The 71,635-nt window shown below is 43.1% G+C and overlaps 2 protein-coding genes and 2 long non-coding RNA genes across 5 annotated transcripts; 1 reads left to right on the forward strand and 3 right to left on the reverse strand.

Annotated features, from left to right (window-relative positions):
- Nucleotides 1-1,163: 1,163 nt before the first annotated feature.
- LOC309670644 lies at nucleotides 1,164-8,061 on the reverse strand. Its single transcript, XR_014269023.1, has 3 exons — nucleotides 7,768-8,061; nucleotides 3,460-3,656; nucleotides 1,164-2,116 (listed from the first exon to the last, which is right to left on the reverse strand). It is a non-coding gene; the product is annotated as an uncharacterized lncRNA (long non-coding RNA).
- A 10,385-nt stretch (nucleotides 8,062-18,446) lies between these two features.
- On the forward strand, nucleotides 18,447-32,073 carry GABRR1 (gamma-aminobutyric acid type A receptor subunit rho1). The gene is made up of 8 exons (XM_082481942.1): nucleotides 18,447-18,501; nucleotides 19,860-19,927; nucleotides 23,640-23,863; nucleotides 26,738-26,820; nucleotides 28,021-28,161; nucleotides 28,633-28,785; nucleotides 30,469-30,665; nucleotides 31,493-32,073. The coding sequence occupies exons 1-8, from the start codon at nucleotides 18,483-18,485 to the stop codon at nucleotides 31,778-31,780; spliced, it is 1,173 nt and encodes a 390-aa protein (XP_082338068.1). The 5' UTR covers nucleotides 18,447-18,482; the 3' UTR covers nucleotides 31,781-32,073.
- LOC309670836 lies at nucleotides 23,875-30,664 on the reverse strand. Its single transcript, XR_014269051.1, has 3 exons — nucleotides 30,621-30,664; nucleotides 30,444-30,535; nucleotides 23,875-23,889 (listed from the first exon to the last, which is right to left on the reverse strand). It is a non-coding gene; the product is annotated as an uncharacterized lncRNA (long non-coding RNA).
- Nucleotides 32,074-39,966: 7,893 nt separating the features above from the next.
- PM20D2 (peptidase M20 domain containing 2) lies at nucleotides 39,967-58,260 on the reverse strand. 2 transcript variants are annotated; one of them, XR_014269050.1, is made up of 8 exons: nucleotides 57,745-58,260; nucleotides 57,496-57,644; nucleotides 53,729-53,871; nucleotides 50,646-50,800; nucleotides 48,428-48,563; nucleotides 46,538-46,673; nucleotides 44,011-44,118; nucleotides 42,539-42,551 (listed from the first exon to the last, which is right to left on the reverse strand). XR_014269050.1 is itself a non-coding variant. In XM_082481941.1 (7 exons), exons 1-7 carry the CDS (start codon nucleotides 58,207-58,209, stop codon nucleotides 42,403-42,405), a joined length of 1,305 nt encoding a protein of 434 aa, XP_082338067.1. In that variant the 5' UTR covers nucleotides 58,210-58,260; the 3' UTR covers nucleotides 39,967-42,402. The 2 variants fall into 2 exon arrangements, 1 of the variants encoding a protein (XP_082338067.1); XM_082481941.1 differs by lacking the exon at nucleotides 46,538-46,673 and having other exon boundaries at nucleotides 39,967-42,551.
- Between the last annotated feature and the right edge of the window lie 13,375 nt (nucleotides 58,261-71,635).

Genomic DNA, 71,635 nt, shown 5'->3' on the forward strand with positions numbered 1-71,635 from the left:
GTTTTATAGAGCTTTTGAGAGGAAAAAATGAAAGTCTGCAAACTTCAAGGCTATGGTCAGCTATCAGAGGAAACAGAGCATTCAGTGTATTGAACTAAGATATTAAAAATTATTTAAAATATTGTCTATTCTTCTCTTTCTTTCTCTCTCTCTTACAAAAAGGCCATGTGACATTTTTCTCCCACTATCTTGTAGACAGACATTTTGGGAGGTTTTGAGTTGAGGAAGGTTTTTTGCTACAACTGGGTTCTGATTACTTATATGCTATTTGGGGAATATTTGGAACTTTTTATGAGGATTTTTATATTCAGGCACATAACAAGGTACATCCAGAGGAAAAATTCTTTGGGGTTTTTTTTGAGGTTATAGCTAACATATTTAGATTGCTGTTCAAATGTTGTGTACTTTTGGTTGTGACAGACTGAGCCTATGTTGTTTCTGCTTTGCTATATTCACTGTTTCTGTTGTATAATGACTCTGTATCACCACCAATACTGCAAAGTGTATGGGGATGGAAGTGCAGGAGTGTCACAGCCATGAGGAATTCAAACTATTCCTGTTGGCCTTCAGAAAAAATGATGAGAGTTGGGAATGATGAATCATAGAATCATAGAAAAAACAGTGATTTTTTGTTTTCCCTTGTAGCAAGTCAGGAGTACATTACAGAGTGATTGCTGTGTCCTGGTTGACACTTGGGGGTCCATGAGCCATCTTATACATAGGAAATGGCTTTAGCAGTGACGCCACCTTTGTGGAGGTATAACTGGCAAAATGGATGCAGTGGCTCTGTTCACGATCAGCCCCCAGGGCATGCATTCCCAGAGGCAGTATGGAAACAAGACAGCCTTGAAACCTCTATTTTTTTTGAGGCTTCATGACAGTGGCAGCATGATGTGCTGACTGTAGCAAAATAAAGGGGGGAGAAGCGAGGTACCATAGTCTGAGTCGAAAAGTGTCCAGCAGAGAGGAAGGCATACACACAGCCAAGTTCTTGTTTACCATCTTTAACAAAAACTTCCACTGCACCAAACACTTAACAGTGTTAGTGCAATTAAGTGATGATATAACAAATCACAGCAGAAAAGAGTATTAAAAATATGTGAAAATAGAAAAGAAATACATATTCAGTTCACTTAGGAACTGCCTCTTCACCTGTGCTTTATATATATGGTGTAGTTGTGCCAGGCCAAGCCCATCAGAAAGCCCCGAGGTATCGCGGCTCTGAGAAGCTGGGTTCACTGCCCCCCAGCACGCCCACGCTGGCCTGGGAGGTAATTTCTGGCCTAGTTCTGCCTCAGTAGAGCAGTACTGACACTGAGGATGGCTGACGGGGAGTGAGGAACGCTGGTGCGTGGTCATAGGGTTGTCCATCAGCAGTGTGATGCCTAGTACAGCGCTCAGTTTCCCCTGTGATGAGATAGGCCACAAGAGACCAATGCTTTTAACAGTCTTATAATTTGTAAAGTGAAAAAGGGCAATTATGGTCAACCATCTGATTTCCTGCTACGCACAAGCAACAAAGCCTTCTATAGGAATTGCACACCAAACCCCTAATTTCTGGTAGTTACCTACAATGTCAGATAGACTCAGAATGGATTGCAAGTATTTTTTAACTTTGGCATCCATCCATTTCTTCTATTTCATGCTAACTCATCTCTTCTCTACCCAGGTGGATCAAGCCCCCTCTTCATCTTGACTTAGGTGTATTCAGAAGACTAAGCTGTTTATATTTCTCAGTGTAGGATGTTTCCCAAACTTTGACTCTGTCATTTGCCCGTTTTCCTCTGTCCCTTCACTGCTTTTTCAGGGTTGACATCAGGACTGGGTGCAGTGTTCACACAGTCCTCACATAGGTGCTGTATACAGAGTTACTCCTGTTGATGTCCTGGGACTGTGGTCACGGTCTCCCTTGCAGCCACACAGTGGGGAGATCATGTTTGCCCAGCATCTGTGTATGACAGGACACCTTGTCTTAAAGGTACAGCCAGTCCTCTTTGCACTCACGTGCAGTTCCCTATATGTTAAGATACTGATTATATCAGACAGTTTTGAAGTAGGTACAGTTCCTTTGCACTTGAGTCAAAGTCAAGGCCTTTTTCCACCACAGAATTAGAACCTGGAAGAAAAACAGATCAAGGGGGTGTTGTGGTTAGAAGAGGCCTAGCTAAGAAGCAGAGTTTCTGAACAAAAATGGTCCTGTTTTACCTCAAACCAGGACAGGGGAGATGCTATATAACATCATAAAAAGCTTGCAGTGAAGATTGCTCCTGAACATTTTGTTGTTGACTGTTTCCCCTCCCTTCAAGACTCAGTCCTGAATATACATTATGCAGAAGAAGTCATACCAATTGACTTCATTACTCCTCTCTAAACACTGTTATCTCTTGCTCCGTAAAGCTTGTGGCAGGGACCAGGATGGAAATCCATCCCTTTGTTGCAGCCTTTGCCTTCTGAAGTGAGCCACATGCCTCACTGGAGGCTGGTGGGGGAAATCTATTTGAAATGGAAAAGGCTGGCTCCACACCACCACCGGATGCTCAGGGTGGCTTGATTTGCACCCATGGCCTTCCTGGCCTCCAGAAGCCCTTTAAGGGTACGAGACTATCCGCTTGCCCTACTGCCAGGGCTCAGTGCCAGCCACCAGTGTTGGCAGGCAGCACAGGCATCTGCTGTAGAGACCTGCCACCTTGGGTGTGCTGTCGGCATCCTGCTGTCCCCAACAGACGTGTCCGGCTTTGCTCCTGAGTCTCATGGTGCAGTTGACAGAGGAAACACACAGGCTTTTAGCTTGTTTCTTTGGATGGTGCCATTCTGCAAGTGTTACTTTCCTCCAAGGAGACTCACTTGCTCTGGACTCTGCTTTCAAATAAAAGCTCACTCTTTGCTCTGCAGTTTTCAGTGCCAGGGCTTGTCCTTTCACCTACCCGAATCCAGCTAATCCCACTGCCTTTGCACTCCTGCTGATACGGTGAACGGGGGGCCGCAGGGTCAGACACATTCTCTGTCACAATTTTTGGCACTGCAGTTATCCCAAGGTAGCCATTCTATCATGAGACAGAACAAACTTGCAGAAGGGTGAGCAGACAGGCATGGTTTTCCTCACGAGAGTTCAGGCATGCACCACAGTCTTTGGGGACTGGGTTTGCATGACAGGAATTTTGCAAAAGGTCCCAAATAATTCCTGAAATGAAGCCGATGAGGCTTTGGGACACAGCGCAGAATGTGACAAAATGGCAAAGTGTATGCATAGTATGCATACAGTCACAGTATGTGACAGCAAAGTAGATAGCTTTGTTGTATGGGACTTATTACAGAGCCCTCCAATATTGTAATTTGCTGTAAAAATGTCTGTGGGCTAGTCAATGATTCAACTACTTATTTTTGCTAATCTCCGGGACAAATCACCTCAAAGGAATTTCACTTCAAAGAGCAGCAATATAAAAATAAAACCTTTCTCACCTTGCAGACCTGTTCACAGTTTGCAGTCAGCTGGGTGCGAATCCTGCCGGGTTTGCAAAGCTTTTTACTCCTGCTAAATCCACAGTGCCAAGAATCCTACAGGAAGGAGCTGAGATCCGGAGCACCAGCAACAGGGCTGCCTGCTGATTTCCCAACTGCTTAGGCCCTTGGAAAGCCACCAGGCTGCACGGGGGTCACTAGAAGGATACAAAGGGTCAGTAAAGGTCACAGCATCATTATGCCAACAAAAGGGCCAAAGCCTGTGTTGCTAATTAGACTTGCAGAATCTGCTAGAGAGGATGAGTAATAGGAAAAAAACAGGCCTGGAGCTCAGCCCAGGTTGTTCTGCCAGAGCTAACTGATGGGGAAAAAAATCTCTTTTAACACTAAAATCTCCCTGGACAGCATTATAACCACCTTTCAGACAAGCAGCTCTCAGCAGAAGAGATTTCACTGTACAAGATTTATGGATCATGTTTGTTTAATCTTAGCTAAGAGACCCTCTTCATGTTTTTAGTGATGTCCCTACCATTCCCTGGCCATTTTATAATCATTTTGCCTCACTCTGGTCTCCAAATAGCAACTCGTTTTCTGCTCCTTTAGAGCTCCCTGACCATGTTTCTGCCAGTAAGAGCTATCTTTTACAGCAGTTGTGTGACATCCTCTGCAATAATCCCTGGGCTTGTTATCACAAGGTCTCTTTCATGGCCAAAGATCTTTCTCTTTATGACGTTTTCAGATGTTATTACAATGAGTGAGACTCTTCTTAAGTGATGGGAGCCACGCTGCATCATTATGGCCATAGTTGCCTCATGGTCCTTTCTCAAAGGCTCAGCATCATACTGAACACTTGCAACATTGGAAGTTACCTTCCCTTGCTTTTGTTGAATTCAGATGGGACTTCTGTGTTGTCAGCTCCTCCGTACTCCAGCCACGTTGTGTGCAAGCTCTCTATGCCCTGTAAATCACACATGGCTATCTTGGTACCTGCACCGAGGCTGCCTCCTACACAGAGGGCAGCTCCTACCTTTTTGCCCTCCAAATGCTTTCTCTGGCCTTATAAATTCAACCCTAGCAGGATTTCTTCCTTTAGCTCCCAGCACTCCTTAAGCTGTTCTCTTGTCCTAGAGTTTTGCTCCTGTATCTTATCTTCAGGATTGATCCTGAAAGCATTTTTTGCATGAACAAAGCTTACTAACGCAAGTTGTCTTTAGATCAGATCCTCAGAGTGCATGATAAGCCCATAAAATACCCATTGAAAGCATTGCCTATAGGAGCACATTATCAACAGTGAGCCAGATCCAGTGGAGCGCTGAGCACCCGCAGCTCCCAGGGCACTCCTTGTTAAGATCAGCAGTTTGCATTGTCTTGACACCATATGTACCAGCAGTGCTGGGTATCAGGAGAGCAATAAGAAGCCCAGAGTGGGCTTCAGGTCAAGGCTACTGGAGTCTCTTGATCTCCACTGTTGGTAACTTGCCTTTCCCTTTCCTCCTTTCATCTCCATCTCCTTCACTCCTTTTCTTTCCCCTGTTCAAGGTTCCTCCTCTTCTCCAATGTGCTCTTTCTCTTTTTTGTCCCAGGATTTCTCTGTCCTCTGCTTCACTTGCCTCATTTATTTGACCCTAGGCACATCCATTCCCCTTGTCACATAGTTCTGACAGTTTTTCTCCAGTTGCTTTTAACTCTGTATTATTCTGTAACTTCCTTCTTTCTTTCCTGTAGGCCCCCTTTAGATACTGGAAGGCTGCTATAAGGTCTCCCTGAAGCCTGAAGCCTTCTCTTTTCCATGCTCAACAACCCCAGCTCTCTCAGCCTGGCTTCATAGGAGAGGTGCTGCAGACCTCTGATCATCTTCACGGCGCTCCCTGGACTGGCTCCAATAGGTTCATGTCCTTCTTATGTTGGGGGCTCCAGAGCTGAACACAGTACTCCAGGTGGGGTCTCGCAAAAGTGGAGTAGAAGGGCAAAATCACTCCCTCGGCTTGCTGGCCACACTTCTTTTGATGCAGCCCAGGATACGGTTGGATTTCTGAGCTGCGAGCGCACATTGCCAGCTCATGTTTAAGCTTCTCATCCACCAACACCCTCAAATTCTTCTCCTCAGGGCTTCTCTCGATCCATTCTCATCCCAGACTGTATTTGTGCATGGGATTGCACTGACCCATGTGTAGGACCTTACACTTGGCCTTGTTGAACTTCATGAGGTTCACACAGGCTCACGTCTCAAACCTGTCCAGGTTCCTTTGGATGGCATGCCTTCCCTCCAGTGTGTTGACCACACCACTCAGGTTGGTGTTGTCGGCAAACTTGCTGAGGGTGCACTCAATCCCACTGTCCATGTTGCCGACAAAGACGTTAAAAAGCACCAGTCCCAATACTGACCCCTGCGGAACACCACTCATCACTGATCTCCTCTTGGACATCGAGCCGTTTACCGCAACTCTTTGAGTGAGACCATCTAGCCAATTCCTTATCCAACGAGTGGTCCATCCGTCAAATCCATGTCTCTCCAATTCAGAGACAAGGATGTTGTGCAGAACGGTGTCAAATGCTTTCAACAAGTCCAGGTGGATGCTGTCAGTTGTTCTTCCCTTATCCACCAATGCCGTAACACCATCGTAGAGGGCCACCAGATCTGTCAGGCATGATTTATCCTTAGTGAAGCCATGTTGGCTATCACCAATCACCTCCTTATTTTCCATGTGCCGTAGTGTGGTTTCCAGGAGGATCTGCTGCATGATCTTGCCACGCACAGAGGGGAGACTGACCAGCCTGTAGTTCCCAGGGTCTTCCTTTCTTCCCTTTTTTAAAAGTGGGTTTTTTTTCTCCTTTTCCAGTCAGAGGAAATTTCACCAAACTTCTTGAATATGATGGACAGTGGCTTAGCAACTTCATCCGCCACTTCCCTCAGGACCCACAGACGCATCTCAACAGGTCCCATGGACTTGTGCACCTTCAGGTTCCTTAGATGGTCTCAAACCTGTTCTTCTCCTACAATCAGTGGTTCTTCATTCTCCCAGACCCTGTCTTTGCCTTCTATGACGTTCATGATGCGACTACAACATTTCCCGGTAAAACCTGAGGCAAAAAATCGTTGAGTACTTCAGCATTCTCCATGTCCTGGGTAACCAGGTCTCCCATTTCCTTCTGGAGAGAGCCCACATCTTCCCTAGTCTTCCTTTTATCACTGACATAAGTATAGAAGCTTTTCTTGTCCCTCTTGACTTCCCTGGCCAGATTTAATTCTATCAGGGCTTTAGCTTTCCTAACCTGATCCCTGGCTGCTCAGACAATTTCTCTGTATTCCTCCCAGGCTACCCGTCCTTGCTTCCACTGTCTGTAGGCTTCCTTTCTGTGTTTGAGTTGGTCCAGCAGCTCATTGTTCAGTCATGCAGGCCTCCTGGCATTTTTGCCTGACTCCCTCTTTGTTAGGATGCATCACTTCTGAGCTTGGAGGAGGTGATCCTTGAATATTAACCAGCCTTCTTGGGCCCTTTTTCCCTGCAGGGTTTTATCCCATGGTACTCTGCCAAGCAGATCCCTGAAGAGGCCAAAGTCTGCTCTCCTGGATTCTAGGGCAGTGAGCTTGCTGTGTACCCTCCTTGCTGCCCTAAGAATGCTGTGTGCCCTCCTCACTGCCCTAAGAATCTTGAACTCCACCATTTAATGGTCACTGCAGCCAAGGCTGCCCTTGAGCTTCATATTCTCCACCAGCCCCTCCTTGTTGGTGAGAACAAGGTCCAGCATAGCACCTCTCTTCCTTGGCTCCTCTATCACTTGGAGAAGGAAGTTATTCCAGGAACCTTCTGGATTGCTTATGCCCTACTGTGTTGTCCTACCAGCAGATGTCGGGGTGGTTGAAGTCCCCCATAAGGATCAGGGCCTGTGAACATCAGGCTGCTCCTATCTGTCTATAGAAGGCCTCTTTCTTCCTGGTAAAGTGACCTGTAGCAGACCCCCACTGTAACATCACCTGTCTCTGCCCTTCCTTTAATCCTGACCCATAAGCTCTTGGTCAGCTCCTCATCCATCCCCAGGCAGAGCACCATGCACTCCAGCTGGTCATTGATATAAAGGGTGATGCCCCCTCCTCATCTCCCCTTCCTCTCCTTCCTAAGGAGCCTGTATCCTTCCATTCCAACACTTTAGTCATAGGAGCCATCCCACCATGTCTCTGTGATAAGATCACAGACCTGCAGGCATGCACATGTACCTAACCCCTCTTGTTACTTGCATTTGCATAGAGGCATTTAAGTTGCCCCCCTCCCCCCCACTCCTACCCACCCCTCCACGAAGTTCACTTACTGGCTGGAGTGGTTGAAATTCCTTTGTGCAGCACTGCAGGTGCTCTCTTGCTGACCTGTAATCCTTCTGCAGACTCTGGACATCTACTGCTGGCACTGGCATCAAACTGGTAGGAATGGGATGGATTGAGGTTCCCCTCCCCTGGCAACTTTAGTTTAAAGCCCTCTATACCAGATTGGCAAGCCTATTACTGAAGATAATCTTCTCTTTCTCTGCCAGATGGACCCCATCAGCCTCCAGGTTTCTCAAAGCCAGTCCCATGGTCTAAATAGCCGAACCCCTGGCACCTGTCCTGTAACAATTTGTGGATTTGCCAGATTTGACTGGCCCTTTCAAACCCCTTCCTTTTGACTAGGAGAATTTAGAAAAGAACTACCACACTCCAGAAAAGTACATTCTGAAAAGTACTTCTGAAAGTCCATTGAAAAAGTGAAAAAGATACAAAGTACAAAGCAATGTACACTATTCTGAATTTACTAACACAATTTCTGCTGTCATTTTATCTGAAGTCACTTGGCATCATGAAATCTTGCTGTAATTCTCCACTCCCAGTTCTGATTTTGACTACCTTGAATGGTTACATGTCCTCAGTAAATGTTGTTGCCAGTGATTATTCTTTTCTCCCAAATAATTTATAAATTTATTGAACAACAGAGATCCTATCATAGATTCCCATGGGACTATACTGAAAACCTTTCTTCACGGTGAAAACTCTCCATTAGTCCTTTTGTTTCTTATTTTGCAACCATTCACACGAAGGTAACTTCCCTCTTTCTGACCAGTTGGTTTCTTTACAAGCCTCTGGAAAGGACCTGTCGGCACCATTTTGGAAATTGAGGTACACTGTGTCATCTTGATCACCTTCATCTACACGGTCATTAACTTTTTAGAGAAATCTGTTATACTTACAGTGCATAACATCCCTCAAGAAAAGTCATACCATCTCTCTCTTCTTCAATATAGACTGTATTTATGTGGTGTCCACCATTGGTGTTTTTTATTATGGTTGTGGCTAACTTGTCCAGTGGAGCAGTCTGTAGCTTCTCAGATTCCACTTGGAGCTCTTTTTGCTCATCTTTCACTCCTGTGACACCAGGGACGATGTAAATGCTCTTCAACAGTTTCTTACTTGGATTTTTTTCTGGGTGAAAGCCTGGTGACTTGTTACTGTTCAGTACATTTACTTTAAATCTGTCTCTGGTCCTGTACCAACATGGATATTTCTTAACATTGGCCCAACACCAGAATTGTTACAATTCTGTATTTTTAGTAATGCAAACAAATTCCTTAGTTGTTGATGTTTTTGATTGTGCTTATGAAGACAGGGTGCTTTAATTGCTGTGAATAAGGAACTAAGACACGTGTAGTGTTGATAATTAGCTAGTTATTCCCCATTCTGTGTTTGTACAATTATTTTTCTGTACTCTATGCAGTTCTTTGTATTCTATTTTACTGAAATTCATCTTATTAACATCAGAACATTTCTCCAACATGTTGAGGCTGCTTTGAATTCTGATCCTAGACCTCAAACTGTCTGTTTCTCTTTCAAGCATGCTGTCATGCACGAGTTTTATAGTTCTATCAATCATCTGCATTATTATTGAAAGTATTGACTAGTAGTTTCCAAGATGAAATCTGTGAGATGTCATTTAATGTCTCTTGACTGCAAAGTAATGGCAGTTACTCTAACCACGGTCTTTCAACCATGCTCAAAGCCATAGTTTCATCTCAACTGTATTTCCTGAGTTTAGTAATGAAATATTTAAAACTTCATTCAAATCTACTTTTCCTCCTGCTTACACTACGGTGGCCAGTTACACTGTCAGAAAGGACATTAGACTGGTTTGACGTCAATTATTGCGAAGATCCACATCGAGTGATCTTTATAATCTCGTTAGCCCGGGGCGTGGGGGAGAAGGGGGGAGCCAGACAAACGGATCACGAGTTTGTCCCAGTTTCTTTGTAAACGTCAAAACTCCAACATCCTTCTTTTGTCCCCTGCTTAAAACCAGCTTTTGTGTTCACTCTCAGGGGCATCACCTGTCTGTGAGGAGTCCTTGGAGATACCTGTTTATGGCTCAGGGACTGTAACAGCTGGTACTCCCAGTGCTCCCAGGGAAGGACCATCAGTCTCTGTTGATTTAAATACCTCCAGTTTATCAAAATATACCTTAACATGCCCTTCCCTGACCTGCACTGTGCTGACAGCTGCTTACAAGTCAACTTTTCTTCGAAGACTGGGGCAGATAAGAAACCTTTCAGCATGTACTGCATTGCCCCATTAGTTGCTCCGCTTCCCTTCATCTGTTTATCTTTTTGACTTAGCTGAGCCCTGGCACTGTGGCTGCCTCCTCCTCAGCTGGCTCCTTCTGCTCCCTCTGACCCCTCCTTTCAAACTGTAAAACACAAAACCCAACAAATACACACCTGCTGGATGCAATTTCTGCCACATAGAGGCACTTTTGGTTTTGCAACATCAGGTACAGTGCCAAGACCCCAGGTGGCATGACATTTCTGTGAATAATCAATATGTGTAGGTTTGTTCCATTTTTTTTTTCTTTTCCCAGTGTTTATGTCCAGGCAAATAACAAAAAAAATGCAAAATTTAAGGGGTGTATATATGTCTCCTGCCTCTGCGTATTTTGCATTCTGAGATTGACCTATATTCAAGTAACACTGGATTAAAACAGGGTTCTTGTTGAATTTTCCATATCACTCAAAAATAAGATAGTAGAACAGCTCAGAATCCCACTGTTTCTCAGACTTTGTGATGTGAATATTGAAAATAGTGGTCTTTCCCAATTTCTTTGCAGAGATTGAACCACCTATAATATCAATGGGTCACCTTTCTTCACCATCTTTAAAGTTACTAATCATAAGGACATATGACCCAACATAATTACAAGCAAACAAGGGCTTGCCAAATGTCAAGATAAGATACGTTTTGTGATTAACTTTCCTCAGTTTTTAGTGGCTTGTTTACAGCTCACAACTTTGTAGCTCTCCCGATTTGAGTACAAATTAGTGGGTTTCTATCCTACATCATCCCTGGGAATGAGTATGTTATGCAGTGGATTGTGTCTCCTGCAGTGCCTGTTGCTGGACAGGAGCAGCTTCTTCCTATTGCAAGTATGCTCTCTCCTCCCTCCGATGGTGGGTGGTTCTCCCCATTTATCTACCTCACTTTGCCTCCTCCCACAAAAAACTTCTCTGGGCTCTGGACTACCTCCCAGTCTTCACTCAGACCTGCTGCACCACCTGTCCACCAACATCTCCTGCTTTCTCAGAAGGTCTTCCCCATTCATTTGCAAGTCAAAGGCACATTATGGGGGAACTTTCTGTGAACGCTCTGCCCCAAAACCTCTTTCCTTCCTTTGGGACACAGCCTGGGAGGTTCTTTAGCCCAGCAAGGCTCATGCATCTCCAGGGGCTGGACAGCATCTCTGTCCTGCACAACTCTGTGGTGAGGGGACACTCATGCAGGACTTTCCAGGGTGTTTGTGCCCCAGGAGTCATCCCATGCAACGATGAGGCACCGCTTGAGCCTCGTGTCTCCTCTCTACTCCTTCTGACATCTTCCCCTCCGGCCTTTCCCCTCTCTTCCCATCTTTGCCTATCCAGCCTCTTTTCTCCTCAGTCTCACCCAATGCATAGGCTCTGTTGCAGATCCAAGCTCTCTTTGCCTATGCCTCACTTTTTCTCTGCAGAAACCTTCTGTATGTTTGCGCATACAATCCCCAGCCCCTTCCTGCCTCTCCCCCATTCCCTGACCCAGCATCCACCGCCTGATTTCTGCCAGATACTGGCAGAATGCTGATATGGTATGAACCCAAGTCACTAACTGGTCATAAAACAGAGGGCGAAACAAAACCTAGTCAAATATTTAGGCATACGTCTTTAATAAGACCTTTACGTTTCTCACCGTTTTTTAGTAGTACCAATACACCTTTGCTGTTCCCATGTCCTCCCTGGAGGCTTTGTCCCCTGCAGGGAGTTAGATTGCCTCCGCTGCTCTCTCCTGGTCCTTCTGCCTTGAGCAGCGTTTCATCAGGGCCTTTCCCTGCCCTAATTTTACGGGCAGACTGAGGAGAACGCAGCTCCTGCCATTCCCCTGCCCAGCACGGCATGCAAGCTGTGCAGCATAGCGGGTGTAGGATGAGAGGCACCGCCCAAGCTGCCCACCAGTGTCCCCCCAGCGATGGAGACCCCAGAGCTGAGCGCCGTGGCATGGCTGGCAGGGATTTGGGAGTTTTCATCACTTTCATTACTTTCCAATTAAAAGTCCTGCTGGAAACTGGCTCAGCAAGCTCCACACCTTCCCTTGCCTTGCGTCAGTGGTAAGAGAGACTGTGGATCGGCTGCACCGCAGCACAGCGGGAGCTGCAGAGCTTGTATCCGACAAAATTAAGTGTGTGGTGCTTTCAGAGGGTAGGGCGGGAGAGTCCACAGTCTCTGCACTGGAGAAGGGGCGGGGGAACCACCCAGATGTGAGAGGAGCATAGATGAAATGGGCACCCTCAGTATCTCTGTCCCAGCCACCGGCTGCCAGTCTTCCTGGGGCGGCAGGCACCTCCGCTCATGGTAGGAGGCTTGGGGTCAGTTGCTGCCCCAGCCCCTGGCCAAAATATTGCTGGTGCTGCAAGTAACCGAAGGGACAGAGATTATGCCACAGCCACATCTCAGCAATATTTCCTGTGACAGGATCTGTTCTGACATCTCTTCTCTGATCTGCCATCCTCTTTGCAGACCTAAGAATATCAAAAGGGGTGGATAGAACAGACTATTTCAGAATTTCATGAAATCTGATAATAATAATGTTCGTGTTAGCCCAATCTACCAAACCCACCTACCATTCCTCCCTTGGACCCAGGAAAGACCGTGTGAATCTGGCTCCATTACTTCAGCAACATACTTCCACTTTTCTCTTGACAAAGATGCATTGGATCTTGTTTTTTCTTGCCTTTTAATTTTTAAGAACTGAAACTGTATCTTGATTTAACTCCTCAAGGAAGAAATGTTCTCGAGATCCTAATGAGATTATCCTAATAACAGTGTAAAATAGGTCACTGTCTACTACAGGTATATTGTCTCCCGTAGAGAAAAAGGAGTACGATTTATAGGTGGGAAATGTATGCTGCATAATTACAAACTAAAATGCTAAAATGGGTAATGACTTCTCTCACATTTGTCGTGGTTGCTTCCAAAAGCTGTTACTGCAAAGATCAAGAATACTGTGGGTTTTCTGGTGCACACTGCAAGTGTGGACCTGACAGTCCTCTGGCACACGTCCTGTGAAGCCGGGCATTCAGAAATGCTTGCTGGGACCTTCAGATGTCACGGCTGGACTGTCTCTTCTGAAAATCAGACATGGTTATCGCTAACTCCACAACCCTTTTTGCTGCATTGGAGGGACTATAACTGCCATAGTTATAAAGGCTTTAAAAAAAAAAGAGTAACTGCTTTTTGCCTTGTGTCTGTAGTGATAGTGATGAAAATCTGGCTTTGCCAATTTTTGTCCCTAGCTATCCTAAGCTTCATTTGCCTCATTCCTCCCCAGTCCCAGCAAGCCTCAGCCTTTGGGGCAGAGCCATCTCATGATCCCTTGAAACAGGGGGGTGATCTGGGGAAATACTGATGACTTTGGAGAGGTTGCATCACCCTGGCTGCCATCAGGGGCCTGAGAGCTGCTCTAGCAATGCACAGGCAGCACTGTGGATAAATGCCACTCTGCTCCCGTTGTTGCTTTTACATAAAGCGTCTCAGTAAGCTACATGGGCCATTAAATGCCTTTTGGCACTGTAACTGTTAGGAGACAAATATTGACGTTGGGAAAAAAAAATGTTGTTCATTATTTAGTGTATTTTACCTCAGGAGTTATCAGTTAGTTTTAAAGACAGCCTGTCACCCCAGTGAAGCAGGAGCAATACTGTCACACTATGTGGCCGTGGTGGCAAACAGTTGCATTGAGCAATCTGTGAGCAATGTCTGGACCAAATCTCCTGAGTGTGGCTGTCTGCCACAAATGCTCAGGGACAGCAGACGTGCGAGGGAGAGCTGGAGAGGCTTGCCATTGATTCGCAGCCCGAACAGATAGGCTAATGGGGTCCCGTGATGGAGCTGCCATTGATCACTTAGCCAGCAGAGCACTCCCCAGGAACTGGACCAGAAAAGCTGTTTATTGAGTAGAAAGAAATGGGGCTTCAGAATGCAGTAATTGGGGAATGACTGGTGACAGGTGAAAATGTTTTGCTGACACAGGAGAAGGCAGGGAAGTGGGGGAGGCTTGGTAACATCAGAGCTGTGACAGGGGGAATAGGACTGGCAAAAAGAAGTGAATGCATTGAACCAAAACACAAATGAACACAGTCCCCTGCGGTGGCTGGAGCGTGGGGGACATTCTATGTTTGTGCGTGATAGGGAAATAAAGTTTAGTTTAGAGGCAGTGTAGAATTACCTGGAAGAAATAAGAGGAACCACCTGGGGTTGCTGGGTGCAGAGGACAGGGAGGATTCGGCCACAAATCCCTGATAGCCATTTCTTGAAGGTTCCCTCAACAGGCAGGATAGGGCCAGGGCCAACATGAAGCATTGGATAAGCTCTACAAAGAGAAATGAAAATTAGAAATTGCAAGAACATGGCCTGCTTCATTCCTGTTTGAATACCAGCATTGTTCCTGAACAGCCAAGGGTTTACTAGGGCACGTTAAAGTCATGTAAGTAGGTCAGCTTGTCGCCAGAATCTGCTTATCCCCAAAACATGTGAAATTACTTCCTGATGGCCAGCAGATGAGAAGCAGGCAGCAGTGAGACACATCAGTGGCAGCCCAAGGGTGGATCGACAAGGCAGAAAACTCCAGAAAGTGCGTTTTGCATTTGCAAATGCATTTTGCTGCGTGATGCCCAGGTCCAAGCAGCGCCAAAGAACCTGTTCCTTGCAATAGCAATGGCACTGCATGGCCCAAGGCTCCTCCAAACAGTGGTCTGTCTGTGGGCTTATTCCCAGCCCTCGTCTGGGAAGAACAGACCAGATTCCAGTAAAAAAACCAATTCCACTTGGCCAACACTTTGCTTCAGGCCAAGTCAGTGATACAGCCATGTGCCTACCCCTAGTTTGGGCAATGCAGGGGTCATCTGCTTCTCTGCAGTAGCAAAAAAGATGAATTTCCCTCCAACGCTATCAGCTTTCAGAGAATTCCCAGCCCAGGGAAAAACTGTCCTGCGAGGCCTGGGGTTCAGCCACCGGTCACTAAAGGCACAATGGTGCTCGGGTGGTGACACTCGTTATTGTGTTCCCTGCAAAAGAGGTCTAAGTCCCGATTCTCCCGAAACACAGAGACTACATTTAGAGGGAAGATATTGCTTTATTCTGGCCAGGGTGCATGGTGGAATATTTCCACAAATCATGTACATCCCGTGCCAGTTTTCTTGTCATATGTATACATGAAAGTTACAAGGTAGCACACTCCCAGTTACAATGATTGGTTAGTAATTTACATATGATTATAATATTGGTTATGTCATTCTCCTCAGTTACTGCGTTTGCGCAAGGGAAGGATCTTCACATGGGCAAGGGCCTTCTTGGCCTATGGGCATGATTTTTAGTATTACAATAAAGGTAGTTGAGTTTAGGACACCCAGAATTTTCATTTTTCTGCCAAGCTGGCTAGGCCTTTCAAAACATGGTAGATTAGTAGCATCCTCAAGGTTTGTACACTCATCTGTTCCAGGATGTTTTACTTCAAAGAAAGACAACACCACCTGCTTTCCTTGATTAGGTGTTCCTTTTCATACGACTCAAGGATAGAATCCCCATTATCCATGAGAACGTCTCAGAAAGTTCCTCTATTAATTAGCCCAGATACTTGTGAAGAAACATTCTCAAGACCAACCATCTGGCCAGGTACATAACAAAATGGTCATACACAAGACCCTGTATCAGAAGTTCAGCCAGTGCCAATAGATAACAGGCCTAACTAACTTTAATGCTAACAACCTTAAAGCTAACAACAGTAATATTAACAAAAATGGCTAAAATTTTAACTACAAGACAACAATTGCAAAAGGAGTTTTGCCACTGTAAATCTCTACACAGGGATTTGAAATATATGTTTTAGTGGGCAAAAAGTCTCATTAGTAGAGGTGATTAGAGTTAGTGTTCATTACAGAGAGAAGCAATTTTTTTAAACTTTTAATTAAAAATGAGTTAGAACTATTGAATGTTTAAAACGTTACTTTTGCTCAAGCTGGCACTTACATTGCTAAAAGCAATATTCTCTCCTGTAATGATAAAATAAAACATTGGCCAAACACCTGAGAGGACCTTTCTTGACAGCCAGCTGGGACACAGTATGAAACCAGGAACAAATATTTCCAACAGCGGTGTTTTTCTTTGGCCCCCTCCCCGAACACTTTGAAAAGGTTTTCTTCTCATGAAAATGTCCAGTTGCCTCTGGTCAGTAGATGTAATGGCTGCGCTCCCCGGGCAGCTCGCCTTGGCCCATGCACCATGGCCTCTCTCCAGAGCCCCTGATGGGGCCGGCCATGGCTGCGGGAGGAGGGAGGCGAGCTGCCTGCCTGGCTCCTTTGCCACGCACTCAAAAACGGTGGCGTCCCACCTCACAAAAAACGTCACTCCCCTCCTTTCGCCCTGTCCCTGCTGCAAGCCCCCTGCACCCCCTGCCCTCCCCACCCTCCGCCATGCCCAGCTTGACACCAGCCTTCAGTGAAAAAGTAACAGCCATTTCGCACACGTGACAGAAGGTAACGCCGCTGGGATCAGGTGCTTCTCTCCCGATGCCCTCACCCATCCTCCCGTGACCACCTGTCTCAGCTCTCCCTTTTCCTGTCATTTCCATACAGCCGGCCACAGCGGCAGAGACGGGAGGCCCACGGCGAGGCGCACAAGCAAGGCAGGTAGGCAAAACCCTCCGGCCGCATCCCTGTGGCCGGACTGAGGCTGTGGCGGGGGAAGGGGACACCACTCGAGCATGCCAGTCGTATTTAGTCGTGCCATTAGCAGGATCCAGCTGGTCCCAGAGGCAGCCATGTTGCCTGACAGCCTCATGGAGGTGAGGTGTGATAACACAGCCATTTTCCACAGCCCCCTGGGCTGCAGGGTTGGTGTTGCCCGTGCTGCGTGAGCGGGTGCCTTCCCGCTGAGGATCCCTCCTGCAGACCTGAGCCCCTGTCCATGGGCTCTCCATCACACTGCTCATCCTTCCGTCTGCCACTGCCAGGGAGAAAGCACCGTCCTGAGCATGGTCAAGCCCGCTCACAAACGCTGAAGGTTTTGCCAGTGACCTGCTAATATTGTTCTCCCATCTCAGCCGGGTATAAACCTTCCCCGATGCACGCTTACAATGCCACAGGTCCTTCAGAGGCTGAATTAAATCTAAAGCAGAAGCAGGGACCACCTTTTAAAATGCATGAGGGATAACTCAGGACTAGAACAACTCACTGATGGAGGTAGATGACTTGCCACTCCTAGAAATTATTATACTGAGACGGAACATCTTTCTAAGATACTCTGTAGTCAGGTAAAGCTCTGGGTTTGAGAGAGCAGTCACTGATAACACTGCTGGTCTCTGTTAGGAGATTGTTGTATCGGCTTCTCGTGGTACAACTGCCCACAAGCCTGTGAGAAGCACAGCACTGCTAAGCAGTCTCATTTAGAAGGAGCTTTATCTGAGGAACATATTCCCCATCAAGTTTCTTTGTTGTCCTGTTTTCCTTTAATCTATTTCTGACTTGTGTGTATTCAGACAAGTACCTCTCTGAACATGCCTTCTTTTCTCAAACTGAGAACCAGCAAAACCTTTGCTCCCGTTTCTGAGCCCTCCTGTCACCTGAACAGCCGGAATGAGGCTGGCTCTGAGGGTGGCAAAGTTTCACCTACATGGGAGGAACCGAAGAGCTGCTGCCACCACCATCCCAGACAAAGCACCAGGGCGCTGAACAGCATTTTGCACCTTGGGTGTGGAGGAGCAGAGCATCCTCTGCCCAGCATTTGGTGCAACTCTAACAGCTTCTGGAATGAACCTCCCAGGCTCGTTAGTGTTCAGAGACCTGCGAGGTCTTTAATGTTCCTTTTTATCCTTGTTATCTAGGGCAGGAGCTAATCATTTTATCCCAAGTTAGGGGACAGCCTACCTCCTGGACTGGTTCCCAGCCTGTCTCCATTTTGTTTCTGGGCAACAGCCAGTAGCTTATTTGATGTATTTTTTCCCTAATTCTTGGCTTCATGCCCTGTCATAACTCAATGTCAGAAATGCCTCCCCCCCCATTTCCATTTCCCCACTTATCCACACACACTGTTCCTTCAACCCACACTTTTGAATGACTGTCTCTAAACTGTGCTATAAGCAGAGACAATTTTACAGAGGCAAAAAGTCACTGAATAAAAGTTTTCTTAGTGCCAGAATTATCACAGGTGCCTAAGCTGTTATGTTGAGTGCAGGAATCATTTTTTAATGACATGCTGCCAACCACTGCAGGCAATCACGTGGTTATGGTCTAAGGGGTAAACGGTCTAAGGGGTAAATGGTCTAAGGGGTAATGGAGTGAAGTGGGTGTATACTCTTTACAGGCACTGCCTAGGACTCATAGCTGTGCTTCTCTCTTCCTGGTAGCCCAATCCTAAAACGAAGCCCTGACATCACCAAATCTCCCCTGACAAAGTCAGAACAGCTGCTGCGAATAGATGACCATGACTTCAGCATGAGACCGGGTTTTGGAGGTATGAAACATCCACATTTGTCACTGTTCCTATTTTACACTGTCGCTCCTTTATCCTGTAACATGTAGTCAGGTGAACAAGTAGATTAACAAGCACCGCCTTTTCTGTCTCTAATTTTTGTTATTTTGTGTTGTGAATTCATGACATGCTCTGGGGGATATGGGTGCAGTGAAACAGCCTTCTTCCTTGGACAAGCAAATAGGTCAAAGGCGTGGAAATGTGATTACAAGCAACATAATATTCCCGGTATTCAGTGACACTTTCTTCTGATAAAAATCTGCAAATATACCTTATGTTTATTCCCTGATGAGGAGGAAATTCTAAGATTTTGTCTTACTGTGGTGGTGTGTGTACATAATCAAATCACGTACCATGTGTACTGACCTGGCCATTACATTTATAACCCCCAAAAAAATATTTTGACTACCATGTGTTAATGCTTGCTCACAGTTTTGTGGCTGTGTGCTGGAGCAACCAAAGCTTTCAGGGAAATGGATGAAGGAGAACACGTTTTCTTTCAGCCCATCGGATTAGAGAATGTTGTAATTTATCTACCCTTTCTGGCTGACAGATGGTCATTCAAATCCAGGATACCATTATATACTCTGACGGAAGAAGATTTTATTGCTCAATATACCAAATACCAGCGTGTTCAATTAATTTTAAAAGGTTTCAGTTTCATAGCAGTCTGCTAATGTGAGCACTATTTATCTTGACAGATCTACTGTACTGTAATTGCCAGAGGTATGTGAGGGGCTAGTCAAAGCCTGGAGGAGGAAAAAAAGATCAAAATCCCTATTACATGGGGTCACAGACCAACCCTTCCCCTTGGGAGCCCCAGGCACATGCCTGTATCCTGTAACGCAACCCCTCCCATCACCCCATCCTTTCCACAGCCGAGCACTGAGTGATGCGAAAGCCAAGTACATGGAGTAGCTCTCAGGGATGTTGTTAGCCTGAGAGAGGAGCAGAAGAAGTGAGGGAAAAATTTGGAGTAACCCTCCTACATCCCCTTAGCTGTGCCTCTGCTGCTCTCCATGTGAATGGGTGCTCTGCGGGGCAGCCGGCTGGCAAGCCCTGGACCCGAGCGCTAGAGACAGGGCTTTCAAATTTTGAAAGGACCTGTGTAGGATGACACAATAAAAAAAGAAAGTCAGTAATGGGTCAGTCTCATTGCTGATTTTGATTGTTATTAGGAGGTTTTTGTTATTAATTCCAACCATTTCTATTTTCAATTGGTTTACTGTTGTTTCTATTTCAGACTGAACATCTATTTTTATCTCTAAGATATGAGAGACAGAGGATTACTTTGTCTCACCAGATTTATACTTTCTCAACTTTTAATTTTGTTCCCCCAGGCCCTGCAATTCCTGTTGGGGTGGATGTCCAAGTTGAAAGTCTGGACAGCATTTCTGAGGTGGACATGGTAAGAGTCACAGAAGGGCTAAGGTCAGATGGGACCTCTAGAGGCCACCTAGCCCAAATCCCTGCTGAGAGCAGGGCTGGCTAGAGCAGGCTGCCCAAGTTTCTGTCTGTGGGGTTCGAATACCCCCAAGGACAGACACTCCACAGCCTTCAGAAGGCAGGTTTGGGTTTGATCTGAATCTGCCGACAATTGCTTCTATTGACCTCATGCTACCCTTTCATCTCCCCCGAAACAGGAAGAAATCTGACAGTTCCTTTTCTCTAGGACAAAATGATACAACACTGCTGAGACTGTCCCAAAGGATTTGGGTTTTTACATTTTCTTAAGAAGTGGTAACATGTTTAAAAGCTCGGAGGAGACCAATTAATGTGTTAATTTTAAGGCACTTTGATATACTGTAGACACAGTCTCACTTTGGCCATGTTGTGAGGTGGTCAGGAGCCAGCTAGCTCCCAACCAGAAGCCATGTAGCCATCCGAAGATCAACATTGGTTCACACTGGCAAGTCCTGCTCTCTACAGGGCAGCCAGAAAGAGCTCGGAGGGGAGAAGTTTCTCCAGAACTTGCCTTTGGTGGATCAGCAGTTGTGTTACCCTTGCTGTGTGCTGGGGACCTGCATACGGCTCTGTCTGTCCTTCCTGTATCTTCACACTGATGCTGAAGTAGGATTTCAGGGGCACGTAGGACTAATGCTGGTGGTCTGCACAGACTAAATTCCTGTATTTTGTCCCTGTATTTTGTTTCCTACCATAAAATTAGTAATGTGAAAATGATCAGCTTTCAAACACTCTTGAAGTGGTGCAGATTTTGGTCTTGATTTTTGCAGGAGGGGCTTTTTTCGTTGCAAACCACTGATGAAAGTAAGGTGTGATTTTTGCGGGATATTTTCCATGGGAATATTTTACATGCATACATGACATGTAAACAACAACCTGTGCAGGAGGGCAGGAGCACAGAAGAGGAACGGGAGATGGCCCTGCTTATACACTGCAAGACCTACACCAATTTTATTTACCATTTCAAAACCCAGAGCTTGTCAGACCTAACCTGTTAGAGAATCCCCAGAGTCTCTCAGCAGCTCAGCTTTTGCTTTGGAAGAGAAAAAGAAAAAATCACACCCCAATACAAAATACTTTTCAAAATGCTTTGCTCTTTCAACAAATGTATCTGAGCTCTGAAGCTTTCAGTGAAAGCCCCAACTTCTCTGTGCTCCTAATTAACAGACCCAGAGTTAAACAGCCTGTGCCCAACCTCCTCCCATGTCTAAGCCAGGAACATGTCTGTGTGGCAGAACAGCTGGTGTTTGGCAGCCGGGCTCCTCTCACTGCAGGTATTCCAGCTTTTGAGCGGGCTGGGATATCTGCAGTCAACTGACCGCTTGCAGGGTACAGCAGGGTTGCAATGCTGAGGCACATCAGGGCGCACGTTCTCCCAGCACCAGGGAGCCCTTCAGTTGTCCCCCCTGTCTCTGGTGGTCTTAGCACCCACAGCGCCAGATGTGAGGACTCTGAGGTTTTGCCTCTCCTGGGATGGCGCCAGCCCTTCTGGTTGAGTAGAAAGCTTGTGAAGGTGGCCAGAGAGCCCCCGGAAAGCTTTGGGACTTGAAAGCAAAGGTAAAGAACTTAACATTGAGGATTTAAAAGTAAAACAAAAACAAAACAAAACAAAAAAACACCCACTTTTTTTTTAAGCAAGCATTATGATTTTGAGCAACTGCCCCTGTTTTTCGAATACTGCCCCTGCGCCTTGTGTAACATTGTGCTGCGACTCCCAGCAATATGGGAAAAGTACTGAATGGCCTCAGCTAAAAAAAAACATTCAGGGTCAATTTTGGCTGTTTGCAAAATAATGATAGAGAAAACTTTATATTGTCAGAATCAATTCTTTTTTAACTTATACACCTTTATGGGAACAGGCCATGGCGCTTTGCAAGATCATTGCTTGCTTTTTAATTGAAGAGCCATCAGTGACAGAGACATTCACTCTGTACTAAATTTAAGCTTGAGGAGTTAGATATATCAGTCTTTCCTTTTTTAGTCCTACTTTTTGACTATTTGCAAGAAAGCGGTAAAATAATAGAGGATGTTATAAAACTTCACTAGGATGTCACAAATCGTATTCTTTTTGTCTAATTAATTTAAAAATTTATAAATATCTATTATGGGCCACTGACCTTGAAATTAACAGATCTTTTGCAGGCTGTGTGGGGCAGCTGTTTTATCTGGAGGAAAGATGGGAAGAAAGAAAAAAACCAGATTGTTACCCAGGGTTGGAAATTAATTTGCAAACATAATGGGAGAGCTAATAGTGTCTCTGAAAAATGGACCAAAAGACGATGGAGATATTATATGGTTGTTGCTCGGGGGATTTTCAGATGATGCATCATAAAATATTGTGGTTCCCAGATTAATAGCCTAAAACTAGTACTAATAAATCTTTCCTAATGAAAGCTGACAATACTTGATTTTTCCACAGCAACCATAGAAGTAATTTTCTGCAAAAAAGTGAGGCATTGACTTCTTGCTGAAGAACACTTCTGTCAATTTATTGCTGTTCAAAGGACACACCAACACAGAGGAGTCAATGTAAAAAGTTTCCCAGGACAATCTTCTTTAAATTTGAATACAGGGAAAAGATGTCAAAGAATGCTATAGAATGGATCAAATGAAAAAGAAGAAATTGTATGGCTTTGGGAGCTTCAATGGAGCTTTAGAGCTTCAAATGCAATATAAAGCACTTCCAAGAATATATTGGCCTCTAGTACAATAATAGCACAAGCTGCAACTAACTTCTATGGAAAAAAGACTGCAGAAACCCCCATATTTCAAAATGCTTGGAAAGTATTGTAGAAAAAAAAATCAAATGTCAAATAGTTTCCAAAAAAACAACCTTAAACTCATCGGACTTCTCCTACCCCAGACACCAGGGCAGACTGGTCAGTCTTAGACACTTCCCTCAGTTTATGGGCAATATATTGCACTACACTCAAAGATACGATGCTTATAAACACTTGAGCGTGAGCTTATCTTCAGATATGTGAGGGCTTCCTCTGAAATAAAGGAAAAGGCAAACGCAAGTGTACGTGGCTCTGGCATCTGACTCCAAATACAACAGAGCTCAAAGAGAAGGAACATGTCTCAGATCTAAGAATACAATATATGGGGAGAAAGAGAAAAAAAAAAACAACAAAACAACAAATAAACAAAACATTTTGGTCAAATACTGAGTCAAAAAGTTTTCAGTGGCTATGCTGGAGGGAGAGCTCTCACTGCAGCACGCTCTTCCAGCTGCCTGGGGGAAGGCAGTTGCCAGAGCAGCGTGGAGGGCAATGCAGGCAGCAAATACTTCCTCACTGATGGCTCCAGAAATGCAGCATCGTAGAGTTGGGGGATTAAGTGGTTGGTAGTACTCTTCCACCTATGTCTGCCTCAGCATGTCTACCTTTTAGTCCCTGGAGTGGCTTGCAGACACCAAAATGCAACATTTGCATTTCAGAGGTGGATTTGCCACCTGGACGGCCTCTGATTTCTGAACCCAGTAGGTCAGTCTGACCTGAGGAATAAACAAGCTGCAGCTGATTGTGTTCCCTGAAGCTCAGGGAATGGATGTGCCTTTGGGAATGGTGCTTTACTGGTTGTGGTTTGTCCCAGAGGGGAGAAATCATTGCTATGCCGACAAAGTGTAAGTTGTGACACAAGCCTGTTTGTTGCAGGACTTCACCATGACACTTTATCTGAGGCACTACTGGAAAGACGAGAGGCTGTCCTTCCCCAGCACCAACAACCAAAGCATGACCTTTGACGGCAGGCTGGTGAAGAAGATCTGGGTTCCCGACATGTTCTTTGTCCACTCCAAGCGTTCCTTCATCCATGACACCACCACAGACAACGTCATGCTGCGGGTCCAGCCAGATGGGAAGGTACTTTATAGCCTCAGGTAAAGCTGCATTTGGTCAATGCGAGCTATTAGCAGAGTGAGAGAGAAAGCAGTTTAATTGATTCCTGTATTGTGTTTTTGCCTGACTTCATGCTAAAAAAAAATATAAAAAAGAATGAATGTGCTGACTGTCCACTGACACCTGAGTCCCTGTGCAAGTTCATTATGTGCCTGTCATGGGAAGCCAATTTCTATGCCAACGTTGCTGATTCCACCAGCATCCCTTCGCCTGGCATGCATGGTTAGCCCCTGCTCCTGCTGTTGGGAAGCTGTGGCCAGATGTGGCAGTCCCTCGGGGCAGCTCACCGGGGACCAGCAGGCTGCAATCCCTGCAGGGCGCTGCTGAAGAGGGAAGGCATAGTCTAAGGAAGAGGGCAATGTCTGGTAATAGACAGAAGTCCAGAGCAGCTATAGTTATCCACCTCACTCTACAACAAAGTCTCTGGGCCTAGCAAAATACGCAATTTCTATTCTTATAGGTAATTATGAAGAAGAATAAATTGTACTGAGTGCAACTTTAGCTTTATGATAAGCAACAAAACAGACGGAATACCCTTCTGCACATGAAGTGAGAAGCTTCAGAGCAAGGCTATATAGCTCCTGGTGACTCACATGTATGGCTAGAACAACCCAAACACTTGGCTTTGACTCTTCCTGCTTTTTGCTCACATTTCATGTGAAATGCATGAAAACTTCTTGAAGGGGACATTTTGAGTAAACTTTGTTTTGTCCTCTAGTTTGAGGGGTGATCCCAACTCTGGATTTCTCCCTTATTTTCCAACTGCTTGATCAGCTTTGAGAGGAACATTATTAAACCAGGATTTTTTTTTCTTTCTAATAAGTAACATTCTCATACTTGGAGATGCTAAGTGAGGAGCATTTGTCAATCTCCAAAAGAAACTAAAATTGGTGCTTCTGTTTTTCTTGGCTGCAGCTCCATCCAGTTAGAAAACAAGTATTGCCAAATGACCCATAAAAATCCTATTAGAGAGGAAAATGCTGTACAATATTCTGATGCAAGAATGTCGACATCACCTCCACAGCAATGAAATAGCAAAATACATGATAAATAAACAAGCATCAGATGATAATGTATTCTGAAGGACAAAATCTGACTGCTAGGAGGTCAGTATTAGCAAGTATCAGCAAGATGCATTGATTTAACTAATGATAAGGTTGCAGAACACATTTCTTGGGAAGGTTGTGGAGGTCTTTAAGGGCATGTTAGACAGAGACCTGAGGAGTGGCAGAGGTAGAGTTGAGCCTGCTGCAAGGTGGGGAGATCAACTTCTCAGCCTGACAAGGTGTTTTATGATTTTATGAAAGGAAGACAAGTAAAGCAATTCTTGATTCCCTGTGGGGTATCAGTTTGACAAGAATTTTCTTGTTCTCTGATATTTTTATCTTAATGTTCATTGGAATCCACAGCCTGAATAGTGTCTACCTTCTTGTTATTAAAGCTTTTTCTTCACTCAGCATGTTAGACAAGGTTCAGGTGTTCCTTAGGCCTTTGCAAAGTGTGCTTAGGCCCTTAGTACAATAAAAAAAAAGAACAATAAAATGACATAATGTTCAGCTATAGCATGCATGCCTACATACTCTTTCATTTAGCTGCATGATACCAATCAACTGCATTGCAAACATTTATGGTTGTCTAAAGAAGATGGGAACAGAAGAATATAAAACTACTCGGCTCCTGCAACACACGGTCTTCTGCTTAAACAATTGTCCTGTACAAAATGGTGGTGAACATCTTGAATAGCAAATTGACAGAGTTTCATTAATTTATTCAGAGGTAACTGCAGGTTGGAGTGCTTTATGAATGCGAGGGAAGTATGAATGCCAGTTTCCCTGTAAGAGCAGAGGGGTCATTCCTGCCTGCCTTTGCTGAATGCCTTTGTTTGTAGGTTATATTTTTCATTGGTATCTGCCTTTTTAAGGTTCTTTGCCAGACTTTGTCTCCTCTTGTCTTGGAAACCACTGTAGACCTCACTGGCACCTAAACAACAAATCTGAGCCAAGCACTTTCACTCAAAGACTAAATCCAGACAGGAAAGCAATATCAACGGGAGCCTGCACATGCAGAAGGACTAACATAAGGGACTGCATCTTGTTTTTATCATTATGTGACAGACGTTGGTCTACCATTAGCCCTGCTATAATTCATTAATTCTTTCCCCGTTATGATTTATACTTCTATTTTCATTTACCTCCCTACAGTTCAAGCCAGTTGAGTCAAGATTTATGGATGCTTCCAGTGCAAACACAAAGTTATGCTATTAAAAATGACATAATCGGAGTATAGCAAGACCAGAGCTTTTGATTGATGGGGCAGAGCATTTCAGTGGTCTCTGCATACCAGGTCCAGCCCTAACTCGAGGCACTGCCTGTGCCCTCTGGTGGCTGATACCCAGGTGTGATCACCTGGTTCTCATTGAGCAGCTGGAAATTCACTGTGTGTGGAGAAATTACTTGCAACCCTCATGGCACTAGGGTGGCTTTGACAAATGTAAATTATTCTATTGTACAAAGCGTCTGTTGGAAGCACAGATCTCTGCAGAGAGAAGCTTGCTGATAGTCAAAGAGGAAAACATGCCCTCACTGCTCTTTCCCATTTTCTTCTCCATTATTTTTGTCATCTAGTAGCAATTTGTGGTGACCTAACTTTCCAGTCATATTTTCTAACACTGGTTTGCTGAAGAAATGGCTTTAACTTAAGTGGAATGGCCTTAGCTAAATGAAAGGTATTTATTTTCAGTGGACTGTTACTGTCCAGACAGTTACTTAATAAAAAAAAATGAAACTTGCAGCTTTACTATTTTTCAGTCACATAAAAAGACAAGTTTTTAATGGGGTGGTCTTTATTATTCCTAGAGTTACAGTAACGGCAATGTGCAACATGGATTTTAGTCGCTTTCCCCTGGACACACAGACTTGTTCCCTGGAGATTGAAAGCTGTAAGTACAGCGGAGGCATAGGGGAGCCAAGGGCTGCACCCCATGGGCACCCAAACTTGTTTAATTATATCAATAATTATACCAATAATGAAACTGCTGCTACATTCATGGGAGCTCTAACCAAAGTCAGCAGACTTCAACACTAAGAAAAATTCCCTGCCCATATTTTTTCACTGGAAGTAGATGATGTTTCCAACAATGCAGTTTTTTTAAGCACCAGCTGTGATTGCTGTCTTGCCAGTGTCCCCAAAAGCAAGCCAGGCTGCCCCACTGCCACCCTGTCCCCAGAGGACCCCAAGCCGCTTGCCTGCAGGTTGGCAGTCCCCCGCAGTACCCGCTTGCCCAGCTGCCCTCAAACTCATAAATAAATGGCCCTTTGCCCCTCACGTGCACCATCTGCTCATCCGTGGTGTAGAAATCATGACGGGGCAGCAACATTAACCACCTTCCTATTACATTTCTCATACCTATGTGAGATAAATACATCTTATACCCACGTGTAGTTCCTTTGTGTATGATGCACACACAAATTGGCTGGAATTCATACAGAGATTTTAAACTTTTAGCTTTTTTGGAGTTTCTTTTCTTCTTCTTAAGCTTACAATAAGGAATTATAATCTTAATTCTGTCTTAATATATTTCTGTGTGATTTCTTTTCTCCCTCTCTGGGAAGAGTTGTTACTAAACCCCATCTGAAAGGATTAACATTACTATATTTCCACATGTATTTAAAAAACAAGACCGGTAATGTTCATGTGTGCATCACAGGCAGAAAGCTTACCCAAGAATTTGTCCTCCCACATACCTCAGACTGTTATTAGCCTGTTCCTCCCATTACCCCAAGTAGGTTCTTTCCTCGAAATCTCCTTTCCTTTGCTTCTGATTTTAGGATGATTATAAGGGACAGTTTTTCAAGTTCTGATGTGGTGGGTCGCCTGACGCATGGGTTATATGTACAAAATTATGATTAGAGAAACAGAAGGGTTTACAAAAAGCACCAGGCCTGAGGGCTGTGGCAATGAGTCCACTCCTTGCCACAACCATACCCACTATCGGCGCGGCTCTCAGTGGGTGGTGGCATCTGGCCTTTTCAGCCAGGACCTCACAGGTAGCCTGGAAGGTGTGTGGGCACACCCTGGGCTGTGGGTGTGATAGCCACTGGCTCAGTGCACTGCACCAAGGTTTGCTCTGCTCCCCTAGATGCCTACACCGAAGATGACCTCATGCTCTACTGGAAGAATGGGAATGATTCCCTAAAAACAGATGAGAGGATATCACTCTCCCAATTTCTGATCCAGGAGTTTCACACCACCACAAAGCTCGCCTTTTACAGCAGCACAGGTGGGTACTGGTGTGCTTGCCAGACAGTGGGCTGGGGGAAGAAGAGGTGCAAACTGTACTTCTCAACCTTGGCTACGGAGGACTGTCCATTGGGAGGTCTCCCTCTGGCCCATCAGATCTGCCTCTCTTCCATGCCAAGGCTGCTGTCCCTGACACAGACTTCCATCTTGATGGTTATGTAGTCTTGAAAGGCAATCCCTCTTCAAGATCACACCAATCTCTAACATGAATTAAACTCTACGGCTGCACAAGGTTATATTACCTTCTCTGGAAGATGTGGCCCTGAGACACACTTTGACTTTGATAGTTGGTTCAGTAAGGAGTCTTCTCTGTAAACTGCAATGATCTGTGGTCATTACCTGTGTTTTTCTAAATGCAAATGAGGGGCTATTCCCCTGATGCAATACCACCTTATCTGAAAGTAGTTTGATATTGGTGTGACTTCTTTTTTTCCTTCTCTCTGTTATACAGGGTGGTACAATCGCCTCTATATAAACTTCACTTTACGCCGACACATCTTCTTCTTCTTGCTCCAAACCTACTTCCCTGCTACCCTTATGGTCATGTTGTCCTGGGTGTCCTTCTGGATCGATCGCCGAGCAGTTCCTGCCAGAGTCCCTTTAGGTAAAAACAATCTTGTAGTCAGAAGACCTAAGAGACAATTGCTGCAACCATCAAGACAAAATCCCCTGTGCTATGCACTGCCTCTGCATTGCCTTACGGCAGGGAAATCAGCCATGCCACCGTGTGTCCCCCATGAAGGGGACTGGACATGGTACAAACTCTCCATCTGCTCTGCAGTGCCAAGTGAATTACCTTCCCTGCTTGCACAAGCACTGGCTGCACACGGTGCAAATCAGAGCACAAACGTCCTGCCCTGCTTTTATTGCTGTTAACAGAGACCGGGCACGTATAGAGCCAAAGTGTCTCAGTATCCTTCAGAGACTTCAGTGAGTGAGAAGTTGAAAATCAGTATTAGCAGACCTGACAAAAATTCACTTTATTAAGTTTTGCTAGAGGAGGGAGGGTGGAGGCAACACACTCGGTTGGGTTGTGCTGTTCAACTTGTTAAATGAGTTTCAAAGTGCAATGCGAGGGATTCAGCTTCCCCTTTTGCAGCATCTTTCAGATAGATGAAGCCATACGTCAGACGAATCACCATGGGAGCGGAGCTATGATATGGACATAAATCTTCTAAAGAGGATGCTTTGCCCTTAGCAAAGTGCTGTTTGTGTTTTCTGCAGATTTGCGCCCAAGCTAGCTTTTGCTTATTCCAGGCAACACACCTCAGGATTTTATTTATTGTTAAAATCATATTCTTCAGTGGAGAGGATATATAGAGGCAATGGGGCAGTTATCCATGTCTGTGTTTAGAAACAGCATCCATTGCCTTGAGACATCATTAAAAGGAGCATAAGAGTTTGGGCTATGGCTTTTCAGAAGATGTAGGCACTGCCTTTAGCAGTGCTTTTTAGCTCCTGAATATTCCTGTGAATTCCATCCTTTGTGCTTATATCAATAATTTCAACTTTCAAAGGCATTTTTCATGTGACATAATTAGCCTCTGAAATAAGAGGGCCACAGAGAGCCTCTCTCAGAGCCAGGATAACACCGAACTCCAGGGGTGCCTGCCCTTGCTGGTGTGCTCATTGTGCTCACCCATGGTGTAATGTGGGGCAGCATTGCCCCGTGGGGCCCCATTAGTCTCTGCTCTTGCTCTGGGGAAGCTTGAGAGCCAGCTGGTGACTTCTGTGACTTCCCATGAAGCGGGATTTACCAGGAGCAGATGGAAAACGCAGGCTGGGAAAACTGGTGGAAGCAGCAGCAGCAGACAGGTTTTGCTTGTGCCCGTCCTGTGGAGGGGTTGAACTAGAAGCTGAGATACTCAGAATCATAGAGCCATAGAATATCTAGAGTTGGAAGGGACCCATAAGGATCATCGAGTCCAACTCAATGTACTTGTACCTCTCCAAGGACTGTCCTGAGCCTGGAGATGGGGTGCAGCCAGCACGGGGGTGAAGGGCTGCTGCCTGGACATAGGGTGGGAGACTGGTGGTGTGGCGAGGAACCAGGCTAGTAACACCCCGAGGCCAGAACTAGAGCTATTTTCACCAAAAAGACAAGAAAACCCCGGTTAGAAATCGGGGCTGCCTGGACTCTCCTCAGGCAGTGAAACCTGTTGCTCAGATGTGAGAAACAATACTGCAAGGTAAATTCAGATGTCAGGAAATTGTAAGGACAGTTGTATTTCTGGTGAAGAGTCTGGTTTGAAAGCGTCTTACCGTCTCCCTGCTGGTATATTTTCAGGGATAACCACTGTGCTGACCATGTCTACGATCATCACTGGGGTGAACGCCTCCATGCCTCGTGTTTCCTACATCAAAGCAGTGGACATTTACTTGTGGGTCAGTTTTGTGTTTGTCTTCCTCTCAGTGCTGGAATACGCGGCAGTGAATTACCTGACTACGGTGCAAGAGCGGAAGGAGAGGAAACTGCGCGACAAGGTGAGGTTTTTTTATCTCCGATGCAGCCTTACGCCCCTGGGAAAAGGTATGGCAAATGTCTGGAAATGTTCAAAAGTTTGCAACTGCAGAGTGCTGCTCTCAGCTGCCTGGGGACAGTGCAGTGCTAGTAAAAAGACAGGAGCAGTGAGGCATTCCGTGTTATAAAGGTTTGCTGCAGACAACCCACACCCAAGCTCACTGCTCTTTCTTCAGAGGCTGCGGGTGCTAACTCCCTCTACATAGAGCCCTCCACTGCCTGTATATTAGGATTTTACCTTTAAATATTTTTTTATACTGAAGATCCAAACCTGTGAATAGCACCAGATGAATACTGTGTTTTGGGCTTCAGACAACAGATGACAGACATCCCTCACCTTTCTCCAGGCACAGTCTAAACTTACAAAATCATCTGAATTTCCCCCTTCTGCCTTCATTACATTAAATTATAACCAACCACAATTTCAGCCTAAGCTCTTCTCTTCAAATGGGGCAAGCCTCTTATTTCCCTCTGCCCTCTTCCCTGATTTTCTCAGCTTCAAGGTACAGGTCCGACCTTTTTTTTACACCCTGATAGCTCTGCTTAAGCCAAATGAGCTTTTCCACAGACAGCCCTACTCTCTCCCTGACCGTGCTGTGTCTTGCAGACATGAAAACTGAGAAGGAAAAAGCTGTTGCCCAGCTCCATCCTCTTGCTCTCCCATTTGAATCCCAGCTTGTCCCAGGCTTCCCCAGGCTTGTCCCCTCTTCTGCTTTTCTAAGCAGAAAAGGGATGTCTGTCTATGTCAGGACACAACTCAAAACCATCCTGCACTTACCTGTGTCCACAGCTTCCCTGTGCGTGCAGCCTACCTCAGCCTCGGCCCATGATGATGGACGGTAGCTACAACGATGGGGATGTGAACGAACTGGGGCACTACGTGTCCGAGAACGGAGATAAACAAGACCGAATGATGGTGCAGCTGGCGCTGGGGTCTGAGAGGGGCTCGGGCAGGAGGAAAAACCAGAGATACGTCAGCATGCGGATCGACACTCATGCCATCGACAAGTACTCCAGGATAATATTCCCCGGTGCATACATTCTATTTAATTTGATATACTGGTCCATTTTTTCATAAATATATGTAACTTGTGTAGTCACAGAGCATTGTGACATTAAATGAAAGTACCGTCTCATAGGCTAACAGAAAGAAAATGGAGAATTGTTTTAATTGGAAGGAAGATTGATTTTTTTTCAGGATTTTTTTTTTTATTAGATGCAACTCATCTGTGGCATAAATAATTGTGCGAGTTTCACATTTCAGCAAAATATAGGGTATGCAATCTAAAATTTTATACTTATTTAAAGCTGTGCTATGTTCCTTCTTGTGCCTCACAGGCCACTGTAAACTATTTTAACAAGTGACTATTATTGCAAGTTGCTTATATATGGTGCATCCTCCATTTTTTGCCCCTGAGATCCTAATTCTCTAAGTACCTGAGCGCATGCATACATCTCTCAACTCAGCAGACTTATCACCTTCAATACTAATAAATACAAAGAATATGCAAATACTTGCATGTTTGCAGGGGGAGGTCAGAAATGGTCATCACAAACACAAAATATCCAGTAGTGGGAAACACTTTGGCAAGGTTATCGCCGGCTCAAGCTTGCTTACGCTGCTAAACGCGTGCTGTCCTCGCAGTGCTGCGCTGACAGCTCTGCGTAGGAGTACTTTCAGATTTGTGCTTTGTCTTGATCGTATTTAAAACGAAGAAATCTTTCCAAGCTGTTTTGTGCTATCTTTTAAAAACATGACTTGCAATGTACACTTACTAAGGAATGAACAAAAGCTGGACTTTCTGCAATGCCAGCCAAATCCTTTGGGAAACACAGGAGGTCTCCTTGGATCTGCTTATTTGGGTCAGTGTGAATTTTGTTGCTGAATTTCCTGAGAGAGAACACAGCTTTCTCGACAAAATAATCCAGTGAAGACAATCAGGTATCTATAAAAAGACTAAAACTACTGTAGGAGAAGCCACTTCTCTCCAAGATAGTCTGGGGGTTACTGGTCTGTACAGCCTGAGAACCCATTGTAGCTTCTAATTTCTTGTCTCTGCTAAAGCCACTAGTAATTGCACTAATCCATCCTTTTTCAGGATAATAGGAGGGTGCTCAACAGGTGACACAGCAGTTGTCAGGACTTTATATCTGAGTTACTATGGATACCATGCCAAAAACTTTGGAATGAAGTATAAAAGGAGCTTCCACCATGAGAGAGTAGCTCCATTGCAGACCCCGGTACATCTGACCCACCCTGCTTCCACGCTGCACCCTGCAGCCCAGCGTGCCCTTGGAGCAGATTCCGCACCTTCCAGGGCAGGAGCAAGGAGACACAGCTGGAGCCGGAGGCACTTGGCATTAAGTCCAAACTCTCCATCACAGTTTCTGCAGAGCAGCCAGCCAGCATAAACACTCCATATGAATAAAGGCAAAATCTGGAATGTAGAAGTAATAAAATATTCCGTGAAAGCAAGAATTGGTTGAATGCAATCAGGGGCCTTTACAATAACAGGAGCACCAAAGGTGTCTCAGAAAGTGTGGTCATTCAGCTGGTCTGCTGCCATGTGATGTCCACCTACATCCACACAGCTCACCAAGGGTGTGGGGGGAACAGGACTTTAAACACACGCATGATTTTGCACACAATTATGACATTTATTATTCCCTGCACAGCAGATGCTCTTGTCTTTTACAGGTGTAGCTGCTCTGAAAATTAGACCAAAGCAGTTGCATCTCCAAAAGGAAAGTGAATCTTCTTACATGAAATCTGCCCTGGACTGACTGATCTGCCATTCTATGCATGATGATCGTGACACAGACATCGCAGTTGTTTGAACACTGCTGGTTATTGCTTTAATTTCCTATGTAAATAAATGTCATGCAAACATACTCAGCGTTTCTTACAACGGCTAAAATCATCATCTGCAAGACTACCTATGCTCATCTTGCACTTATGGCCTACACTCTGTAGGTAAGGCAGTGAAATCACAAAAGCTAAAATCATTAAAAGACATCCCAAAAATAAGATAGTTTTACTACTCATTTCTACAGAGTTTTGGTTTTTTTTTCACATACACATATTATCTTAGCTTCGTTTTATCACGTTTCCTTCATATCACATTATTCTCCAGTGATGTTTTTTCAAGAGATTAAAAAAAACCCAAACATATTTTTTTAAACCATAAACATTTCAGTCAGATGAAGGCAGCAAGGTCACTCTGGCAAAAGCAGATGAAAGGCTGGCCACTGGGGTTGGCCACCGTCTCTTATTCCGATGGCACTTTCCCCCACAAATAGCTCCAAGATCTCTTGGGCACTACTTGCACAGGAATGTATTGACATTCTCAGTATTGTAAGAACCCGTTTATTTCTACAGTTATACGAACAGCAGGAACAGGAGTGCCAGGCTTTATAGTAAGCTCTCCAGCTTCATAAGAAGCTTAATGCTATGTAGTTTGCTGCAGTACTGTACGTTTCCTTTATAGACTCATTAATCTCACACTACATACATTATTTGGCATCTGACCAGTATATTAGGGGAGATTTTGAAGATACAAATGTGAGCCGGAATTTTGAATTCCCTGGCTATCAATGAGAGACTGATTTCTAATTTCCCATGTGATTTTCAAAGTTTCCCTTCCAGCACGTCTCCCTAAACAGACTCCCCAACCTCCATGTTTGGATTTACATTGTTAATTTACTTGTGTTTTATTTGGGAAACTCTAGTGCCTTTCCAGTCTTATATAAATGTGTATATAGATGTATTCTATAAGTACAGGATATGTCATGTACAGCCAGTGTTTGCTATCAACAACTGTACTCATTAAACATATTTACATACACAGTTTTTTGGCTTTTAACCTTCCTGCGTATGGTTTTGTAGCCAATCGTTAACACTCTGCTCCTTTGCATTTCCATGATAAATCAGAGTGATGTTTGGTTTAGTCTATTTCTAGAAGAATTCAAAATCACAATAAAACTTCACATTTGTACAGCATTGTGTGTTTTCTACCTTCAAAAGAATGATCTCCATGAGTTTATACATGTACGTAAGACCTTTTTGCTCAGGGCCTGATCCAGTCAAATACCAAATGTCCTTAAATCCTGTGATGCTGGTCGGGCTGGAGAGCCCTGGGATTTCACAGGCTCTGATAAGAAGCCTGCACACAAGGTCAAAATCACTGAGATGATGACATCAAGCTTTCTACCCCAGACTGTGTACGTTACAGTCCTCGTTCTTCTTCCTTAGGGTGATACTTTGCAATACAATTCAGACCAATTATCTTGGAAGTTAAACCAAAGCAGAACCTGGGATGATGCTGTTTTGAGAAGTTAAAGGGTATTGGCAGATCTGTGTGGTTTATGGAGAGACTCAAATTCTGCCTGTGAGCGTCTAGATTAAGACCTTTGGAGACTGAAGCCTTTAACAGTCTTTCAGGACATTGATGATCACTGATAGAGTGAAGCAGCAAGGAGGTAAACTTCAGTCAGTAACAGATAGAATAGTGAGGAGGCATGAAGAAAGATCAATGATCTCTTTATTTCCCCAGTAAAAGGATATTCTCATAGTAAACCAATCATTAGATGTCTCCTTTTCTACATGTTGCACACCTGACCAAGTGATTCTCTCAGTACAAAACAGATCCAAATTCCCTGCAGGTCCTGATGAGCAAGTAGAAACCCCTGGGACTCCACTCTTCCGCGCTTACTCATATGGCAGCATCATATTTGATGGAGCACTGGAGCAGCAGCCATGAGAAATGAAAAGCAACTGAGATCACCCATATCGTGGGTTCCAGAATGGGACTCAGGTACCTCGTGGCAGTACAATGCACAAGGGCCCTTCAGATGCTGAAACAAAATCATGAAAGCTGAGCAAGTTGTAGGGAGTGAAGCATGTTTTGGTCTCCAAGAACTGAAAGTACTGGGAAAATACTGAAAATACTTAAAACAGGGAAACTAAGGAAAAATACAACTCCTGATGAATTTTAAGTACTTATCAAACAGTTATGAAGGAAGGCTGGACATACTTCAAGCAGGTGCTCTTAAAAGCGTAGGAGAAGGCCATCCCCATGTCTCAAAAAACGAGCAGACGGGGAAGAAGACCAACCTGACTAAATAGAGAGCTTTGGCTGGACCTCAGGAAAAAAAGGAAAGTTTACATTCTCTGGAAAAGGGGGTTGGCAACTTATGAGGACTATCAAGATATAACAAAGCTATGTAGGGGGAAAATGAGAAGGGCCAAAGCTCAATCAGAACTCAGCTTGGCCACAGCAGTTAAAGACAGTAAGAAGAGATTCTTTCAGTGTATCAATAGTAAAAGGAAGACTAGGGAAAATGTAGGCCCACTGGTGAATGAGACAGGTGCCCTAGTGGTGGAAGACACAGAGAAGGCAGAGTTACTGAATGCCTTCTTTTCTTTGGTCTTCACTGCTAAAGCTGTCCCTCACGAATCCCATACTCTGAAGGCAAAGGGGAAGGTCTGGAGAGAGGAAGTTTTCCCTCAGTTGAGGAGGACCGGGTCAGAGACCACTTGGCCAAGCTGGATGTTCATAAGTCCATGGGCCCTGATGGCATGCACCCACGAGTGCTGAGAGAGCTGGCGGATGTTATTGCTAGACCACTCTCCATCGTCTTTGAAAGGTCATGGAGAACAGGAGAGGTGCCTGAGGATTGGAGGAAGGCTGACATCACTCCAATCTTCAAAAAAGGCAAGAAGGAGGACCCAGGGAACTACAGACCAGTTAGTCTCACCTCTGTCCCTGGGAAGGTAATGGAGCGACTCATTCTGGACGTCATCTCCAAACACATTGAGGAACAGGAAGTTATTGGAAGTGGTCAACATGGATTTACCAAGGGTAAATCATGCTAGACCAATCTGATAGCTTTCTATGATGTTATAACTGGTTGGCTGGATGAGAGGAGAGTCGTAGATGTCATCTACCTTGACTTTAGCAAGGCTTTTGACACTGTCTCCCATGACATCCTCATCAGGAAGCTGAGGAAGTATGGGCTAGATGAGGTGACAGTGAGGTGGACTGAGAGTTTGCTGCAGGACAGAACTCAGGGGGTTGTGATCAGCAGCACAGAGTCTAGTTGGAGGCCTGTAACCAGTGGTGTCCCCCAGGGGTCAATACTTGGTCCAATCTTGTTTAATATATTCATTAATGACCTGGATGAGGGGACAGAGTGTATCCTCAGCAAGTTTGCTGATGATACCAAACTGGGTGGGGTGGCTGACACCCCAGAGGGCTGTGCTGCCATCCAGCGTGACCTGGACAGGCTGGAGAGCTGGGCAGAGAAGAACCTAATGAGGTTCAACAAAAGCAAGTGCAAGGTCCTGCACCTGGGGAGGAAGAATGCTAGGCACCAGTACAGGTTAGGGGCGGACCTGCTGGGAAGTAGCTTGGAGGAGAAGGATCTGGGGGTCCTAGTAGACAGTAAATTATCCATGGCCCAGCAATGTGCCCTTGTTGCCAAAAACACCAATGGAATCCTGGGCTGCATAGGGAAGAATGTAGCCAGTAGGTCGAGGGAGGTCATTCTCCCCCTCTACTCTGCACTGGTGAGGCCACAACTGGAATACTATGTCCAGTTTTGGGCTCCCCAGTTCAAGAGGGACAGGGAACTGCTGGAGCGAGTCCAGCGAAGAGCAACTAAGATGATTAAGGGATTGGAGCATCTGCCTTATGAGGGAAGGCTGAAAGAGCTGGGACTCTTTAGCCTGGAGAAGAGAAGGCTGAGGGGAGACCTTATTATGGCGCACAAGTATCTAAAGGGTGGGTTGAAGGAGGATGGAGCCAGGCTCTTTTCAGTGGTTCCCAGTGACAGGACGAGGGGCAATGGGCACAAGTTAGAACATAGGAAGTTCTGTTCAAATACACAGAAACACTTCTTTACGGTGAGGGTGACAGAGCACTGGCACAGGCTGCCCAGGGAGGTTGTGGAGTCGCCTTCTCTGGAGATTTTCAAGACCCACCTGGATGCAGTCCTGAGTAATGTGCTCTAGGCGATCCTGCTTTAGCAGGGGAGTTGGACTAGATTATCTCTAGAGGTCCCTTCCAACTATGAAAATACCGTGATTCCGTGAAACAAGACTCCAGCACTGTAGTTCTGATGAACACATACTGCATTTGTGTGCTTTTACCCTTCCATGGGGTCTTGAGAAGCTGAGATCATAGAACAGTTAGGCTGGAAGGGACCTTGAAGATCAAGTTCCAACCCCCCATCACTGGCAGGGACAACTCCCACTAGACCAGGTTGCTCGAAGCCCCATCCAGCCTGGCCTTAAACACCTCCAGGGATGGGGCATCCACAACTTCCCTGGGCAACCTGTTCCAGTGCCTCACCACCCTCATAGTGAAAAATTTCTTCCTAATATCTAATCTAAATCTACCTTCTTCCAGTTTGAAGCCCTTTCCCCTCATCCTATCACTACATGCCCTTGTATAAAGTCCCTCCCCAGCTCTCCTGTAGGTCCCCTTTAACTACTGGAAGGATAAGCCAGTATTACATTTGCTGGTTATCTTTGTGACTAAGCAGCTGACAAGATAACTTTTCACAGGTACTCTAGAGCAATCATAAATGATAGCGCTACACAACAGTGCATAGCTTATGGCTATCGCAGCTATCCACAACCACAGGGACTCCATTCTTTCCTAGGACTGAGGCATTCCGCTTCTCACTTATTTTTGAATAGGGTAGTTCAGACGCAGTTGTAGTTGAGAAAAGTCCTTGATGAGTTTTGTCAGATACTTTTAGTTTCTATTAGTACCAAAAGGAAGCAAACCCAGCAGCAATCTCGCCCATTAATAAAAACACCAACATCGCAGATGCCAGCAGCAGTCAGCCAGCCAGGCCAGCAGAAGGCGGCAGAGTGGAGGGCTGGTACTTTCAGGAGCCAGAAATACTAAACCTTAGGGAAAAACAGGAAATCAAGGAGGCTATTTTAGAATGATTTAATCCCAAATACTTTGCTCTAAATAAAAATCTGTTTTAAAGAATGCTATTAGAAAGTTATAAGAGCACTTTTAATGAATATGAGACAAAGACATTTTCAACAGCTAATGTGTTAATGACTCATTCACAGGAACAGAGTCACTGTGACTGCAGTGTAATCAGGTACAGAGCACTCAGGCAATGGGAAATAACTGATTACAGAACCATGAGCCACAAGAACATAAAGCTGCTCCCATTTACTGTTTAAAGAAAGGCTGCTGGACCCTTCTACACCAGGTAGCTTAGCTCACAGGTTACAAGTTCTCTCCTTCATATGTTTTCATAAAAAGAAATCCATCACATTCCATGATTATTTTTTTTCTTGTTTTGTTGTGGTTTTTTTTTTTTTTTTTTTTTTTTAAAAAAAAAACCCTTTTTTTAAACCAGGCATATTTTTCACTCATGTTCTAGGACAGGTATTAAATAAGTAAACACTGTAGCTTGGTAGGCTGGCAGAGACTTTATTTCACAAAGTCTGGACATAATCACCTCATCCTTAAACAGCTGTGATTGCTAGCAGCTGCTCAAAACCATTTCAGTAGTTATAGTTTATTACTTACACATTCTGATTCATTGCTAAAAGTACTTTTCTTGACAAATATTCCAGTATTCTTAAATTACAAACAGCTTGGGGAAGACTGCAGTTAGGGTAACTTAAACATGCCAGATATTTTCATATACATGTGACTTAAGAGCACAAATTAGTGAAAGTCAAAGTGAGCTTTATTCTCACAGGAAATAAATTTCTCTCATCATTGTGATAGTAAAACCCTAACGTTAAATCCCAAACTGCCTTAGTTCTGGACCTTAAGAATGAATGTTTTGAGACACAACTGTGAATTAACTTGCCAAGGGAAGGTCAAAAGTCTCTATCCTTGGTTGCTTCCAGGATTCCGCAAAAAGCCAAGCTCACCTGATCTAGTATTGGTGATAATACCACTTCAAGCTGGAGGCTGGACCGGGTTTAGCCTAACAGAGATCCTCCAGAGATCCCTCCCAAGCACCATTCCTATTATTCTGTGAATACTAACATGCATTAATAGTTAAAGCAGCCCCTGAGATTATAAAGACTATAATTAAATATTGTATTTGAAAAGTGTTAACCCTCACAAAAAGCCTGCTCACTATGGCAGACTGAAATGGAAAGCTTAAACATCCTCACTCTTACATAATCATACCAAACTGTGTGTGTGTATGTCAAATGCACTATTCAAATGAAGTCATGCAGCATCACAATATTAATCAAAGGACAAGAAAACTCAATCACAATTAAATTGCTTTATTGATATAAACTCATCTGTAATCAGTACATCAGTTTCATTTTAATTCCAGCAATGATTACCACAAAGTTAAGACATGCTTTTAGTGCAGAAATGTTTAATTAAATGATCCTGGACATGATGCAGCCAACAGCCAGCTAGTCTGGACAAAGAGAACTGAGAAGGCTGTAATGCACCTTAGCTTGTAGGAAACACAATGACGCAGCATGTATTCCTATCACTGGGATCCTAACACTCTATCTTAAAAACAGCAAAACAAGAAGATAAGCAGTTCATGCAGGAAGAAATAAAAAGCCACACATGCTAAGGAATTTCATGAACTAGCTTGTTAACCCAGTAGAACTTAATTGTAATTGTGTCTGAGAACTGGCAAGGCAGGGTTTAAATTAAAAGTTAAGGAGAAAGTTCCTTTGACAAGCTTTGGACCAAATTTCATTTGGATTTAGTATCCAAATTACTATTCAGGACATACCTATAGCTCAGAGTCCAACTCTCATCTGCTTCACACAGTCATCTATCAAAATGGTCTGCTAATGAAAGCAAGGACACTGGTGTGAGCGTGGACCATCCTGTAACCCAGAAAACTTATGGCGACACTCACCTCTTCAAACTGCCTTGTAATACAAAACATTATTTATGCCTCTAGTTCTTACAGAAACAGATACAGTTACTTCCTTTTTCCAAAGACACTGAGCATTTCATATATTAACAGTCTGTGTCCTGTCACTACAAGTTCAGAGCATCTGAAGTATCATTTGAAAGTCAAATTAGGTTGTCTGCAATGTCTATTTGACACAGAAGCCAGCCTAGTCATACTTTTTTTCCTTCTCAGGGAAAGTCTCAATAGAATCCTTAAATAGTAGCTGGAGGTCTGTGTTAAAGAGCATGCATAGAAATGCAGAGGGAGTACGCAGTCATATCAAGATAAAGAATATTTTTTTTCCAGAATTAGAAACTGAATATAGAAACTAATAAAATATATATTCTGATTAGAATTCGAGTTTACCATTTAGAGACTGGCGCTGTTAAAAACAAAGTTTCTGAAATAATTTTGGATATTCTGACTTCCCAGGGAATACAGTTTGCCTGACTTCTTTTCAGAAGCTTACTATAATACCTATGCTTAGGAAAATGTTAACTAGTAAGCTGCTTTTTCACCCAGCCTGTTAATTGACTCAGCAATTTGTATCTGAACAAAAGATTAGTTCCTTCTCTAGGTATTCACATGATCCTTTAACAAATGAATTAAAATTCCTAAGAGGTTTGGACACGCAGAACACCACCTAGATAAAATTTGCAACATTAATGTCGCTGGGAAGCAAAATAACAAGCATTAAACAGACTAACCACACAACGCACAGAAAGGACAACTGGCAAGACTTAACAGATCTGCTGCTTAGGATATGGGAACAAACAGGTTTAAGAAGCCAGTTACTGCACGAGCAATCCTCTGTGCGAGCTTCTCAGAGCTTACTACAGGGGTTTGCACACAACGAGTTTAAGGTTACCTTCATTTACTGTTTCATGATATGACACTTACATCTTAGTGAAACAGATTTCTACCAGTTTAGCTAAATTTATACACATCCTTCAGATCAGTTAAGCTAGTGCAACACCTGGTATAGACACTTGAATTGCCTCAGAGTAGAACTTAAAGATGCACATGCATTTTGCTGCGGTACTTTAAACATGTTAAACAAATAAACATTTAGTTGCTTTCCAGTTTTTTGATGAATGACTTCTCCACACCACCTCCAAAAACTTATTAGGAGGAAGGTCAACACATTTCAGGACAACCAACCTTTACAGATCACATTTCCATACAAATGGTTCTTTTCCATTGCTAGAAGCTACTATTGTCAAAACCAGACATGCTTCCAAACATGCACCCTTCTCTCCAGTGAAATCAGTTCAGGTTTTAAGCCTCTATCTTGTCCCAAGAAAAAGTGACTGGCCAAACACTTCATAGATTAGATTCAACCTATGATCACCAAGTGAACAGTGCTTATTTTAGAACAAAAATTCCCATGTAAATGCCATATTTCCCCTATAAGGCATATTACTTTAGCAACACAGAAAATCACTCACAAGGGATCTAAACACTATCATTTATTTAACAATGCAACTTAAAAACAGCATATTTGAGACCTATCTGAAATTCATCACCACATTGAATACAGCAAACATTACAGATAGATGAAATTATGAAAGTGCACATTTTTGAAAGCAATACTACTATTTGTTTCTTCTAAAGTAAAAAAAAAAAATAAAATCAGCATTTCTTTAGCTATGTGTTTATCCAGCCCCTTCTGGGATTTAAATACAGTATCTCCATTAAGTCGATCCTACTTAGAGAGGTTTAATAAAGTTCAGTGTGTGATGAACATGCTCCTATGCCAACACCAGACGCTGTTAGGTTCTACTGGATTTTCCCCTCTTCCTTTAGCTTCACCTGTCTAAAGTCTTCCCTGACTTCTTCTAGCAGACTTGGCTTGAAAATTACATCCAGTGCTGTCATTGCCAAAGCTTTTGCTGTGCGCAAAGCATAGAACTGAGCATTCTGTGACCCTGCAGAAAAAAGTACGAGAAGTTTCAGGTCAGATTACTAATACTACGTACAAACCACTAGTTTACAGCATAAGGCATATTCTATACAATAAAATCTTCATGCTTCAATTGCAAGAACACTTTCTTAAAAACCTACTTGCATGAATGTAGTATGTCTATTTTCTGATGCCCCAAAACAAATTTTCACATGAAAGTACTTGACTTTCTGCAAGTGACATAAACAGGAAAATGAGCGTTCACATTTTCATTTTTAGAAAATGCAGAGTTTTATACTGTTAGCTCTATTACATTTCCAGAGTACCGTGCTTTAGGAGTAAAAATTAGTTTTATCTTTTGGCTCATGTTTAGAAACTCTTCTGAATATGCTGCTAGGGATAATCCTTCCAATTTCTTCTGTCTAGATGGTATACTAAGTCAGGCATTTGTATGAGGAGTGGTCATCCTTCCCATATACATTTAACTTCAAACACAAACCCAGAAATTCATTTGGTCAGCTTCTTTCTGCAAAGCTACAATTAACCAAGTAAATTGTTTCAGTGTCCATATTCAGGTCAGATCCCATCATGCTTGAAGAAAGCAGCTCCATTTCTATACAGGTATTCACATGTGGCCACTTTCAGATCTGGTACTTACACTTTTATACATTTGCTACACGGAATCACAGAATTTTCAGAGTTGGAAGGGATCTCTAGAGATCATCTAGTCCAACTCCCCTGCCAAAGCAGGATTGCCTAGAGCACATTACTCAGGACTGCATCCAGGCGGGTCTTGAAAATCTCCAGAGAAGGGGACTCCACAACCTCCCTGGGCAGCCTGTGCCAGTGCTCTGTCACCCTCACCATGAAGAAGTTTTTCCGTGTATTTGAATGGAACTTCCTATGTTCCAGCTTGTGCCCATTGTCCCTCCATCCTGTCACTGGGAACCACTGGAGCCTGGCTCCATCCTCCTTCAACCCACCCTTTACATACTTGTATGGCATAATAAGGTCTCCCCTCAGCCTTCTCTTCTCAGGCTAAATAGTCCCAGCTCTTTCAGCCTTTCCTCATAAGGGAGATGCTCCAATCCCTTAATCATCTTAGTTGCCGTATGCTGGACTCTCCAGCAGTTCCCTGTCCCTCTTGAACTGGGGAGCCCAAAACTGGACACAGTATTCCAGTTGTGGCCTCTCCAGTGCAGAGTAGAGGGGAAGAATGACCTCCCTCAACCTACTGGCCACAGTCTTCCCTATGCAGCCCAGGATTCTACTGGTGTTTTTGGCAACAAGGGCACATTGCTGAGTCATGGATAATTTACTATCTACCAGGACTACACAGTAGGTTTGAATACCATAGAAGCACATGAAAGCTTTAATCCTCTAGTCTGAAATATTTATTATTTCTAGATTTGCTGTAGTGAAGAGTCAGCAACATGCATAAAGGTTCCAAATGTAAGTCTCTAACACTTTTCACTTCCACTCACCTGCAGCTTCTGTGTACTGCTCAGTATGATTTAATGCATCAGAGCCAATATAAAAATAAGGATGAAGCCCAGGGACTACAAATGTAACATTTCCAAAGTCAGTGGAACCTAGAAGCAGCATAGACATTTTCTTAATGAACAAGTGTTGAAGAGTTTTGAATGCTGTAAGAAAATATATGATAGATATTATCTCCAGCCCATATCTAAAACAGAGTATCCTTTGACCCACATACTAAAGTAAAACCATTTATAACGAGACATTATCCATTCAAAAATCTCCCATCACCAAGATGTTTTCCCTAACTAGCCATCTTCAGATGCTGCTCTCCAGTGCTCTTCTGATCAATAATCAATTTACTGGACTGCAAGGAAGATGTATCAGCATGTTCCTATTCCATTTACCATTGATTTTTTATCAAACATCTGATAGTAAGCTGTTAATTCAGAAACAGTGAAAGCTGCAAACCTTGGAATTTTGGGTAGTTCAGCTATTTTCCTGCTACAACCTTTAGAACCAGGCCCAACAGTTACTGCTTTCTACCAATATGGAAATATTCAGCATTAGAAAGCGGCCTCTGAAGTAGGAACAATCTATCTTTAAACAAAACCAGACTGAGGACAACTATGTTTTCCTTTGTTTTTCAATTATTCTCAGTTATGGAAACCTTAACAGAACAAGCACTCTTGAAATCACAAGACCAGAACTAAACTCCAGACAAAACGCTAGTGCTCTGTAGACATAAAAATCTTGATAGCAATGCAGCAGATTTTAATGATGATTCTTTCATGCCCAACTAGCACTTTCATTATGTTAGCTAGTGATAGCACCTATCTCAAAGTACTACGTTATCTATTTAATGATACCATCCAGAAGTAGTAGATCCTTCATAGTAAACCATCCAAGAATCTGCAACTACTTCCCGAGTGCCTTTTTTCTTTTTAAACCCAAACAAGAAATCCACTCAGTATTTGTTAAAATGTCATTTAGAAGCTAGAGAAGTCAACATGCCAGTTATTGTGAAATTCAGATACCAGAGGAAGCATTGTTTCATAGCAGGGAAAAACAGGGATGACCAGCTAAGACCTCAATTTTTTTCAGGCCAATCAGCTGTAAGAATTTTTTTCTTTAGCAACGACATAAAATGACTGTTCCAAAGATCTAACATTATTTGTAACACATCAGGTAGCTTCCATATCATTATCCTTTATGGAGACAAGGTATTGCTAATGCCTTAAGACTTAGTAATGAAACAATTGAAGAATATAGATTTTACTTGGAAGCATATAGTGATTAAAAGTGAGTCCACAAAGCCTATATCATGTGACCAAAGAGGACAAGACTAACTTGCTATTTGCTCTGCCTACAGACAAATGAGCAGCAAAGCTTGTCCAAAAAAACAATCCTTTTCCTATAAATTCAGTATGTGTTTGAAGAAAATCTAACTCTTGGTACAGCAACAAGTTATTTTTATTTTCAGTAGTCTGCACTATTATCTATTCTTTGGGCAGTCTGGAAAGACAAACCAGAAGTCTAGAAGTTCTGCCTACTCCAGACTCAAGTCAAGAATTCTAGACTTGACTTGCTGAGTCCTAATACACAAGCTGCTGGAAAGAGTGCATTGGCCTTTTTCCCTGCTCTCACCCAGCAAATGAAGCATTAGCAATTTCAGTGCATCCCAGCTCTCACTCATGTAATTCCACTTAAAATTACATACATATCCAATCTACTACTAGTTTACAAGTTATTTTTGCTGAATGTAAGGGATTTAAACTTGGCATTTTCTACCAAGATGAAGAGCTTACCAAGCCAAAAATCCAAGCAGCTTTTAATAAAAATGTGACAGCGAAATCTTCCCCTCTATCATACCTAGTGGCATGTTTAAACATCAGGCATTCCAATGGTTTCCATACAAACATCTGGAACTATATGGTTGAGATGTACAGATCAGGTTTCCTTCTAGAAGCATAAATAATTGCACTGTTACCAATGCAATAATACAGACTTGTCCACTGTCTTCAACAGAAAGGTAGTGGGAGCTCCAGCCTCTCAAAAACTATCCTGAAGCCTCTTCAAGTCACTGAGCATGTAATGGAAGCCAGTATTACCACAAACATGAATGGAGGGGAAAATGCAAAAGATTCCAGGAAGCACTTATATACAGCCCCAAGATTCAAAGGTGGTATTTTCAAAACATACTGGCTCCTTCTTACAATTATCTGTATCAGTCTTGTGCCAATAAACCCCATTAATGCTAAAAAAATCAGAATAAGTTATCACAAACTTGGGTGCCTCAACTAAGCTAAACTAAGCCATCTGCTCTGGGAGGTCATCAGTATCCTGTAGTAGAGCTACCCTACCAGCAGAAGGAGAAACAGGTCATGGCACTTGGTCAAAGCCAACTCAGATTCACATTATTTCACACCATCCTGGCTGCGGAGGATGGAACGTGCACAAGGCACACACAAGGTAGTGTGATTTGATGGACTACAGGAATTCTTCATAATGCTTAGCTGCCTAGAGCGATACCTGTAAGCAGACCGATACTAATACCCATGTAGAGGTGGCAGCGAGTATGCTCATCTGTTAACGACTTTTCTGCTGCACAGACATGGAGAAGCAACTGAGCTATCTTCCTTCCCTTTCAACAGAAGAAACTGATATCCTAAAAGAAAACATTGAAAACCGTATGAAAACTAAACAGAAATAGAGGTCTTGAAAAAGATGAGATAAAACACTCAACCACTCCCAAAAAAGGGTAGCATACAAAATTCCACTGTGTCTCTGGAGACTGCTTTGTTATCACTCCTGAATCCCCACTGCAAAAAATTCAGAGAAGCAGCTGTGGAAAGAAAATTCAGTAAGGTCTACTGCAGTGTGCGATAAAAACCTAATTGCTCAAGCACATTTTGACATTCAAGAAGCAATTTAAGGACAAGACAGGCATATGGAGAGTTTCAGTTAAAGCAAAAGTTAATGTTTAACATTTAGCATACCATGTAACTTACATATCAAAGCACTATTACAATTAGGTGTCTGTATTAAGTTCATTCAAAGTCCTTTGAACCAGCATGATCACCAGTATTCATGATCTTCACCCTTAATACAATGGTTTGAGGGAAGTAACACAGGGCTCCAGGAAGTTTCACTACAGTAAACATCCTAAAATAAAGTTCCTCAGCACCTTTCTTAGGCTAAATGAACAAAGCAGTAAGTCTTACTTGTATCAGACTGAATAAAGAAAAAAGGAATCTGCCTTTAGCTATATTTTGGTTTTAAACACAAGGCAGTAAACCAATTGGAGAAAATATGCTAGCGTTGCCTTAATTTGAAGGAAAGTAAGAAAAATAAGAGAAAAACAAGCAGAATACCATTAGATACACTGTCTCTCCCACACAAATAAAAGTTTGGAGAACTCTATCCCCAAATACCAAGATCTTAACTATCCAAAGATAATCTGCGTTTAATATAGAGAAGAGTACTACAATCAAACTAATTAGAATAACAAGTTTTTACTGAAAATAATCTTTTCCTTCTAACCGAAGAGAAAAACCTTTAACATGAGTAGAGTAAAAATGTTTACATATACAGTTATGATCAGTAGTGAAGGCTATAAAGTATCAGCAGCAATAACAAGACTTGAACAGAGCTCCTGTAGGAAGATTCAGGAAAAAAAGCTGTTAAGGGTAATGAGGAACCCACCTGACCATTCAAGAATTCACACTCCTATTAGTATACCCCTGAGAGACCAAGAAAATGAAATAGTCTGAGACATAGTCAAGACCCAGAAGTGAACACCTATGTGAATGGCGCCCTTTGGAAAACTAGTAAGTTGAACTCGTGAACTAAAATTAGAGGCACAGTATTACCTGTTAATGGAAAGAGGTTTAAGTTAGGGTTACTGAGATGATTAAAATTCCACTTAAAAATCTCTTCAAAAACTCCCTCTTAGTTAGATGCTAGTACATTTTTTTTTTTTTTTTTTTTTTACACATAAGCTTGGAAAATATTGTTAGACAAGGTTCCTAAAAACTAAATCTCATCTTCATTCATAGCATAAACCAGGATTCCGCAATTCAAAACAGAATGAGCTGCAATTTATTCCACATCCTCATGCTCTCAGTAACACAGTTGTTATATTTCCATCCTTCCCCAACAACCAAACTGTTTTACTTGAAATATTTTCAGAAATATTATCAGAAAATTTTTACTGCTCTCCACACCTGTTGGGAATGGAGGTACGATCCAGAGGTAGATTCCAGAGGTGCAACAATCCTTTTACAGAGCTTCCATTTTCTAATTTGGCTTTTTTGTTCTCGCCAAACTATGTTTAACCTACTTCTATCCTATTATTTTATACACTTAAGAGTTCATCAATCTAAGTTTAAAGTCATAACAAAAAAACCCAGATTGAGTTACCTGACAAACCATTCAAGATACAATCTTCTGATATAAACTCTATTCCAAGCTGCTTTCCATTCTCCTTGTAAACTTTCTGGAGGCTCTTATTTGGAAGCACATTGTAGTAATCATTTTCACCACCTTTTATTTCCACCTAGACAGAAACCCCACAAATCATTAGGAATTTTTCACCCCTAAGCCAGTTTAATGTAAACAATTTAAAGCCACGAAAGTCAAGTACATGTCCATACTTCAAGACCATGTCAAAAAAGACATAATTGCCGAGTTTCTTTCAAAAATATAACATTTTGCCAAATATTAGCCTTGATCAAAACACAGCTGGTGTTGTGTCAAGCTTGCACTAGACAGCCAAATTCCAAAAGCATGGATTTCACAGAGATCATCTCCAAAAATAGTAAGCAAGCACTTCCTGTAACACCTTCTAGTGATTTCCACTGCAGGTACTATTAAAACTACACAGATATCAATTCGGTCTTTCACCAAATTCTATTTTACTATTTTTGTTCAGAACACTTTCAATAACTCAGCCCCATTCATGAAATGGCTTCACATAGGCAAGAAGTTTGAAAACAAATGTAAAAAAAAACATACCAGTGTCAAGTTTCAAAACAGATCTTAACTTTCATTCTGCATAAAGTATACTTTCTGAAATAATTTTCTAGTTAAGAGTGAAGGGGCCATACTAGGAAAACAGCATCTGATGCCTCCAATAGACCTTAAAACTCCCTAGCTCACATCACATACACTATACCTATTTGTCCTGATGAACACAGACATTCTTTTCACAGCTGTATTAGCCACTGACATGTAACTACAGAGCAGGTAGAACCGCCTATCTTAGCAATACATTGCAAGGTAATGATATTGCTGGAACAAGCTACAGGAGAGATGCTTCCACTTACTAAAAGCTAAGAATGCTAACTGAAAATCACTCAGTTTTTCACATTTGGTTGCTACGCGAGCCTGCTGTTTAATGGGGCAAAGGAAACAGAGGGATGCTCCAGCTCAATGAAAAAAAGCTCAAGGTCCTATCCATCTTGAAGGTCCAGGAGGAGGATCTTGGAAATTGATCAGACCATCTTACCCTGAAGCTCTTGGGGAGAATATAGAGCAAACAAATCCTCCTAAGACCCATGTCCAGGCGCATGAATCACAAGGCGATTGTGACTATCCAGCATAGATTCATGGAAGAGCAGATGGTGCATGACCAAGCTTAGCTTTTCATGATGACATGTCTGGCTCAGTGGCCACAGAAGACATTCAGGTTCCAAGTGTTATGATCGGTGGCACAAAAATCCAAATTGCTGCCTGTTACTTGTAACATCCATCTGCAATCAATACTGGTGCCATTAATATTTTAATTACTGATGCAGACAACTCTTGTGAGACCACGGCTAGTGTATTGTGTTCAGTTTTGTGCTCCTGAACTCAAGGCTAGAGCAAGTTCAGGGGAAGGCCATCAAGATGATTAGGGTGCTGGAGAACATGAATACAAGGAAAGGATGAAAGAATTTGGTTTGTTGAGCCTTCAGAAAATAAGGTTAAGCTATCTACAGCTACTAGATGCGGAGGGTAGAGAGAAGACAGAACCAGACTTCTCAGAGATGCCCAGTGATACGACAAAGCAACAAACAAAATTCCTATTAGAAACAATAACTCACAGAAGTTGGTTGAAGTTGGAAAGCACCTCTGGAGGTCATCTTCTCCAACTCCCCTGCTCAGGCAGGGTCACCTAGAGCTGGTTGCCCAGGACCATATCAATGCAGGTTTTGAGTATCTCCAAGGATGGAAACACCACCACCTCTCTAGGCAACCTGTTCTAGTGCTCAGCCATCGCAATATAAACATCAGGAAAAACCTTGTTCACCATGAGGTGTGTAGAGCACTGCTGAGAGAGGTTGTAGAATTTCATCCTTTGAGATACTCAGAAGTCCACATGGCATGAAGCAATCTGCTCTAACTAGTCCTGCTCTGAACTAGATGACTTCTGGATGTCTCTCCCAACCCAGGTTATTCTACAATTCTGTGGCATTCAATTTATAAAACAAAGCTTTCTTTCAGGACACAAAGCAACAGAATAGCAAATAGTATAATTAACATTTTTATTTCTTTCAGCTAAACACCATGCAGATAAACGCTGTAAGCCTTGATTTCCTATTCTGGCCTACCTTATCTCCAGTGTAATAGAAACACATGACCACGAACACATTCTTACTTTGCATCCTGTGGCCAGCGCTGCAGATTTGAAGCAGTTCTCAACCTTCTCTGTCAGAACAGAAAGATCTTTCATTGAAGGGGCACGCAAGTAAAACTCTAGTTCAGTGTAAGAAGGAATGATGTTAGGTTTCACACCACCATTTTTTATTACACCTGCAGAAACAGAAAATCAAGTTACCAGTGTTAAATACAAATGCTTGATCTTCACAGACCTGTCATGAAACTCCATGCTCAAGAACTAAATATATAAGCAAAACATCAACGGAACATGAAACAATGTCAAAAATACAGTATGTGGACAGTTTCTTCATCACATCAGATTAAGTGGAATGTGTACATGTTTTTCAGCACTATTTCATTGCATTCTTTGGTTATCTGTTATAAACCTAAAGATACACCAAATTAGCATTTGTAATTAATCCCTGGAAATTCAATGCATCAGAGTCATAAAGCAATTCATCTGCCACTGAAAAAGAAAAAATTTTGTTATAAAGGCTACCTTGGATTCCAACTTTTAAAGGTTTCCTCAACTAGAATGTTTCCAACTTAATTTGCCATCTTAGAAACTGACTACATTGCATTTCACAGCAATACTGGAGTAATGTGTGAGTTGCAGTGCACGGAAAGTTCATTAGATTCCTCATGCTAATTCTTGAAAAATATTAGGGTTTATAATATATGTACAGTTTTATTCAAGAGTGAAGTTTGAGTTCAAAGTGTTCCCTCAAGGAAATGTGTGACAACTACATAGTTTTCAATTTTGGCATCAGAGGCATTATCATAAAAGACCGTAACATTTAGATATTTCAACAAAAAAATCCCACTATTGTAGACCTCGATTCTACATTAGATCTCAATGCATTAACAGCTCATTGCATTCAACAGGCTGCTTGTTTCCCTGGCCTTCAACCTTCAATTTATATATGTGGGATAAGATTTCTTTTCTTTAAAACTTGAGAAATTATCTACCTTAAATGGAAATATTGCACAAAGTTACTGACATCAGTCACTGAAGCCTAGAAGAACAGCACTATCAGGATGCAAATAGGCAACAAATCTTTACTTTTGGTGCAGAAAACCTATTAAGACTACAAAAGTAAAATCTTTCCAGTCCTGAATAAAGTCAAAGTAAACAGAGTGCTGAACTAAACCACTATCAGTACTAGTCCATAACAAAAGGAACAGCTCAGATGAGAGGGACAGACATCACAGAAAAGGAACCAGCAAAACAGCAGAGTCTAAGAGTATGCCTACACTTAAATTTCAAAGCAACTGTACTATGGACTGAACAGCAGATCTAGCTTAAAAGTAGTCTGCCTGCACACTACTAATAGCATCTAGTTTGCCCTTGTTCTAGATGGAACTTTTTTTACAGCTTGTTTAATACAATTTCTTGAACAGAAGAAAAATCTACATTACTATTTTTCAAGGGGGATTCCACTCATAAGCAGGGAAGAAAGAAATTTATCAAATATTAGACAAACTGAAACCAACATTGTTCAAATACATAAAACATTGCTTAGAAATTCTAGACTTCAGGTAATGGAAACTATTTCAATTCTTGTTTGTGGGTTAACACTAATATTTTTAGGATCACTTAAGTCATCCATGGTTGTTACTGCAAGCCTGTAACACAAGACTTCCAACACAGCTGTAAAGAAAGCATCCCTAAAATTAAATCTCGTTCTGACTGCTTATACTTTCCCAAAGGTATTTTTAGTACTTCCAGTTTGAAAACTAGGTTTATGACAGCAGTTGTATCAACACAGTAATTTAAGTTTTGCTGTGGTTCAGGAAGCATCACCTCTAGGACATTTGTTTAGACACTCTGGTTTTTGCCTACATTAGCCACATAGCCTTTAGAAACTATGAAAAAAAAAAACCACAGTATTTAGGGTTTTAGGCTTAGATCCAATAGAAGACAGGCATCTCCAATCTTAAACCTGCAACACATGAGTTTCAGATACCAAAACTTATAAGTGCCTTGCTTTCTACAGAGCAATAACATAGAGAGCTAAGACTATGCCCACTGTCTGAAATTCATTTGGGTATGCTGCATAGTAGAACTGCAAACATCTTCATTTACAGTCAAAAGGGTTAGGGCTTCCAGACTCCATCCAGATATCCCTGGAGAGAAATACACACATATATTATACAGCACAAGCAGCCAAGACATATAATGATCATTAGCTCAGAACTTCTGGAAATGTTTTAAGATCTTAAGTTTTCCAAGTAAACAGTTCTACATTTCTAAGTCCTGTAGAAATGGCAAAGTTTAATTTCAACTTTGAAAAGAGTTGTGTTGGGTGTAATAAGGGAAATGTGGGTTTACAGCTAAAAGCCAGATTCCATCTCAACTTCTGAAACTTTCTCACTGTACAAAAAGAAATACGTGATGAAGGAGTACGAGTCAAGCTTAATGGTTAACGTGTCTTATTGCAAAATGACATTTCTACTTCAAAGTCTACTAGATATTAAATATTAGGATCCAGTGCACATCTAATTGACTGGGCTATTAACCAGAACTATGGGCTTCCGGCATCACTTCTTTTTTGTATTTCAGCAAATAAACTTCAGTCACTCTAGACCACTACATCTTTCCACAAATGTCAATATAAATGCTATCTAATCAATGGCATGTCTGCTAAAAAAATGATGCAGTAAATACTTCATTTTCCAGAAGCATTTATTCTTACACCTTTGCAAAAACACATATTAACTTTAAGGAATTCAAGGCCATGTACCAAAATAAGCTTAGCTTTTTTTTTTTTTTCTTTTTCTTTCTGAACTGCAACTTCAAGTGCAAAGACTTAAAATTTGTCTAGCCTCTACCTAGGTACCGGTGTCCTCTTTTGAATCTGACCCATAAGCCTATTTTCAGAAATTAGCTCCAGACACTGACATGATTTTAAAGATTATAGACCAACTATTTAAACGAAACTGTGTTATTTCATAATATTTGAAGTGACTATACTAATTTAGTGCAATAATGCAATATTTGAAGTTCAGGGATTTTGTAAGTTAGTATTTCAACAGCCTAAACTCTTACTTGCTGGACATTAGATTTAATGAAGATCTCACCATGAACTCTCCAGGTCGGTTTCATTTGCTGTCTTAAAACAGACAGATTGTTGTATGCAAGAACAGCAGCATCTAATGCATTAACTCCTTCCCAAGGATAAGCAGCAGCATGAGAAGCTTTTCCATAGTATTTCACAGTGACACTAGGAAATAAAAGGCATTGCTTATTTTTCATTCACTGAAAAAAACCTCTAAAATAGAAAGTTCCTTTTGTTCACACAAGTATGTTACTTTTGTGCAGAACACAAAACAATTTACCTGGCACTACACTGTTGCAAAGTTGAACTATCTTTGAGTGCAGGAAGATGGTGAAAGATTTCTAGAAAACCAATGAAATACAACGATATCAAGACCCAGTCAGGCAAAAGAGCTACCAGAAACATACCACCATACAGCTTTTTCCTGAAATATACTGTCTTCATACACCAATTAAGTGTCTCTAACACTATATACACCACCTGACTGTTCTGAGACATAGTTACTAACATTCTTCTCAAATAGAGGACAACAAATCTTTTTCTGATTCAAAATCAGAGGTTGATTATCCCAATTCTTGTCAAACTTCAATAAAATGCGTACGCTACATAAGACAGCAAAAGCACGTTACTAAGATCACATACAAGCCATGTCTAAATAACAAAAGTCAAGTTTAAAAAGTGCAGTAAAGGCATACCATAGTATAAAATATACATTACCATGCTACAGCAAGGATATTCTTTCCCTGCACATCTCAAAAATGCTGCTAGAAAGGCTTGCAACAAAAAATAAATCTAGTGCAAAGGTTATCCTCCCAACACATCCAGTAAGAATTCATGCTTGGCTTCATCTTATAAGGGCCCTTTATATTAGCCTTACAAAATATTTTAGCATTTCAAATTATATGAAAACTCTTTACATGAGAGGCAAATATTAAATACTGCCAACTACACAAGGTATTACTAATCAAATACACAAATATTTGGGTTTTTATCAATAGTAGAGATTTTAACTAGGTCTGTTTGTCCTCAGTACCCAGTCCTTTACATTAAAAATCTCCATCCTCGAGCTCAAAGAGCTCCCCCGAGACACACAAGCTCTCTCTTACCCAGCTAGGACAAGCCTAACTTGCTTGTCCCTCTGTCTTGCACAGATGCCAACTTAGCCACTTATCCTGAACTGACCCCTCATGCTCTGAACCATGTCGCGGCTGTAAGTTAATACCAGAACAAACACTGGACAGCAAAGAGGGACACAATGGAGTATACTGTTGCAGCAGAAAACGTCTCCTGCTACTGCCTGCAATCCAAATTAACTACACCCTTTTCCATCCTCCAAGACAACCACACATCCCATTCTGTAAAGTATGAGTTTTATTTAAAATTTATTGTCATTACAAAATCAAGATAAAAAAAAACTTAACAACCTGAGTATTAGATTGCAACCCCTCAAACCACTTCACAAATAAGGCAGGAAGGATCCCTGGATATTCCCAAAAAAATGGAGACAGCAAAGCAAAGCAGAAAGCCATGTTGCAATCTTTTTTCCCCCCACAAGAAACATGTGTTTCTTATTAAAAAAATGTTATTTCTTGCACTGCTATTGCTGCACTAGTGTCACATACTCTCAGAAAAACCCAACAGATTTTGGTGAATAAGGAAACCCTAAGCCAGTTTAAGAATATTAGCAGAAGAATGTGGATCCTGTTTGACCAACAATAAATAGGCTGCTTAGGTGAAGGATAAGTGAATAAGAATCACAAAATTTTGGCATGTATTCACCAGTTATCACAGTATATTATTTTTCCTTCAGGCACAAGCCAGCTTCAGAGTTTGCAGATACAGTACTACTAGCAATTTTGTGATGGCCAGTCCTTCAATTTCTTGGAACCAACGAAAAGATCAATTACAAATCATAAAAACAGTCTTTGTACCTTTGGAATCTCATGATTACATAAATCATGAGATAAACTGAGTATTTCAAGCTTTTGGAAATAGTAAGCTGTTTCGATTAGTACTTCGGTTCCATGCCTCCTCCATACTCAAGGTTTAAAGGCTATCTAGGCCTTGTATCCTACAGTAGACCACCATCTCTGAAGGGAGGTTTCCAAATCTTACTGCATGAAACTCAAAAGGGTATTGCAAGAGTGGACATGAACAGAAAGACAAAACTATCAATGAAAACTGCACCTTGAAGATTATGAATATAGTCATAAGGTACAGCAACCAAAAGCCAAGCTAAGATAAGTCTTGAAGAATACAACAATAACCAGTTTAGACTCTTCAGAAAAACAGTGACAGAATACAGCAGACGGCTAGCTGAAGATTAGGTGTTGCCAACCTTGTCAGTTTCTGCCATGATACTCAGGAACAAAAGCGAATTATCCACCAGGAACTGCACTGGCAAAACGGCCAATAAAATCAAGCACATAGGTGCTGGAACAGAGCACAACCAAGATGAATACAGCAGTCAGTAATTCAAGTCAGAAATGGTTGGAAAACCAGTTATTTAAGTATTACAGAATTTGGCCAGAGACAGCCAAACATAATACTTGGAAAAAACACCTGCTGCACTAGAGGAACGTTACTACTGGAGTCTCTACAAGACAAGACCCTGGGATCAAGAATCATTAGTAACCACGGCATAAAATGTAAAAACAAAGCCTGCTGATAGACTACTGCTAGGACAATATGAAAACAGGAGAGGTTTATAATATCAAAGGAAGAACAGCACAGCCTTGCAGACAGGCAGAGCAAGAATAGAATGAAATTAAGTAAATGATTTTTCAAAATATTTTTGACAGACTAAGCATTTGTCTAAGAGTTGATTGCTTGAAAATGACTGAAGAGGAAGCCCCAACATGCCAGCTGTGTCCAAAATGATAAATAGAAGTAGACACTATGGTCCCAGCACCAGCTGAGTAAGGTCTAAGGAAATTCCACCTCATGTACTGTGTATAATTCTGGTTATGCACATCCAGGAAGGAGTGCTTCAAGACAAGTCAAGTCACTCCAAGTACAAACGAACAAGTGTTGACACTGAACAGTAGGGATAATCAAAAGAAGGCATAATTTCTGAAGAGTTATATGGCTAGCTAGCAAAAAAAAAAAAAAAAGCCAAGAGAAGGTATGACTGCTGTGCATACTTATATGGGGGGTAAACATGAAGGAAAGCCAAGAACTACTTTGAATCAAAATGTTGATGTGGGAGTTAACAAGTACAAAATGGCCATGGTTAAATTTAGGCTGGAAGTTAATAAGCATCCAAACAGCAGTCAGGCTCAGCTTGCTGTCTCTTTCAAAAGCGGAAGAGAAAACCTGAAACACTTCCAAAACTCATTAAAATGCGTACAAAGGACTACAGGATCCAGTACCCAGGAAGGCAAGGAACTACAATCCTGAGACTCCCTCCAGTTGCATGTTCTAAAATTTAAAGAACAGGTGTTTTTTAAATGAAACTTTTTTTAATTGGTCAGATAATCACTTGCATGTATAAAAAGAGACACTTAGAAACATCAGAAGAAAGAACGGATTTTGAGGACGCATGCAAGATTATCTCAGAGCAGTCAGGGATCTCTAACACGAGGCCGAACACTGCACTTTGGAAGAATGGCTCGGAGCATCCAGAACTGCAACCTGGCTCCTTACCTGACTGAAAATACTTCATCTTAAGGGCACCTGCAAGGTCCCTGGCTTTAAGTTCAGCCCCTTCCAAAGCAGCTCCCCTATTTGGGGCAGGGATAAAAGGCTAATAACAAGCCAACCCTTTCCACCTGAACCCCCTCAACTCACTCGTGCTCGGCCACATCGGGTAGGTAAGCCGCGTTTTCTTGCGAGGGGTGTGCCATAAAAACCACATCCAGGCCCTCAAACGCTCCAGCCTTTATCAGATCTATTTTGCCTCCTCCTTGTTCTTCCGCAGGCGTCCCCAGCACCGTGACCTGCAGCACAAACACAGACAGTCAGGGGCCGAACTGGGACCCGGGGCGAGGGGGAAGGGGAGGGCAGGGCCACAGCCTCCGCCCTCGGGAGGGCTCTCACCTGGACGGCGACGGGCGCCGGCTGCGGCAGGCTCTCCAGGGCGGCCTTCAGCCCCAGGGCGGCGGCGGCTCCCACCTCGGCGATGAGGTTGTGCCCGCAGGCGTGGCCGATGCCGGGCAAAGCGTCGTACTCGCAGAGGAAGGCGAGGCGGAGCGGGCCCGGGCCCGGGCCCGGAGGGACGGCCGTGCCCCACTCGGCGCGGAAGGCCGTGCCCAGCTTGTAGCGCGGCTGCACGGCCCAGGCGGCGCCCGGCAGGTCCCGGCTGGAGAAGAAGCGGATCATGGCGTCGTGCGCCTGGTGCTCCTCGTAGGCCAACTCGGGCCGGCTCCAGATGTCGCGGCTCAGCGCGCCCAGCCGCCCGGCGTTCAGCTCCACGCTCTCGCACGCCCGCTGCTTCAGCGTCTCCAGCATCGGCAGCGCGGCGGCGGCGGCCGGGCCGCCCTGAGGCGGTTCCTGCGGCCTCATGAGGGAAAGCAGCGCGGCGACCACAGAAGCGGCGGCCCCACACACGCAGCCGCTCCCCCGCACCTGCCTACCGGCGTGCGCGCCGGTTGCCGCCGCCCCATTTTATAGCCTCCTCCGCGCCGCGGGGCACGCTGGGAAACGTAGTTCCTCCCCCTTGAGGGCCTGCCGGCGGCGCCCAGTCTGAACTACCCGTCCCAGCGCGCCCCGGGGGTAGGCCCTCGTTTTGCCGGCGCGTGAGGGAGGAGCGCTGAGGGCGGCCGGACTGGAGCAGCTTTTATCCTGTGGTGAGCGGGCGGGCGGTGTACCCGCTGCCGCTTCGCACTTATAACCGCTGTATTTTGCCGCTGCCTTAACACACGCCTTGGTCGAGCATGTATTTGCCACCAAAACCAGCTAATTTCAGTCTTCATCTGCCCTCTGTGCGCCACTGGCCAGAGATTGCATTCAAATGCAAGGTCATAGAATCGTAGAATGGTTAGAGTTGGAAGGGACCTTAAAGATCATGGAGTTCCAACCCCCCTGCCATGGGCAGGGACACCTCCCACTAGACCAGGTTGCTCGAAGCCCCATCCAACCTGGCCTTGAACACTTCCAGGGGTGGGGCATCCACAACTGCTCTGGGCAACCTGTTCCAGTGCCTCATCGCCCTCATAGTGAAAAACTTCTTCCTGAAGAAGGGTTTCGTTTGAAGGGCTGAAGAAGGAAGGAGCAGGGAGCGCACAGGCATGCAGGCATCTGAAAGTGACACAAAGTGAGCTCTGGCTCATCCAGGGAAAATCTAGCACTCGTGGGGAGTGGCTAAAAAACTTTTAGGGATTATGTTATCTGCTCACAGCTTGCTGTTTTCTTTTCCGAATGAGACATCTCAGATAATCAGAGGGTTGAATTGCTTATGTGACCACAGTCCTAATCGCTTGAAATTAACCTTTAGGATATACTTAAAATCCTCATTGTCTGCCAGGAGGACGTGTGAAGCATGCATCAGTAAGATATCCAACAATATTTAAAAATTAAGCATTACAGGGTTTATGCCAGCTTGGCAGTTCTAACTTGCATGCTTGAAAATTGATAATATGTATCATAATTAGTTCTAACATCGTTTAACATTGTAATGGATATGTTATTTTGGTAAATTCCACCTCACAATCCCAGCTAATCTGCACAATATAATTTTCTATGATTAGTATTGTTTGTCTATTTGTGCTAGGTCCCAATTTGCTGTCTTTATATAATTGATCTTTCTGAACTACAATATTTTAGAGTATATAAATGTGTTAGACATTAACAAATGTTGAACCTATAAAATACAACACGTTTAGCAGGTGTCCATTTTGGGAATGCTGGTATTTTACAATGACCCTTTGAGATGCGGAATCTCTCTTTCCTCTTGCAGAAGTGTGAGGTGTTCATTACAGGATAGAGCAGGCAAAGGAGGAATGTGCTTCAATTTATCTCATGTAGATGAGGAAAAATCACTATGCAATCTTTCCTTACTCCTTTTTCTTCTTTTACAAAGGAAATGCATGGCCTGTTGCTGATTTCCTCATCATCAGCATGTCCTAGGTAATAAGCTGTGGGCTATGTTATAGCAGTACAGGGACTCTCGGTGGCATTTGTGTGTGCCCCACACTTTCACAAGGGGATCTATAAATCACATCTACAGGTGATTTATAGGTGACAGAATCACACAGTCACAGAAGGTTGAGGTTGGGAGGCACCTCTAGATGTTATCTACTCCTTTCCCTACAGGGTCAGCTGGAACAGGCTGCCCAGATGGGCTCTGAATATCTCCAAGGATGGAGACTCCACAACCTTTCTGGGAAATCTGTGCCAGTGCTCAGTCACACTCACAGTGAAAAACTGTTTTCCTGTGTTCAGATTGAATTGCATGGTTTTTGATTTGTGCCCACTGCCTTTTGTCCTGCCACTGGACACCACTGAGAAGAGTTTGTCTCTTCAAGTATTTGCACACATTGCTAAGGTCCTCCTGAGCCTTCTCTTCTCCAGGCTGCACGCTCCCAGGTCTCCCAGTCTTTTCTCATAAGACAAACACTTTAGTTCCTCAGTCATTTTCATGGCATGCGCCAGACTCACTCCAATAGCTCCAAGTTTTCCTTGTACTGGGGAGTCCAGACCTGGACACAGCACTCCAGATGTGGCCTCACCAGTACTGCACCTTCCTCACCCTGCCAGCAATGATCTTCCTAATCCACCTCAGAGTGCTCTTGGCCCTCTTTGCCATAAGGACTTCTTGCTGCCTCATGCTTAGCTTGGTGTCCAACAGAACCCCCCCGTCCTTCTCAGCAAAGCTCCTTTCCAGCTGGTTGGCCCCCGGCATGTGCTGGTGCCTGGGGTTATTCCTGCCCAGGGTCAGGACTTTGTATTTCCCTTTCTTGAACTTTGTGAGATTTCTCCCAGCCCATTTCCCCAGCCTGTGTGGATCACTCTTGATGGCAGCACAACCCCCTGGTCTATCAGCCACTCCTTCCAGTTTTGTTTCATCTGTACACTGTCCAGGTCATTAATGAAGATGCTGAACGGTACTGGACCCAGTTATCAATGCCTTGGGTACACCAAGGTATCTGAGGGTACTCCCCTCAGATACATCTTAGGCCTGTAAGACTGTTAAACCACCTTGACAGCATGTTAGTAATGGCAGACTGGGACCAGACTCTTTTCAGTGAGTGCCCAGTGGCAGGACAAGGGGCAATGGGCACAAGCTGGAACACAGGAAATTCCATCTCAACATGAGGAAAAACTTCTTTACTTTGAGGATGACAGAGCACTGGAACAGGCTGCCTAGAGACGTTGTGGAATCTCCTTCTCTGGAGATATTCAAAACTCGTCTGGATGTGTTCCTGTCCAACCTGCTGCAGGTGAACCTGCTTTGGCAGGGGGGTTGGACTAAATGATCTCTGAAGGTCCCTTCCAAGCCTTACCATAGTGTGATTCTGTGAAATGGGTGGGTGTCTTCACATCACAGCAATTAATCAAAGAAGAAATGCTTCAGGAGGCTTGACTATCCTTTAAAGTAGGGAAACCACAGCACTACCAGAAGTCTCTTCTTTCTCTGCAAAGAGCACAGCAGATGAAGAGGCCAGGCAGGGCGTACCTGCAAGCACAGTTCCTTGAGAGGGGCTTGCTGACAGGGGACAGCCTCCCTCCATACCTCCTGGTACGTACTCCTGCTGCTGCTTCTCTTGTGTGGGTCTGGCAATCATGTTGCCTTCAATGAGCTAGTTCAGTCAGTAAAAATCAGCTCAGAAAAAGAAAATGGATGTTTTTCAGCTGGATATGGTTTTGCAAGACACATGATAGCTGTCTGCTTCCGAAAGGGTCTTCCCTGGTTCCACCATGATTTTCTCTCTCCCAGCCAAAAACTCCCGCCAGAAGCTATGCTGGTTTTGGTATTTGTCAGACCTTTACCTGAGCTGACGCAATTCACTATAATGACACAAAAACAGCTTATGTGAAAAGTTGGGTAATTTCCTGCTGGTTTCATGAGTTAAATTGGGCAAAGGTCCAAAAAGTGCCAGGGCAAAGAGCGTGTCGTGAGACTGGCTGTGTGGAAGCAGCTCAGTCAGCTTAACCATCTGGTGAATCCCATCCTGCCTGACAGAGCTGCTGGGAGCATCACTGTCAAGGACACCCCACAGAAGAAAAACTAAACTTCATTTGCAGCTGCAGCACATTATCAAAGCAGAGAGGGGGTCTTGGCTATGAGCAAAATAAGGGAACAGCTTCACATAAGCCGAAGACTACGCAAAGCCACAAGAATTTTTTTCTCTGTCTCAGTAAAAACAGTGCTATGACTCCAGAAATCAGATCAATTTAGGAAAGACAAAGGAAAAGGTGTAAAGTATTTTTATTCATAAGCAACGGATGCATGCTAAATGAGGCTTCTCTTTCTTTTATACAAAGCCCTTGCCTTCCTAGTCTTGTTCCTATGCTATCTCCTCCTCATTATGTGTTTATTGTTTGTGCAGAAGAACTATTGGATATTTACCCCAGAGATGGGATGGTACCTATCAAATAAGCAATCGTTTTCTTGCTCATTTGGAAAGCTTTAGTTCACAGTTATTACACCGTGATGTTTTTTCTCCTACTTTTGGAGAACGCACCAGTCTTTCAACATTTTATGCTCATTTGAAAATTCATTCAATCTCACCAGGAGGAAGAAAGCATTTATATTCAATATTTTAATTTTCTATAGGTTGTGCCTTGGGTTATGATTATGAGAATGTTGTATTATAGTCAATCCAAATTATAAGCCTACAAAATACAAAACATATATCCAAACCAGGTTGTTCTGGTCTACCAGACATAAGATTAAAAAAAAAAATTAATGCATTTTTTAAAAACAAGGTAAAAAATACTATGCTGATATTTTGTTTCTGGTAGACAAATTATAATGCAGTATTAGGCTGTTAAAAATACCATTACTACATAGAGGAAATACAACCCAGACAACATCATGGTTCTTTGGGAAAAGCAAGAATTGTGCATATATTTATTTGTCAGTAAACAAGAACAAACTTTGCAGCTGCTAATTCAATTCATATTCTTGGAATCAAGCTGTAAACAAATGCTTGTATTTTTGTTTTAGAGGGTGGATGAGGTTTGGTAGCTTTCCATTGGTCTAAAAGAAGGAACATCTGTTGTGGCCATAAAAAACTTGATGATCAAGTTTACCACATCCCACATTAGCAACATTAGGTATTTAGGTTGAAATCCAGATCAGACTGAACTCGGTGAAAGTTTCACTGTTAAATTCAGGGTGGCCTGGATTTCAGGCCAGAATCCAAAGCTTTAAAAACAATAGCACACTGAGTATTATACACAAAAGTAGGCTGTTGCTGTGTGTAGGAGCCAGACACTGACTTGCCTAAAATAACATTCGAGTCTGGTTTACAAACAGCTTTATATTAGGAAGTACCTATCAAGACATTCAGTGCTACTAAAGTGGATTGTATGTTTAAAAACAAAGTGTGATAAGGGCTTCTTTGGTCAGATCACAACATTAATATCACCACAGAGCAGAAGAATTTTAAAGACCTCAAGAAGAGAAATGGCTTAAGTCACTGAAGCATGTTGTCTTATTTAACCATTAATGGATCAAGGATGCCACTACGTCTTACACATTTCTTATCAAGGTAAAAGAAATGCAAGATAGGTGGATTCAGAAAAGCAAAGCCTTCTCCCTGTAGTCATATTATTCCCACCACTTCAGAGTTAATCATAGTGTGGTCAAAATTTCATTGTCTAGAGAGGACTGAGTCAGAAAATATGAGCTTAACGTTCCCCTCAGACTTGCTTACATCATGGACATAACTTGGAATTAAATCTGAAGCATGTTTATTCCTCAAGGCCTTTTTCGTCTCCCTTTGCAGTCACCTGTGTATTAGCTATTTGACTTAAGTGGTTAAGACTTCACCGTGTGTCCAAATGGTGTGAACCTGTACCCCAAAGGGCAAGGCAAAAGGCGTGCTTAGAGCTCAGATATGTGCAGTGAGAAGGCAGCTGTGGCTATTTGAGACGCCACTGCCCCTGGCTCTTTGTACCTGCCAAAGATGCCTGCTCCAGCTCTGGCGGCAGAGTGAGACACAAGTGTCTCTGAGCTGTTTCAGTGCAAAGTCCAAGAGCTGAACTCAAGCTGCCCCCACCTCCCTTGGCATTTTATGCTTTAAACACTGAACTTTATCCTGAAGCAGCTTAGAATTATCTGTGTTTTCAGTCTGCTGACTCTGTTTTGTGGGTGGTGACCTCTGGGAGAGAGGCAGTAATATTTTAAACCAACATAGTTGTTTTCAAAACAATCACTTTCATGCACCATTAGCCACAGAGACGGGTGTAAGCTTTGCTGGCTTTAGACAGGTTTAACAAACCAGTGCTCTCATACCTGCTGCAGATTTTCATTTGCACTCTGAAAGCTGCAAGAATGCAGCGAGAGCTTAGTTGTATTCTGTATTTTTGCTGATCTGGGGTGTGATCAAATGACAAGAAATATTCGTTAACTGCAAGAAAAGTTCAAAAATTGCCTGAGTTAAGTATTGCTAATTAGGGCAGGTAGCTAAAAGACAGGGCTAGATAAACTCGCATTTCTTTCTTTGGTTTGGTTCTTTGAAGAGTTACATAAAACTTACCAGCTATTATGGGGCTCCTTGAAGTTTGCACAGCAGAACGTAAACAGAGAATTAAATCTCTGGTGTCACTGATATCCAATACTCTAAAGACACAACACTTCTCACTGCTTGCTCCCTCTTCTATATTCAAACTTCTTTAGCTTTGTAACAGCAAGGAAAGTGTCAAATATGAGAGATCTTACCTTGAGAAAAATGCCTTGAACGCCTCCTACTCCTCCAATGAAAAAATCTTGTCTCAAGAATGCCCTTTTATTTCCTACACCATTACATTTACATATATATTTTAGCCTATAATATGGTCATGTATTTCACATTATACTATAGGTCAAATGTTACATTTGTATCATTTCTGTAATAGCAGCATCATTACCATCATAATGCTATCCCAGCTTGAAAAGATTTGTGATGAAAATGGCCTGATCACATAGATGTCCTGTCAAAACACTAGATGCTAAACCAGCTCCATTACTGATGCTATGAGCATTTATTTGTTATGTTAGGGGCTTTGTTATTTGATTTCGTCTTAGATGCCTAGTTCCTGTTTCCCTCTAAAAGGCACATTTTGCTTATTTAAAGCTGGGTAAATTCAGTTATTCATTTTATAGCATGACTTACTAACTGGGCTATAAACACAAACAGAGGGGAACGGGAAAAGTGATCATAAGATGCAAATCTTAAGTCTCTATTGCTGCCAAACCTACAGCCTGAGGAATGACCTTCCTCACCCTCAGGAAGGACGGGAGCGTGCACGTCAGCGGTTACTGGTGGCTTTCCTGCTGCAGGTTCACTGGCTGACTCACAGACCACGCGTGTTGCAGACAGCACAGTAAACAACTGCGCTGAAAACAGGCAGGCATGTCATGATCAGAAACTGCAGGCACTGTGCACATCATCATTAACCTCTCCCCGCTATCTGCACAAGAAACAATTAATCCATCTTTATATTCACGAGGCCAAGTCTTTTTCCCTGTTAAATCTTTATACAGCTAAAGAGAAAGTGAAAAACTATTACACAAACATCCACACATTTAATTGCTGCTCCCCTCTGTCAATTTTAAAAACGGTTGATAAAATTTTTAATATTTATGACAATGCTAGTGTATGTAAAAAATCTAGCCTGTGCTAAACTTTTCAAAGTAATGAAAAAAGTCTGATCTTCCCTGATGTTAAAATGTCCCTTTACTAACACGTATATGCCACTAGTTATTTACAGTGACATCATTTGTTGTTAGAAGTAAAATTTAATTCTGCTATTGATTCAAACAGAAACGCAGTCAGGCCCCATTCCTTTACTCCCTTGGAGGAAAACAGTATTTTGCAGCTCTTACAGGTATTTATTTTTACTCCTTTGACTCTTTAAAGCATTACAGCTGTTTATTCATAGACAGTATCTATTTGTGGGTTAAACAGACAGAAGATGACCACTCAACTCAAACAATTCAATATTCCATTTTCTATTTTTTTAAATTTCAATTTAAATATAGATGGAGATTTTTATCTCATAAAAATATGTGAAAGCCTCTAGCTTGTTTCATATGAGCATACTATTTAACAGATAGACAGCAGCCCAGAAGGCCAACCATATCCTGGGCTGCATCAAAAGAAGTGTGGCCAGCAGGTTGAAGGAGGTGATTCTGCCCCTCTACTCCACTCTCGTGAGACCCCACCTGGAGTACTGCATCCAGCTCTGGAGTCCCCAACATAAGAAGGACATGGATCTGCTGGAGCGTGTCCAGAGGAGAGCCACAAGGATGATCTGAGGGCTGGAGCACCTCTCCTGTGAGGAGAGGCTGAAAGAGTTGGGGCTGTTGAGCCTGGAGAAGAGAAGGCTCCGGGGAGATCTTATTGCAGCCTTCCAGTACCTAAAGGGGGCCTATAGGAGAGCTGGGGAAGGACTTTTTACTAGGGCATGTAGCGATAGGACAAGGGGGAATGGCTTTAAACTTGAAGAGGGCGGGTACAGATTGAACATTAGGAAGAAGTTTTTCACTTTGAGGGTGGTAAGGTGTCGTTGTTGGGACGGGCACAACACTGAACATCAAGTTGCAGCAATCCATTTCCTTTATTTAACAAGCAGTGCTTTTTTATATTCTTTTACCCAGGTGCTTATCTATGCATATATTCTAGCATTCTACTTTTGCCCGATACGCTCTCACATCACACACCAGCCAGCTAATACAATTGTTGATCACACACTGTTCATGCTCTGGTCAAAGCCAGGATGTTTGCCAACCCTTATCTTTTTACTTAGCTCTTCTCAGGACTCCCCAGTCTCTTCAAGGGTACACGGATATCTGCTCAAGGTCAATGTTAAACTTGCATTCTGATCCCTCGGACCAGCCGAGGTTTCCCACAATTCCCGCTTTTTGTATTTGTGCTACAAATGCCGCCCCCATCAGCTGCTGCAGGGCCCTTTGCAGCAGGGAGATGAGACATGGCACCATCATTAGCACAACCACAACTATCAACAATATTATTAATCCTGCTTTGACCATTGAAACCAGCCATCCCGAGAGTCCCCAGTTTTGCAAAAGGTGATCAAAAGAGAAGAACCCATCCTCTTCCCTTAACTTTTTCGTTCATTCCATTAACTCTTGTATGCGTGCATGAATAGATTGAGAATGGTCTGATAACTTCATGCAGCACATCCCATCAAAATCTTGGCAACCATGACCTTGAGCCAGCAACAAAAAATTTATTGCAGCTCGATTCTGCAGTGTGGCATGTCTAACTGAGTCTACACCTAGTAGTAAACTACTTAAAGATGAAGATGTAGCATTAGATTGCTTAGCCAGCCAACACCCAAGCTTGTTAAGTGTAACGAGCGCTTTAGCTGACGCCACTCCGGGGGCTAAAAAGTATGCTGCGATTATTAGGTCTCGCAGCAGCACTTTTGCTCCAGGACCCACCCGTTCCTGGGTCACAAGGGAACCAAAGTGCCGAAGAAGGGGTGGCATCGCAGCAGGAGTATCATCAGCAAGCTGCAAAAAGTTTAATACATATACAGCTTTAGTTAATTGTGCTTCAGGGGTTTCCCCTATCATTCCCTCTTTTTGTTTTTGTAAAAGGCGTTTTAGAGTACCGTGTGCACTCTCAACAGTACTCTGACCTGTGGGTGAGTGGGGGATGCCTGTGACATGTGTCACGCCCCAGAGTTGTAAAAAACAAGCTACCTTTTGCAATACATAAGCAGGACCGTTATCAGTTTTGATCTGTTGTGGGACACCTAAACCAGAAAATACACGCTGCCAATGGCGTAAGACATCTTGAGCTGATTCTCCAGTGTGAGCAGTGGCTACGAGGGCAGAAGAAAAGGTATTGATTGATACATGTATATACTTCAAACGGCCAAATTCAGTAATATGTGTGAGATCAGTTTGCCAAAGCTGTAAAGCACGTAATCCTCATGGACTGGTGCCATAATATACAGGTACGTGTTCATCTTGACAATTGGGGCAGGACGCAATAATATTGCGGGCCTCAGTATTACTAAGATTAAACTGACATTTTAAAGCACGATATGCCTGATGATAAAAACTATGCGATGCTATCGCTTGCTGTTTAACATTGGGCACAGGTCCCAGGGCCACTGCAGACACTAAAGCATCAGCTTGTGCATTGCCTTCTACAGTAAATCTTGGTAACTGGGTATGACTTTTAATATGCATCACATAATATTCCTGCTGTTGCCTCTGTATTGTTATCCATAACAGTTTCAATACACCAAACAGTAATTCATTAGTTACATTACCTAAAACAGCTTTATCTAAACGTTGTACCAGACTGGCCACATAAGCTGAATCTGTCACAATGTTGACTGGGCCGGGGAAACTCTGAAACACCATGGTCATCGCTCGTAGTTCTACGACTTGGGGTGAACCTTCTTGATGTTCGATCTTATGTCGCCATTGTGTTCCTTGTCTCCAGACAATGGCAGTTTCCAGTTTTTCCTGACCCTTCTGTGAACACTGTGGGGCCCTCCACTGCGTTTCTACGACTGAGATTTTTTTTTTTTTGTCCAAAGTTTATTTGTGTGCCCAATTTAATCAGTGGGTGTGAAGGTAAATGGTCAATGCTTTTGCTACAGACCATTGACAAATTGTAGGTGAGTTTTTCATACCTTGTGGCAACACTTTCCACTGATACCTTTTGGTAGGCTGCATGTTATTCACAGACGGAACAGTAAATGCAAATTTTTCTTTGTCTTGTTCTGCCAGAGGGATGGTGAAAAAACAATCTTTTAAATCTATTACAACGATTTCCCAAACCATAGGTATCATAGTAAGTGAAGGTAATCCCAGTTGTAGTACTCCCATTGTTGCCATGACATCATTAATCTTTCTCAAATCATGCAACAATCTCTATTTCCCCATTTTTTTTTTTTGATAACAAATACTGGGGTATTCCAAGGGCTATGTGAGGCCTCTATGTATCCTGCAACAAGTCGTTCCGTTACCAGAGACTGCAGGGCCATTAACTTCTCTTGGCCAATGGGCCACTGATCAACCCACACTGGTTTTTCTGTTAGTCCTTTTAGAGTTAAAGTGGGTCGAGAAACACCCTGCAATACAGTGGCCCTGACTAAAAATCCGTAGTTATGCGAACTCCCCATTGGCCTAAGCAGTTCCTTCCCCATAGATTTAAAGGAGTTGAGGTCACATATGGCCGCACTGTAGCCCTTTGCCCTTCTGAGTTTACAATCACAATAGGGTTAGTGGACACACAACTATTGGAAACTCCTCCGAGTCCTGCAACTCCCAAGGCATTGAAGGTTAATGGCCAAGCAACAGGCCACTCCCATAAAGAGATGATCGTCACATCTGCTCCAGTGTCTAATAATCCAGTCAGTTGGATCTTCTTGGGGGTGGCATCATTAAGTTCAAGAACGCAATGCATTTGTGGGTGTTGATTAGATACTCTTTGCACCCAATAGACTTGTGGCTTTCCTGTAGAGCCAAAACCACCATTACCACGTGTAACGTCGTTCGTTCGTGGAACACAATTTTGAAATGGGATTAACTGAGCAAGTCGAGGTCCCTTCTCAATAGTCACAGGTGGTGTAGCTGTTGATACCATGGCACATATTTGTCCTGAGTAATCAGCATCAATCACTCCAACATGTACCATGAGGCCTTGTAAGGTGGTACTAGATCTTCCTATCAGTAAGGCACTTAAACCTTTGCCAATTGGTCCCCAAGCATCCAGGGGCACCTTGTGTACCTCTTTACTACAGGAAAAGCAGCAGGCTCAGCAATTTCAGTACTAGGAGACTCAGCATGAGAAAGTGAAACAGGTATTTTCTCTGACAAGTCCCATTCACCCAATTCCATCGCTTTTTGCTTCACCTCCCTCCAAAATGGGACAGGGTTTTGGGGTTTAACCGTCACTTGAACTGGTGGTAAGTCCCAAGTTCGGGGATACTTTGAACAACAGAGAGGACCCCCTTGTTCTATTTGCGATTTTACATCAGTTGGAGAAGGACAAGGGGAAGGCAGGGCAGAAGGGACAGAAATTGAATTGCCCCAGTCGATCAAATTGCTTACCTCCTCATTGTCCGATTCAGGGGGCAAAGGTGGATAAGGGAACGGTGGATTAGGAGGTTCACAAGGGATGAGCAGCTCCTCCGGAGGGGACTTTTGAACCTCTTCACTGCTCTCGATTTGGTCTTTAGGCAATACAAATCCGGATCGGTTAGCACCTTCACTTGCAACTTGGTCACCAGGTAATACATATTTATATTGTTTATCTTTTGTGTTTATTGGGAGCAGTCCTTTATTTTCCTGAGCAGCAATCTCCTGCCCCTTTAAATTATCAACACGAGGTTTAGAGACAAATGACGCAGGGGCAGCGGACGGCTGTTCACTCCCTTTTGCTAAATCTCTCTGCTCCTTAAAGTTCTTTAATGTCTCTAATAAAAGTCGCCACGTAGTTAACAACTCAACAGCCGTTTTTGACTGCGCGTAGCTTCCTCAAATAAAGTCTGCCCTAGCTTTTTCCATTGCATTATACTAAATGCTGTAACTGACATTACTTCTACTCCCTGTTCTTTTCCCCACAATAGCATTTTTTGCAAAGTCACTTCAGGGAGGATTACACCTTGCCGTTTCAACAACAGCATCCATGTGAAGAGTATAGTCTGCTCCTCCTTAGTTAGCTTCCCTCCCATGTCCCCAGTGGCTCACCTACTACAGGTGTCTACTTAAATATGATCCGGATCCATCAACAGCTCTGCCCGCTGTCCTCAGCTTCACTGGTCTCCGTCCCCACGACTATTTTCAGTCGTCTTCTTCCTTAGAATCACATCGGGGTCACCAGTTATTGTTGGGACGGACACAACACTGAACATCAAGTTGCAGCAATCCAATTCCTTTATTTAACAAGCAGTGCTTTTTTATATTATTTTACCCAGATGCTTATCTATGCATATATTCTAGCATTCTACTTTTGCCCGATACGCTCTCACATCACACACCAGCCAGCTAATACAATTGTTGATCACACACTGTTCATGCTCTGGTCAAAGCCAGGATGTTTGCCAACCCTTATCTTTTTACTTAGCTCTTCTCAGGACTCCCCAGTCTCTTCAAGGGTACACGGATATCTGCTCAAGGTCAATGTTAAACTCGCATTCTGATCCCTCAGACCAGCCGAGGTTTCCCACAGTGAGGCACTGGAACAGGTTGCCCAGAGAGGTTGTTGAGGCCCCATCCCTGGAGGTGTTCAAGGCCAGGCTGGACGTGGCCTTGGGCAATGTGGTCTAGTGGGAGGTGTCCCTGCCTATGGCAGGGGCGTTGGAACTTGATGATCTTCAAAGTCCTTTCCAACCTAAACCATTCTATGATTCTATGAAAATTGTGATATATTTACAATCCACAGAAATTTTAAATGGATTACTTCTTTAAAGCATCACAAATTACTATTAAGTACTTTGTTGTGGATTTAGTGGTACTGAGGAGCTATTGAGACAGCAAACCAGCAGCTTACTGTGTCTAATTGCAAATCTCTTTACCCCCAAAGCTTTTTTGTTATTAATTTTTTAAATCTGAAGTATGATACATTGCGTAATCATAAATACACTTGTATTAAGTGTTGGCATTTTCCATAATACCTTAGGAAATTACATTAAAAAGACTCATTATTTTTGCTCCTATTCTGAACAGATTTGTACTGATCATGCAAATATGAACACAAGAAGCCTTATGGGTGTTCATTAATAATGATTATTTGCTCAAGGTATTAATTTCAAAATAAATACTTGCAAAACCATACTTTATCTATTCACA

This window comes from Vanellus vanellus (assembly GCF_965231255.1).
Source record: "Vanellus vanellus genome assembly, chromosome: 3".
In the NCBI taxonomy this organism is placed as follows: Eukaryota; Metazoa; Chordata; class Aves; order Charadriiformes; family Charadriidae; genus Vanellus; species Vanellus vanellus.

What these genes read in the sequence shown, in the direction of transcription:
- GABRR1 (XM_082481942.1), top strand. An exon ending in AAGGTACTTTATAGCCTCAG is followed by an intron (nt 23,864 to 26,737) that starts GTAAAGCTGCAT and finishes TATTATTCCTAG; the next exon opens with AGTTACAGTAACGGCAATGT. An exon ending in TCCTGCCAGAGTCCCTTTAG is followed by an intron (nt 28,786 to 30,468) that starts GTAAAAACAATC and finishes GTATATTTTCAG; the next exon opens with GGATAACCACTGTGCTGACC.
- PM20D2 (XM_082481941.1), bottom strand. Translation starts at nt 58,209, where the DNA reads ATGAGGCCGCAGGAACCGCCTCAGGGCGGCCCGGCCGCCGCCGCCGCG. An exon ending in CGGCGCCCGTCGCCGTCCAG is followed by an intron (nt 57,645 to 57,744) that starts GTGAGAGCCCTC and finishes TTTGTGCTGCAG; the next exon opens with GTCACGGTGCTGGGGACGCC. An exon ending in GCAGTACACAGAAGCTGCAG is followed by an intron (nt 42,552 to 44,010) that starts GTGAGTGGAAGT and finishes TTTTTTCTGCAG; the next exon opens with GGTCACAGAATGCTCAGTTC.